The 72,089-nt window shown below is 36.6% G+C and overlaps 4 protein-coding genes across 6 annotated transcripts; 2 read left to right on the top strand and 2 right to left on the bottom strand.

The window, feature by feature from the left end:
• The first annotated feature begins 26,845 nt into the window (after window positions 1-26,845).
• On the top strand, window positions 26,846-30,099 carry LOC115996740. Of its 3 annotated transcripts, none has more exons than XM_031236119.1 (4): window positions 26,846-27,029; window positions 27,508-28,694; window positions 28,807-28,972; window positions 29,745-30,099. In XM_031236119.1, exons 2-3 carry the CDS (start codon window positions 28,000-28,002, stop codon window positions 28,928-28,930), a joined length of 819 nt encoding a protein of 272 aa, XP_031091979.1. In that variant the 5' UTR covers window positions 26,846-27,029; window positions 27,508-27,999; the 3' UTR covers window positions 28,931-28,972; window positions 29,745-30,099. The 3 variants fall into 3 exon arrangements, with proteins under 3 accessions (XP_031091979.1, XP_031091977.1, XP_031091980.1); XM_031236117.1 differs by having other exon boundaries at window positions 26,846-27,049; XM_031236120.1 differs by lacking the exon at window positions 26,846-27,029 and having other exon boundaries at window positions 27,080-28,694.
• A 12,126-nt stretch (window positions 30,100-42,225) lies between these two features.
• On the bottom strand, window positions 42,226-53,149 carry LOC115996739 (uncharacterized ATP-dependent helicase YprA-like). Its single transcript, XM_031236116.1, has 23 exons — window positions 52,758-53,149; window positions 51,242-51,970; window positions 50,938-51,034; window positions 50,736-50,836; window positions 49,976-50,107; window positions 49,048-49,116; window positions 48,716-48,838; window positions 48,462-48,611; window positions 48,250-48,381; window positions 48,025-48,104; window positions 47,725-47,819; window positions 47,560-47,627; window positions 47,135-47,236; window positions 46,974-47,047; window positions 46,114-46,221; window positions 45,952-46,027; window positions 44,892-45,028; window positions 44,648-44,807; window positions 44,359-44,538; window positions 44,130-44,246; window positions 43,585-43,740; window positions 42,356-42,506; window positions 42,226-42,253 (listed from the first exon to the last, which is right to left on the bottom strand). Exons 1-22 carry the CDS (start codon window positions 52,917-52,919, stop codon window positions 42,399-42,401), a joined length of 3,156 nt encoding a protein of 1,051 aa, XP_031091976.1. The 5' UTR covers window positions 52,920-53,149; the 3' UTR covers window positions 42,226-42,253; window positions 42,356-42,398.
• A 3,941-nt stretch (window positions 53,150-57,090) lies between these two features.
• Window positions 57,091-61,945, top strand: LOC115997508 (D-aminoacyl-tRNA deacylase-like). The gene is made up of 9 exons (XM_031237074.1): window positions 57,091-57,360; window positions 57,926-58,106; window positions 58,231-58,373; window positions 58,494-58,557; window positions 58,804-58,856; window positions 59,741-59,796; window positions 60,115-60,189; window positions 61,074-61,262; window positions 61,575-61,945. Exons 1-9 carry the CDS (start codon window positions 57,109-57,111, stop codon window positions 61,660-61,662), a joined length of 1,101 nt encoding a protein of 366 aa, XP_031092934.1. The 5' UTR covers window positions 57,091-57,108; the 3' UTR covers window positions 61,663-61,945.
• A 1,634-nt stretch (window positions 61,946-63,579) lies between these two features.
• Window positions 63,580-66,982, bottom strand: LOC115997567 (peptidyl-prolyl cis-trans isomerase CYP21-1). The gene is made up of 7 exons (XM_031237150.1): window positions 66,683-66,982; window positions 65,567-65,645; window positions 65,241-65,288; window positions 65,069-65,092; window positions 64,776-64,958; window positions 64,610-64,685; window positions 63,580-64,045 (listed from the first exon to the last, which is right to left on the bottom strand). The coding sequence occupies exons 1-7, from the start codon at window positions 66,779-66,781 to the stop codon at window positions 63,868-63,870; spliced, it is 687 nt and encodes a 228-aa protein (XP_031093010.1). The 5' UTR covers window positions 66,782-66,982; the 3' UTR covers window positions 63,580-63,867.
• Between the last annotated feature and the right edge of the window lie 5,107 nt (window positions 66,983-72,089).

Genomic DNA, 72,089 nt, shown 5'->3' with positions numbered 1-72,089 from the left:
AGTTGGGATTTGGTTTTGTGGAATATGTCCGAAAAGTAACTTTTGACTCAAGGAAGATGAGGAAGAAGGAAAAACGTTTTCAAACCCTTAGTTTCTAGTAAAGTTGAGGAGGACCTTAATTAGCCTTCGGGTGGCTTAAAGTGCCCTTGCTCAAGGTTGTTATATATAGTATGATCATTCATACAGGAAGGAGCGAAGTCTATTCGCCGGGTACTATATAACTCGTTTGGATGAGGTATTCCTGCGGGGGTGTGCACACTTAAAGTATAGTTACTCTAGAAAGTCCGGGTAGGTGTCGTTTCTATGGACCTAGTAAGGCCAGCTAGGAATCATTTTAACGAACCTATAAGTCTAGGGGATCAGTGTTAGACCGGGTGATGACCACTGAACCCGAGTTTGATGATCCAAGTGGTCAAAAGAGGGAGTCAAGAGAATACTCCAAAGGCCTCACGCTTTATACAAAGAAACTAAGTGGAAATTTTGTATGAAAATGTAGTTACTCTGTAGCTACGCTAAAGAGGGATGTGATGATTATTTAAGCAAGAAAGGGTGTTGATGAACCCTCTTTGAGAAAAAGTTAGTGGAATTTCCCTATGAGGAAGATTTTCAAGTACAGGGTGGTGATTAAATGCGAAGTCCATAAAACTTTTCCACTACTTGCTTATATGTGTAAATGATTAGTGATGCGTTGAGTAATGCATTTCTTGTTAAGCAATCCCTTATCCAAAGAAATTCTATCGTTGTTCCGTTCTTAATTATTACTTGTGCAAACTATGCTTGATAACTGGTTTGCAGGTGAAAGTATCAATGAGGAGTAAGGGGTAATAAAGGTTTTGTTTAAGTATACTTGCTTGTAAACCTTTATTTGATTTTGGGTGACCCATGGATCCCTTACTTAGCCGTCGCGCTAACTGCACTTCAATGTGTTTCTATTAACAGATGTCATCTAGTGTGGGCTCCTGGAGCCCGATGAGCTCAGGGAGCTCATCTGAGTTTTCATTCCCGATCATGGCCTATGATGACTACATACAGTTCTTGATAGGCGAAGACCCCTACGTTCCTGGCTACGGTCCTGATCCTCCTGCTCCTCCTTCTCCGCAGTATAGCCCTCCCCCAGCTTATCCATCTGCACCCTCTTGCATTCCGGTTCGCAGCTCGCAGCCGACTTTTCTGGATAGAGCCCAGTCTAGGCATGGGTTTTATCCCATAGAGGTGTTAGAGGGGAGTGATCCCCTGGAGTTCGTTGTCTTTTATCCCTATTCGTGGGATCCCAGTCCTTCGAAGCATTGGGATGAGTGGTCTATGGTGAACACTCCTTGCTACTTTTTGGACCATCTCACCTGGTTCGCAGGTGAGTGGCATCTAGTATGGGGAACGTATACCGGACCGGTGTACCGCCTCTTAGAGTAGATGGCTGGTTGGGAAGGTTTTGGAAAGACTTGTTTTGTGTATATATGTTTTTTGTAGCCATAGTAAACTTAGTTGGCTAGTAAGGTTGTAAGCAACATCAACCTTGGTGTTTTTGGGCCCTAGAGGTCAACCCTTGTGTATATATTCGTAGCTAACCTAGCTACTTTTGTTTCTTTCTGCTGCAAGGTATATATATAATTGTCAGGTAGAAAGAGTGTGTGTGAATCAGTTTCTTCTCTAGCCTGTGCATCTAGAGTGGACTCTTTCGAGGTTGGACAGGGTTCAGTCTAGATGTGGCGGTAACTACTCCGGATGTACGGTATAGCCGGGCCGGGGTGTTACAAGTTGGTATCAGAGCGGGTTGGAATCTTTGGAGGTTAGATTGGAGTCTAAGCTGTGAAACCCTTGAACCCTAGTTTTAAGTCAGTCAGTTTCAAGTTAATTAAGTTTCGAGTCAGCTTAGGTTCGTTAAGATCAACCTAAGTCATTATTACAGCCTGATGAGTATAAGTTTCGGAGCAGAGCTGGAACGGAGACCAGGCAACGTAAAAGGGGGTATTTCACTTCTACCTTACAGAATCTCTTGATTCTGGTTGCTAAATACTCTGACTGATACTTGTGCATTCTCATATGTGTTAATCATTTCTTATGATTGCTGTGAGTGAGCTTGAAGAGATGCTATACTAACTGTTTAGTTAGCTAACTTCTTAGTAACTCTTATACTTCGGAAACTAACTCGAAACGATCATTTAGTGAAAATGCCGCCAAGACGAAATGTACCTACGGGACATGACGACACCACTGTTGGTCCCGAGGGGATGGGGTATAAGTCTAGAGGGGGGGGGGTGAATAGACTTATATAAGATTTTGCAAATCTTTTCTTGACCTCTCGTGAGTAATAGACTTAGGGTTTTTAAGTCTAGTTAATCACAAGTTGAAGACAAAGTTTTATGCGCAGCGGAAATGTTATCCCCTTTTTAATTAGCATGAATTTGAGTGAGTTCGAGAGATATGTTTATATGAAGTGCAGTTCGAGAGGTTAGCGAGAGATAAAAGCCAAAAGTAAATGCGAGAGAGATTTTTAAGTGGTTCGGCCAACCCGCCTACGTCCACTCTTCTTCTAGAAACCCTCTAGAAGGATTGCACTAAAAACTTCCCTTTTTAGTACAATACCGAGCACTTGAGCTTTGAACATCAAGCCAGCCTCAAGTCTCGCGAGCGCTTGAGCTTTGATCACCAAGCCCGCCTCAAGCCTCAGATATCCCAGGTTTTTCGCCCCGCTTCTTGTTACTCCACCTATCGAGCACTTGAGCTTTGATCACCAAGCCCGCCTCAAGCCTCAGGATCTTCACAAGACAGCCTCCAGGTTACTTCGCCTCTTCTTGCCTTCTCCAAAGCAAGGTTGTTCCGGTTGTCACAGGTTGCGTAACAATCTCCAATCTGATCAAAAGTTATCGTTGGATAATCTTCGTTGTCGAGCAGCTTTGATCACCTTCTGGATGTGTATGAGTTGTAGTGATGTAACTCTCTCGAAACACTAAGATGTGTTTTCTCGCACTAGTGAATATCAAAGTGATATTCCAGATTAAGCACTTGCACTTTCACGTTTGTTTTCAGACACCTTTTAATTCTTTCTCAGAATTCTCGAACTCTTTTGATATTTTCCAATTTCGAACCCCTCTAGTCTTGTGTCTTCTTGTGCTTATATATGAGAGTTGAAGAATAATTCCGTTGGAGGGAAAATTATTCCGTTTGAAATCTTGCTCCGACGCTAATCATGGGACTTTGCACTTTTCAGCATGTTTCATGGAGTGGTGGCCTGGTTACTTGTGCCTTTTGTCTTGTAGTGAATATCCCATATTCCACTTTCTTGAGTCCATGCTCCACTTTCGTCTTTTGGCAAAATTTACTCTTTTTATATTCCCATCATTCCTTGTTTGTGGGGAATCAGACCACTTCAGAATTGGTGCACCTTTGACCGTTTGTGGTGGAAGTCTGACGTGTCATCCACTTCCGCCCATTTTGAAATCTCACGTTCAGCACCTCTTCATTATTCTATCTCCATGATATTCTTCTTCTCCAAACTTAAATTACTTCTTTCTCTGAGTGTTAGTCGTATTTTGGTTTCTGGAGAAGTTTCAGACCATCGAGACCTAGATTGATGTCTCGACCAGTTGATGTCTCGACCCTATGTCTCGAACTGGATCGATGTCTCGAAACATTGATGTCTCGATCCATGTCTCGAACTTTTCTGATGTCTCGAGACTTAGTTGATGTCTCGCAGACCCTTATTCCTCCAGTGATGTTCCGTGCCTCCTTCTGATCTATCTATGACACAACTTACAACACGAAACTTCTAAAGTGTTCATCCAAGTTTACTTTGAGCTTAAATATTTTCCGAGTTGAGCTCATTTACCCGGTTGTATTTTCGCTCTTGGTTTACTTGTCGAACTTACAACGTTTTGCCTATGTATCGAGACTTGGGGATTTCTACTTAACAGTTGGTATCATCAAAACCTATTACATGATGTTCCTAACAATTTCCCCCTTTTTGATGATGCCAACACTAATACTTACTTTATATGGCTGATTTGATATTAACATTGATTTTATTTTCAGCGCATACGGTAAGTTTGACAAAGCTTCTAATCATGCTAAGACTTTAGCAAAAGAAACTCACGCACAGCACCCCAGTAAGAGATGTATATATTAAACTCAGAAGAGGAGAGTTTTACAAGAGTATCTTAGCAAAGATAAGGAAAAGTAAAGAACAACATTAACAACAATAATCTGGAATAAGATGGAGTTTGGACCACGAGAGCTTACTTCTTGTTGGCTTTCCTCTTCTTGTTAATGGCTTCTCGTGTCTTGATGGGGTCTTTCGAATTTACCAGGCTCATGTATTCGTCTGTAACATCTAGATGCCGGTAGTTTCTGTAAGCTTCACCCACGAACTCACCATCAATCACTCCATCTTTCCACCATGCAATGCATTCTTCTGGAGACATATTGCTGTGAACAGATATTCCAGTGATTTGCAGAAGCTTGAATATCTGAAAGGTCAGACTTTGTTCAGTATCTTCCCTGGTCCCAAACTTAAAATTTGTCATGACCAAGTCGATCTTCCTTTCGTCTTCTGACTGTTGTTCTTGTCTTTTTCTTCTCCTTTCTCTGTCTTCTTCTCTCCTTTTCTCCTTTTCAATTGTTTGCTGAATCCTTAGCTCCTCCAACCTTTTTGCTTCCTCCAATTTCTTGCTGCTTATTCGTGGAACTTTTGGAGGAGGAGGACCGAGAGCTAAGGTTTCGCTTACTGCCCTTTCTTGCTTTGTCCAGATTCCTTTCCACCCTTTGTTGATGTCTTTTCCCCCTTGTTGGCATCATCCTTAGATGAGAGGAGGATAGACATACCTTCAATAACGCTTTGGAGGTGAGCAGGTACTTGGTTCGACAGGTCATTGAGTAAAACTTGCATGGTCTCCTGTCGAAGTTCAGATGTGTGCATAAAGGCTCTGAGCTCCTGCCTCAGTTCAGCAACTTCAGTTCTTGCTCCTCTGGCAGCATCTTCAGCCCAGGCCACTTGCTCGGTTAGCTCCTCATAACTAGGTGGAGCATCCTCTTGAACACCTGATGGCATAGATGAATTCTGGGCAAGTGTGACCTTTCGGTCAATTCTGTCTACTTTGGCAGATAGATCGCCCATGAAGTAGCGCACCTCGCCAACGAATTGATCTCGAATCTGACGATCATCTGCAGAGGAAGGAGATGGAGGTGAAGACATACCTTTCATAAGAGGGGACTTGGGTGCTTCCAGATTTCCACCCTTGGATAGTTGCTCAGAGTCCACCTTTAGAACTTGTTCCTGAGAACCAGCAGGGACACTGGGATCAGAGCTTGAAGGTAGCTCCATATCAAGTGCTTCCCGGTTTCCACCAGAGGGATGGATCACTTCTTGCCCGTCACCTCTCGAACCTGTGGTCTCAGCTTCAGCAACTGGAATTATTGGATTAGCCAAGGAAGGAGCTTCTGTGTTAGATGCTTCCCGGTTTTCATCCAATTGAGGGACCTCCTCAGCACTACCTCTCGAACCAGTGCTGGTAACTTGATCATCTGCTGGAGGAGTTGGTTCATCGATAGGTGCTTCCCGGTTTCCACCTTCTTGAACTCCAACTTTCGAACCAGCAGGGTTCTCATTATTCTGCTCAGTTTGCTCAGTGACATGCTCAGGGGAGTCAGGTACTTCAATGATTTCAGGAGCATACCATGTTTGCCTTTCAAGAAGTCTGTCAGTGAAGGATTGAGCTGTGTCATCTGGCAGTAGGAAAGGAGATGGTAACTGCCATCCTTCACTTGGACGTCCAGGGTATGTGAGCAGTAATACAACACCCTCTGGAACTTGTTGAGCTTCATCAGTGTTAGCTGAGAGTGTGGACTCAGGGGTTGGTAGAAGAAGGATAGTGCCTCCTTGAATATGTTCTGGCTCAGGTTCTTCCAAGGTCTCGAGATGATCTCTCGAAACTGCCACCTGTTCGTCCAGAGCAGATTGACTTATTTGGGACACAGGAGTTGCTGCTGTTGCAATTGGATCTGTCGAATCATCTCTTGCAACTCCAGAGGTTTCTCCTGGACCTCTTGTGTCTGTTACTTGGTGTCCCAGTGATAGAGCAGTAGCAAGCCTGATATCCTCTTGGAATTTTGCTTCGAGCTCAGGATCCATTTCAGGCTCTTGGTCAACTGTTTCAGCAGCTTTACCTTTACCCTTATCAGTTCTTCCACTGTTCAGCTTAGTCACTCGTGTTTCATGGGCAAGGTCTATCAGTTGATGAGCTGGGATCTCGGAGATACCCAACCACTGGAGTGCAAACTGCTTTTCTGCCTCCATTTCAGCTGCTTAAGCCATCAGTTGAGTGAAAGGACTAGTTCTCCAGTTGATCCACCTGATCACCCTGGAGAAGTCATCAAGAGTAGGTGCTTCCACTTCCAACTGAGTAGAAACTTCTTCATATAAATCATTCCGCCCATCAGAGATGATTTCAGTGGCAGAAATGGCTTCTTCTGTCTGTACTGTGATCTCTCGACTATGCTCCAAGAGATCATCTCCCAACTCAACATTTGCAGCAACTCTGGCTAGGGAATCATCAATTTGAGCAGATGCAGTGGGTGTTGGTTCCACATTACAAGTACTTTGCACTGGGTCCCTGACCACAGTGCCCTCAGTAGCATCAGCCTCTGGAATAACGTCTTGAACCACTCTGGCTGTGCAGTCTATCTCTCGAACCATCTTTCGTGGTTCTTCTGCATCCCCCTGTACTGGATCACTGATCCCAGTACCTTCAACCTCTCGAGCCATCTCTCGAGATAAACCAACAGAATCAACAGCTCCAGCAGCAACATCCATCTCTAATTCAACATATATATTACCAGAAATGGACTTGGGAGGGGGTACTCTCTCAACCTCAGTGTTTGAGAGAGTTACAAAGCTTAAACTACTACACATCTAGAAGGTGACCGAAGCTGCTCTACATCGAAGTTGATTCAACGATAGCTTTTGGTCAGATTGGAGCTTGTTACACTCAACTGTGACAACCAAAGGTCCTTGCTTTGGATTAAGCAAGAAGAGGCGGAGTAACCTGGCAGCTGTCTAGTGAAGATCCTGAGGCTTGAGGCGGGCTTGGTGATCAAAGCTCAAGTGCTCGAGAGGTGGAGTAACTGGAAGCGGGGAGAAAAACCTGAGGAGAGGCGGAGTAACCTGGGAGCTGTCTTGTGAAGATCCTGAGGCTTGAGGCGGGCTTGGTGATCAAAGCTCAAGTGCTCGAGAGGTGGAGTAACTGGAAGCGGGGAGAAAAACCTGAGAAGAGGCGGAGTAACCTGGGAGCTGTCTTGTGAAGATCCTGAGGCTTGAGGCGGGCTTGGTGATCAAAGCTCAAGTGCTCGAGAGGTGGAGTAACAAGAAGCGGGGCGAAAAACCTGAGGCTTGAGGCGGGCTTCGTGATCAAAGCTCAAGCGCTCGATATTGTACTAAAAAGGGAAGTTTTAGTGCAATCCTTCTAGGGAGTTTCTAGAAGAAGAGTGGACGTAGGCGGGTTGGCCGAACCACTTAAAAATCTCTCTCGCATTTACTTTCTGCTTTTATCTCTCGCTATCTAACTCTCGAACTGCACTGCATATAACTGCACCTCTCGAATTAACTCAAACTCGTGCTAACTTAAAAGGGGATAACTTTTCCGCTGCGCATAAAACTTTGTCTTCACCTCGTGAGGTATCGGACCTAAACATCCTAAGTTCAATACACACGAGAGGTCGAAAAGATTTGCAAAAATCTTATACAAGTCTATTCACCCCCCCCCTCTAGACTTGTACCCCATCCCCTTGGGACCAACAATTGGTATCAGAGCAAGTTCTTTGATCGATATAAACCTTTGTTTATATTGCCTAGAGATCCTTCTTTGAAAATCCTTTAAAATCTTTTTCAAAGCACGAGATAATTTTTCAATATGGACAGCATGTTGTCGAGACATCTTCTCTTTGATCTTAGCAGATTCGATGACTGGAAAACACGCATGCTTGCGTACTTATCAGCCCTCCATGATGAGATGGCCGAAGTTATATCAACTGGACCGGTTAAAATCATGATGGTCAACACTGCCGCAGAGCAAACCAGAGACACACCAAAGTATGTCCCGAAGCCTAAGGAAGAATGGACGAGTGATGATAGGAAGAGAAACAACCTGGACAACATTGCCAAGGATATTCTCTTCAGAGCTATAGATGAAACCATCTTCCCGAAAGTAAGAAAATGCAAAACGGCAAAACAGGTATGGGATACTTTGATGCTAATTGGTGAAGGTGACGAACAGGAAAAGGAGAACAAGCTCACCGTGGCAATGAAGAAGTTCGAGGACTTCAAGATGAAACCAGGAGAGAGCATCGACAACATGGAATCTCGGTTCATGAAATTATCAATCGAGATCAATGATCTCAAGAAGGAGATTCCACAAAAGGAGCTAAACCTGAAGGTCTTACGAGGCCTTACTAAGGAGTGGGAGATGAAGGTGATCACAATGCGCGATCACAGGGACTTGAAGAACACCACAACCGACCAACTATTCAGAGATCTCAAAGCTTTCGAATTTGAGATGTTTCCGAGAGATGAGGACGTGGTGGACAGACGGAATTTGGCTCTGGTTGCTGATCAACCATCCACTTCCTCAAGGTCAGACCCTAATCCCACAAATCTTTTATCTGATGAACAGTTTGCTCTCTTCATGAGAAAGTTCAGGAAGTACATGAAGAAAACACCGGAGAGCAATACAAGTTCACCCTCCTCCTCAAGAAGGAAAAATGAAAGATTTACATCCAGAAGGACGGAGGAAGAGAATCAAGGTCTTTGCTACAACTGTAGAAGACCTGGACACTTCAAGGCCGAATGTCCTTACCCTACGGTAAGCAAGTATCAAGGTCAAGAAGGCAAGGATTCCAGAAGAAAAGAGGAATCCAGAGAGAAGTCAGTACAAGGTGGCTTCAAGGGAGAAACAAAGACACACCTACGCAGGAAGGCGCTTGTTGCTGAGAAACTCGAGAAGGCAATCGAGAAGTCCGAGACGTCGAGCTCCAGCGATAGCAGTAGCAGCTCAGAGGATGATAGGGGGCTCATCTGCTTATACACTACAGAAGAGGAGGATCAATGCTTGATGGCTATCAATAATGAGGTAACCTCCCCTTCTACATCTCGCTGCTCTATCTCTACTTCTCAATGTTCTTCGTTTAGAAGCGATGAGGATCCCTTCGAGACTATGGAATTGCTCAGAAGGAACCTCAAAATCGCTAACAGCACTCATGCCAAAGTTCTGGAAGAAAATAGCAGGATAATTGCTGAAAGAGAAACACTTAAGAATGTCTCGAAAGAGAATTCAGAGTTAATTCTCAAAATAAGCAACTTAGAAGCTGAAATAATCCAACTTAAAGAAGAGTGCAAAACTCGAGAGATCACAGAAAATGATCTTAGAAAGGTTATAGCATCATACACTAATTCCTCCAAAGTTATGGAGAAAATGGTGAATGATCACAGACCTGCAAATGACAGAACCGGTCTCGGGTTCCGTCAGAACAGTCTCTCTCGAGATAAACAGACCACTGGTTTGGGAACTTCAAATAATGGAGGATCTCAACCCAAACCAAATAAGGGTCATAAAGGACCAACAGAAAAGACCAGAGTAGCTATTCATAAACCATCCCTATACACCAGCAATGGAAAGTATAGGAAAGCTACGAAGAATGGCCGGGTAAACAATATCGAGAGATCACCTAGCTATCTCTCGCAAGGCCATTCCAAGTACAAAAGAAGCTACATTCCATATAATGCGCCTCAAGGCAAATATGGAAGGTCTGAGATCCATAGAGTTAGGAACTCACGGATGGAGGAAGGCAGAAACTACCCATCTGATGAGGATTGGTCAGAAGAATATAAACCGTGGAACAAACCCCAGTTTCAACGGTACCTCATGACCAAAAAGGCTATGAAGGGCATGGCGCGTAAATTAGAGGTCAAGCCTCAACCTAAGTTGATCTATGCACCTAAAAGGCCCAGAGTCTTTGCTAGCATCCCTTATGATTACCAATCGTATAATGGCTACATCGCGCCTAGGCCTGGAGTAATAGGCCCAAGGTATAAATGGATGCCTAAACTTACTAACCTACCAGGACCCAAAATTTGGGTACCTAAATCTGCTTGATTTGCATGCAGGACACCAGGGACGTATGGTTCATTGACAGTGGATGTTCGAGACATATGACGGGAAATCTAACACTGCTAGAGAACATCCATCCTATCGAAGGTCCTTTGGTGACGTTTGGCGACAACGAGAAGAAAGGACGCACGAAGGCTGTTGGTGAGATTCATAAGAATGAATTGGTAATCAAGGAGGTATCCTACGTTGAAGGACTCAAGTTCAACCTCCTAAGCACGAGCCAATTCTGTGATAAGGGCTACCAGGTTATCTTCACCAAAAGCAAGTTGCAGATTATACAAGAGGAATCTCTCGAAGTCGTGCTGGAAGCAGCAAGGAAAGGAAACATGTACACAGTGGATTGGAGATCCGCCAAACCATCTCTATGTATGCTACTTATGCTGGGATTGGCATAGTAAGCTGAGTCACCTGAACTTCAAAACCATCAACAAGCTTACTAAGAGGAACCTTGTGGAAGGACTGCCCAAAGTTACGTTTCGAAAGGACAAAACCTGTGAGGCATGTCAACGTTGCAAACAGATCAAATCCTCTTTCAAAAGCAAAGCCGAGACATCATCCACTAAACCTTTAAGTCTTCTTCATATGGACTTATTTGGCCCGGTGGATCCACCCAGCATGAGAGGAAGGAAGTATACTCTTGTGGTAGTAGATGACTACACAAGATTTACCTGGACCGTGTTTTTAACCAAGAAAAGCGAGACAAAAGTTGCCTTGCCAAATCTCCTAAGGCAAGTTCAAGTTGAAAAGGAAGTCTCGATACTAAAGATTCGGTCAGATCAAGGTGGAGAGTTCGTTAACCAAGTGATCGAGAGCTATTGCAACGAGAACGGGATTCATCATCAGTTGTCAGCTGCTCGAACGCCTCAACAGAATGGGGTTGCTGAAAGGAGGAACAGAACTCTCAAGGAAGCTGCAAGGACCATGCTCTCACAAGCCAACATATCACAAGGATTTTGGGCAGAAGCAATCAACACAGCGTGCTATACCCAAAATCGGTCCTTGATCGTGAAAGGAGTTGGAAAGACTCCATATGAGTTGTGGAATGGAAGGAAACCGAATGTAAGCTACTTCCACACATTCGGATGCAAATGTTATGTCCACAACAATGGGAAGACTCAGCTAAGAACCTTTGATGAAAAGGCAGATGATGGAGTATTTCTGGGATACTCATCGACAAGTAAAGCATTCAGAGTCTTCAATAAGCGAAGATTGGTGGTTGAAGAATCCATACATGTCTCTTTTGATGATAGAGCATCGACAGATCAACCATCAAAGTCAATGGAAGCTGCTGAAAGTTCTGAGGAAATTCAGCCGAAAGCAATCGAGAGATCAGACTTACCTCTCGATGGGAAGCAGTCGATAGTTCGAGACGTAGCAGAACTCCAGTCAGAATCAGATGATGAAGAAATTATCAAGAAGAAAGACTCCAGCTCAGTTGATCTAATTCAGATCTCAGATGATCAACCGACTACTCAATCTACAACGGAGGTACCAACTGAAGAACCTCAACCAGATCTAAGATGGCTGAGGAGTCACCCCGCTGATCAAGTGATTGGGAATGTACGTGATAAAGTTCGAACCAGATCAGCATATCGAGAAAGCATGCTTGCTTGCTTTCTATCTCAAATAGAGCCTAAGGTGATTGATGAGGCTCTAAGCGATCCAGATTGGGTGCAAGCCATGCAAGAGGAGCTTCATCAGTTTGAGAGGAACGACGTTTGGGAACTAGTTCCGAGACCTCATCATCAAAATGTCATTGGCACAAAGTGGGTTTTCAGAAACAAGATGAATGAGGATGGAGTCATTGTTAGGAACAAGGCCAGACTTGTTGCTAAAGGATATTGCCAGGAGGAAGGGATAGATTTTGATGAAACCTTCGCTCCGGTGGCACGTCTCGAAGCCATACGTATCTTTCTCGCATATGCCGCCTTCAAAGATTTCAAAGTATATCAAATGGATGTCAAGAGCGCCTTTCTGAACGGACTTCTTGAAGAAGAGGTGTACGTTGAACAACCTACGGGTTTCTTGAAGGACGTGGGAGCTGACAAAGTATACAAGTTGAAGAAGGCACTTTACGGCTTGAAACAAGCTCCGAGAGCTTGGTATGACACTTTATCCTCTTTTCTACTACAGTGTGGATTCACCAAAGGCCTAGTGGACAAAACATTGTTTAGAATTAAGGATGGGGATCATATCTTATTGGTGCAAATCTATGTGGATGATATCATCTTTGGGAGCACCAATCCAGATTTGTGCGAGAAGTTCTCCAGTTTGATGAAAGGAAAGTTCGAGATGAGCATGATGGGAGAACTCAACTACTTCCTTGGATTACAAGTGAGACAACTCAAGGAAGGCATCTTCATCAACCAGGAGAAATACACCAAGGATCTGCTCAGGAAATACAACATAGAAGGGAAATCCTCAGTCAAAGTACCCATGGGAACCTCTCTACGTATCGACGTTGACAGTGAAGGTCGAGAGGTCGATCAAACCACATATCGAGGTATCATCGGATCTCTTCTTTATTTAACTGCAAGTAGACCAGATATATCCTTTGCAGTAGGTGTATGTGCTAGATTTCAGGCAAGTCCTAAGGAAAGTCACTTAAATGCATCTAAGAAGATTCTTAGATATCTCAAGGGTACGCAGAGTGTTGGACTTTGGTATTCGAGAGGTGGATCTTTCGAACTTAGTGTTGGACTTTGGTATTCGAGAGGTGGATCTTTCGAACTTATGGGTTGACTTTGGTATTCGAGAGGTGGATCTTTCGAACTTATGGGTTATTCAGATGCATCGAGAGGTGGATCTTTCGAACTTATGGGTTATTCAGATGCAGAGAGAGGTGGATCTTTCGAACTTATGGGTTATTCAGATGCAGACTTAGGTGGATCTTTCGAACTTATGGGTTATTCAGATGCAGACTTTGCCGGTTGTAAAATAGATCGAAAGAGCACATCAGGGACATGTCAGTTTCTAGGTAGAAGACTTGTCTCATGGTTTAGCAAGAAATAGCATTCGATAGCTACAAGCACCGCTGAGGCAGAATATGTAGCAGCTGGAAGTTGTTGTGCTTAGATTTTATGGATGAAGCAACAGTTACTGGATTACGGTGTTGAATGTAAAGAGGTTAAGATTATGTGTGACAACACTAGTGCTATAGCTATTACTCAGAATCCAGTGTTACACTCAAGGACAAAGCATATTGATATAAAGTATCATTTCATCCGTGATCATGTTGAGAAAAAGGATATAACCTTGGAATATGTTGCAACGGAGGAGCAACTAGCAGATATTTTCACAAAAGCGTTATGTGAAAATAGATTCTCTCAACTAAGGTTAGAATTGGGAATGATAGAATTGGGTTGAATGGTCAAATCTTATCTTCTTGTATTTAGTGCCATGAACTGTTTCGCATGTGAGGAGTAGTTTCATCAACTTTATGGCAGCCTTGGAGTTACACAAGCATTGAATGGTCATTCATATAGCATCCCGTGACTCTACAGTGCTGAGTTTTTGGACTATAAATAGAGGGGTTTTCTCAGCAGTTCATGTCATCAACTTCTTCATGGAGAAGAAGAAAGGAAAAGATGATGTACCATTCTGGTATAGAGGAAAGAAATCAGCAGCCAAGTCTAAAGATTTTCAAGGAGAAAACTATCCAGAATTAACGAAGGGTAAACAGATTGCGGAGTTTCTTGATAATCCAAGCAAGTATCCTATTCCCATCCAAGGTGAATGGATCCCCAAATACGAGGAGATCTACAATGATGGGATACTGGAATCAGGAGAAGAGTCCCGTATAAGTGGGACTCCTACAGCTGCACATTCCGGAAAAGGATCTCCCTCAACCAAATGGAGAACCAAGGGAAAGGGAGATGGAGCCTGTGAGGAAGGCAGCAGCAGAGAGAAGAACATACTTAGGATTTTAGATGGCTAATTCCTGTTCTAATAGTTGAAACCTAGAGGGATCTCTGTTGCCTAAAAGGCACCTCTAGGAATCAAACTGTATTTTGATTCATATGTAATGTATCTGGAAATCACTAAATGAACTTAAGGATATGTTCCAAGTGATATCTTTTAGATGAATCAAACTTGTTCTTCTTGCAATCTGTGTTCGAAAGGTAGTTCGAGAGATACACACTCAGTTTGCCTAAATACGTTATGTCTCGAAGAAGGGTAGTTCGAGAGATCACTTCGAAAGATAACAAACTGATTCTTCATGTATCTCCAAACGGAGGGATAAGGAGGGTTAGGGATCAATCACTCAGGGGGAAGATCCTTAACCACTAAACACGTTGATATTTCAGATCAAGACGGAGGAATAAGGAGGTTTAAGGATCAATCACTCAGGGGGAAGATCCTTAAACTAGCATCGACGAAGTGTTCACCTTCGAGAGGTGAAACTGAAGAGCTCAACGGATATTAGTGGAACGGCTAATTTGGAATTTAATATTAGCCACGTGGTCTACGGTTACTGACGGTTTTCCATGTTTAAGGGCACTATCTTGATTAGTGGAAGCATGCTCATAAAGATATCTTATCTTATAAAACCCACATTTAAACCATCCCATACTCTTTCCCAAAATACCCTTACCTTATGTTAAACGCTGACCGTTGTAAAGGGTGTTTATGACCTTTCAATTTTTTCAAAATAGCCGAGATCTCGAATCGGGTCAAACTCTCAACCCTACCCATATAACCGACCCAAATCCACAAAATATAAAAGTCGAATCCATCATCCTTACCCGGATTCAAGCTCAAACCGAATACCCAAAAATTCCCGAAATCCACATACTGTACACATTCCCTCCAAAACATCAAAGCTTTCAACAATGGCGTCCGAATCCTCCACATCAACCTCATCTTCCGACGCATACCAGAGGGAGCTGCGACACATTCGCACTCAGATCAAACAAGTCAAGGCGGGGAGTATCCTTGACAGAAATGGCTTCATCACCCACTCGTCGAATCCAAACATGGCGGAGAAAGTCCTGAAGAAGTTCGAGAAGGCAGGACTGCTGAAGTACATGACACATGACTACCGAACCATCCACGACCTCGACTTCACAGAATGGTTCGCGAATGCTAAGGTCACGAAGGGCAAGATTGAAAGCCGCTTCAATGAAATCCATATCACGACCTCCGTAGGTGACCTCAGAGCGGCATTCGACTTCGCGGCGTCGGAGGAAGCAGTCCAGCACCTCTCGGATTACGACTTGGACAAGCAAACTTTTTGGGATAAAATCCGACTGGAGACTGCACCGCCCAGAGCATCCTCTGCCCTCCGCAAGTTCCACCTAAAGGAGAGGTTTGCTCTTGCTGCCGACCTTATCATGAAATTCGTGCTCGGCAAGGTGTCTGGAACTGACGAGATTAATCTGGACATCCTCAAAATCCTCCACGCCATCTGGAACAACAACAAAATGGACTGGGCACATATCATCTTCAATTTCCTTCAACAGCAAGTGCAGAGCTCAGTCTCCAACACCAACCTGACGATCAGTAAAAAGGTTGGTTTCGATTTTGTTGTTCAATATCTTTTAAGTCTGAAGGGCTTAGAACTGAGGGAAGGGCGAGAGGTTCATCGGAATACCTATATGGGTAGGACGAAATCTCAAGCTCTAAAGGCTAAAGGTGTTAAGGTTGCACCTTCTCCCTCAAAACCTAAGGGAAGGGGCAAAAGGAAAGCCCCAGCCAAGGAGAAGGGCTCTGATGATGAGCCTTTGGAAACTCTGGTCAAGAGAGTTGAACTGCCAAAGAGGGCCAAGAGGGCCAAAATTGTTGCTGTCACCCAGATTCGAGAGGTGACACCCTCTGTAATTCAAGTACCATTCGAGGACAGGGCACAAGCCCAGGGGGAACCTCAGGCTACACTGGCCACTGAGGTTGAGAGAGTGCCCCCTACCAAGTCTCTGTCAGGAGCGTTATGTATTGATCTGCATGTTGATGATGGTGCTGAGGGTGCTGAATCTGTAGTTGAACCTCGAGAGGAGGCTCGAGAAGTTGAAGGCACAAGGATCAGTGATCTAGTGCAGGCAAATGCTGAGGAACCACGAGTGGTGGTTCGAGAGTTATCAGTCCCAGCAGCAGAAGATCAAGTCTCAGTTGAAGCCGCTGCTGATAATCAGGGCACTGTGGTCAGGGACCCAGTGCAAAATGCTGAAAATGTTGTAATGACACCCATGGAATCTGCACAAGTCGAAAGATCTATTGCAAGAACAATAGCAGATGTTAGGTTGACTTGTGATCTCTCGGATGATCATCGAGAGATAAATGAACACGCAGTGGATTGTGCATCGCCAACAGAACTTCTGTCTGCTGACTCTGATGAGCTGAATGCTGAAGTCACTTCTCAGTTGAATCAACCTGTTGAAGATGTGTCTAGCTTGGATGACTTCTCCAGAGTACTTCGATGGATCAACTGGAGAACCGGTCCAATTGATCAACTGATCTCAAGAGCAGCAGATATGGTGGCTGAGGAGGACTTTGCTTTAAACTGGTTGAACCTCACCGAAATTCCAGCCAATGAACTGCTAGATCTTGCCCATGAAATGCATGTAACCAGGAGGAATCTTGGTCGATCAGATAAAGGAAAGGGCATAGCGGTTGATGCACTAGATGTTGAAGCCGAGCCTGAAGTGGATCCTGAAGTAGAAGCTCAATTTCAAGAAGATATCAGGCTCGCCACTGCTCTATCCTTGGGACATCAGGTAGAGGATACGAGAGGTCCAGGAGAAACCTCAGGTGTTGCGAGAGATGATCCTGCAAATCCTATAGCAACAGCCGCAATCCCTCTGTCCCAAGTTAGTGACTCTGCTCTGGATGAACAGGTAGCAGCTTCGAGAGGTGAGTCCGAGACCTCTGAAGCACTTGAGGTAGAACCCAACTCCGTTCTACTTCTGCCAGCTCCTGAGTCCACACCCTCGGTTGACAACGATGAAGCTCAGACAGTTCGAGAGGGTGAAATTCCATTGCTCACACTACCGGGCCTTCCTACTACTCCTGAACTAATAATCATTCTAGACTCACCGGAGCAGACTGAAGTGCAGTCCAATGAGCAACAAGAGCAGATTGTCCCAAGTCCTGCTGGTTCGAGAGATACCGAGGAAGCAGTTGTGCCCATCAATGGTGGAAACCGGGAAGCACCTGTCGATGCACAAACTCTCTCCTCACCTTCAATCCCACCAGCAGATGATCAAGTTCCCAGCACTGGTTCGAGAGGTGATACTGAGGGGGAACTTCCATTGGATGGAAACTGGGAAGCGTCCAATACAGAAGATCCTTCCCTGGCTGATCCAATCCCAACGGTTGCTGAAGCTGAGGCTCCAGGTTCGAGAGGTGAAGAGCAAGAAGTGATCCATCCCTCAGGTGGAAACCGGGAAGCACCTGACATGGAGCTACCTTCGCGCTCTGAACCCAGTGTCCCTGCTGATCCTCAGACACAAACTCGAGAGGTGGACTCGCAAATGCAAGTCATGGGTGGAAATCTGGATGCACCCAAGTCCCCTCCGATACAAGGTACTTCTACTTCTCCTTCTACTTCTGACTATGATCAACAGGCCGAGCAAGCTTTCATTGGCGAGGTGCGTCAATTCATGGCTGATCAATCTCAGAAGATGGCTCAACTTGAGCACGTACTGACCATTGTTCGAAACGTTGCAATACCTGCGGCTGGCACAAGTGAATCTCAAGCCAGTCATGAAGAACTTCTCGAACAGGCAGTATGGGCTAAGGATGCAGCACGGAGAGCTGCAAATGAGGCTACTGTAGCTCGAGCAGAGGCTGAAGGTGTGAGAGCTGAATTAGCTGAGTTACGAGCAGAGCTTAGAGCCTACCAAAATTCCAGTGAACTTCGACAGGACGAACTCAAAGCCCTACTTGATGATCTGTCGAACCAAGTACCTGCCCAGCTTCACGCACTCTTCGAAGGTCTGTCCACCCTCCTTTCCCGCGCAGATGATGCCACCAAGGGGGAAAATACTCAGGGAAGGACATCAACTAGCAAGAAAAGGGCAGCAAGTGAACCAGCTGGACCTCCTCCGAAAGTTCCAAGAACAATGAGCAAGGCAATGGAGGAAGCTAAACGAGCAGAAAACTTAAGGGTCCAGCGTACACTGGAAATGGAAAGAAGGAGACAAGAAGATCAAGAGAGAAAGAAAAAGAGACAAGAACAACAAACGGCCAAGGAGAAGAAAGATGAGCAGTTCATAAGAAGTTATAGAATGGGAATCAAAGAAGACAGCACAGAATTTCTAAACGGAATCATAGTAAGTCTTCTTGCCAAAACTGACTTATCCTTTCACAGTGGCCTTACTCCCTTGGAATGCATCGAATGGTGGAGAGATGGGGTGATTGAAGGAAACTTCATAGGTGAAGCCTTCATCAATTACATTCACCTTGACGTATCAGAAGGATATCTCGAGCAGGTGAACTCCAAAGACTCCATCAAGACACGAGCAGCCATAAACAAGAAAAGGAAAGCAGACAAGTAGTAAGCTCTCGATGTCTACATGCATTCAGTTTTTATGTTGTTCGTTACTCTTGTCTTTCTTTTCTGCTATTGTATGTAAAACATTCCCTTTATATTAATATATATATCTTTTGTTGGGGGTGTTGCGTGAGTTCTTACTTCATGCTTTAGCAGATTAGCTCGCTTGTCAAACTTACCGTATGCGCTGAAAATAAAATCAAAGTCATTTTTTTTCTTACAAATCAGCCATATAAGTAAGTATAGTGTTGGCATCATCAAAAAGGGGGAAATTGTTAGGAACATACTGTAATAGGTTTTGATGATACCAAATGTAATTCATAATCCCCTAAGTCTCGAAAGATAGGAATTTCTTGTAAGTTCGACAAGTAAACTAAAAGCGAAAATACAACCGGGTAACTTGAGCTCAACTCGGAAAATATTTCAGCTTAAGGTAAACTTGTATGAACATCTTAAAAAGTTTCGTGTTGTAAGCTTATAGATAGATCAGAAGAAGGCACGAGACATCACTGGAGGAATAAGGGTCTGCGAGACATCAACTAAGTCTCGAGACATAAGCAGAGTTCGAGAGATAGAATCTCTTGAGACATCAATCCAGTTCGAGACTTGGAATCGAGACATCAAGTGGTCGAGACATCAACTTTGGTCTCGATCAACCGGTACTTCTCCAAAGGGCTGAATAGCAGTCAATATGCATGGTCAAAGTAATCTAAGTTTGGAGAAAAAGAATATCATGGAGATAAAACACTAAGGAGGTGCTAAAATAATATTATGGAACTTAAAGCAACCGGAAGTGGATGCCACGTCAGAATTCCACAACAAACGGATAGAAGATGCACCAACCCAAGGTCGGTCTTATTCCCTGAAACGAGGATCAATGGGAATATAAAAAGAGTAACTTTTGCCAAAGGAAGTAAGTGGAGCATGGACTCAAGATAGTGGAATATGGGATATTCACTACAAGACAAAATGTTCAAGTTACAAGACCACCACTCCATGAAACATGCTAAAAATATGCAAGACCCATGATCAGCATGTGAGACAGATTTCAAACGGAATAATTTTCCCTCCAATGGAATTATTCCTCAACTCTCATATATAAGGACGTGAAGACACAGTGAAGAAAAAGAGTTTTTTGAGAGTTCAAGAATCTTAAGTGAACTGATTTAAAAGAGGTGTCTGATTCAAACGTTCAAGTGCAAGTGCTCAATCCGGAATATCATCCTTGATATTCAAAACAGCGAGAAAAACACATCTTAGTGTTTGAGAGAGTTACAAAGCTTAAACTACTACACATCTAGAAGGTGACCGAAGCTGCTCTACATCGAAGTTGATTCAACGATAGCTTTTGGTCAGATTGGAGCTTGTTACACTCAACTATGACAACCAAAGGTCCTTGCTTTGGATTAAGCAAGAAGAGGCGGAGTAACCTGGCAGCTGTCTAGTGAAGATCCTGAGGCTTGAGGCGGGCTTGGGGATCAAAGCTCAAGTGCTCGAGAGGGGGAGTAACAAGAAGCGGGGCGTAAAACCTGAGGCTTGAGGCGGGCTTGGGGATCAAAGCTCAAGTGCTCGAGAGGTGGAGTAACAAGAAGCGGGGCGAAAAACCTGAGGCTTGAGGCGGGCTTCGTGATCAAAGCTCAAGCGCTCGATATTATACTAAAAAGGGAAGTTTTAGTGCAATCCTTCTAGGGAGTTTCTAGAAGAAGAGTGGACGTAGGCGGGTTGGCCGAACCACTTAAAAATCTCTCTCGCATTTACTTTCTGCTTTATCTCTCGCTATCTAACTCTCGAACTGCACTGCATATAACCGCACCTCTCGAATTAACTCAAACTCGTGCTAACTTAAAAGGGGATAACTTTTCCGCTGCGCATAAAACTTTGTCTTCACCTCGTGAGGTATCGGACCTAAACATCCTAAGTTCAATACACACGAGAGGTCGAAAAGATTTGCAAAATCTTATACAAGTCTATTCACCCCCCCTCTAGACTTGTACCACATCCCCTTGGGACCAACATTGTTTACAACAATGCTTCATTTTTATTAATACTAATATTAGTCCGTGTTGGTCCCGAATGGGTGGTGAAAAGTCTAGAGGGGGGGTGAATAGACTTTTCAAGCAAATTAAAAATTAATAACACTTTAACTGAAGATAATTCCAAGTGAATAAATTCAACTTGAAATTCACAGCGGAATAATGTACGTAAAGTGCTATAATAAAAACTCAGTGATGGAGAAGAGATATATCACATGCAATACGATAGAAATACTTGGAATAGTTCAAATATGATATACAATAAATTTGGCTTGCATGCGGACGTGAGAGATAACAAATAATAGCAAACCCAGATACAAGTGAATAGTGATGAATGGTGACGAAATAGTAACCGGGTTTAGTGAAAAAATTATCCTGCAAATTAGAGTGTGTGCGTCAGCAAGAATATTATGTGTGCAGAGAAAAATATATAAGTAAATGAGAGAGAGATTTTTAAGTGGTTCGGCCAAACCCAGCCTACGTCCACTCTACTCCTTTCACTCCAAGGAGGAATCCACTATCTTCAATCACCCAGATACAATAGTGAACACCAAGTGCCAACCCAGCACCTCTATCTACACCTAGTAGATATTGAGTGTCTTGCACAAAGCAACACTCCACCAACAAGTATCTCGCACAAAGCTATACTCTTACACCAACGAGTGTTTCGCACAAAGCTACACTCCCCAGGATTTTCACAAGCACCTCTTGTTACTCAGCCCTCAACCTACACTTAGTAGAAATTCGTCTACAAGAAAATATAATTTTCTTTTCTCTCCAACTCTTTGAGACTTTTCATACTTAGTCTCTTTTCGAGATATGTCTATGAAGAATTATGGACTTGAAGGTTTTCTTTCTTTGTTGCTCTCAGATATTTTTGTAGGTTTCTTACTCTGTATTTTCCTTCTACTATTTTCGTATCTCAGCTCTCTTCACACCCTTTTTTTTCGTTTCTCCACACTTGTTCTTCAAGTCTTCATACCTTTTATAGAAAATCAAATATGTCCGTTGGAGTGTGATAATTTGATTTTTATTCTCAGCAATATTGAAAAAGACGCTAGGTGCCCAGGGGGCGCCTAGCGCCTAGGCGCCGGTTTAATTTTTTTTTTATAATTAAATTATGGAAAGCAAAGGCAAAAAGTCAATGTTCTCAAAAAGTAAAAAGCAAAAGTTGGCCTTCCCACGTGAATGTGATACCATTTCCAACCTTTCTCAATTTTCTAGACCATTTTGTCTCTGTCTCTCACATCTCTCTCAATCAGGATTCATATAATATATTATACCAAAGTCTCATCTCTCAACATTTCTCAACTCTGCCAGACTACCATATTGATGGTACACAACCTCTTGAAGAGTGAAGATAGAACTAATGCGTCAACAGAGCGCTGCAACTGCCGGCGGGGGAGGAAGTCTTGTGCGCCAACAGAGCACTACAACCGCTGACGGTGTAGTAGATGAGGACGATAACGGCTTTGTAGAAGGACCATTTATTCAGCTCATCCTTATCAAACAACGCAGCAGGCGGCGATTCAACATAGTCCTTCACTATTACTGTCCATCTACTCTGATCCCTGAGTTCTTCTTCATTCGAAAAAAAAAAAGGGAGGGGGAGGTTGACCGGCTGAGGCAGGGTGGCCGGCTAGGCGGACTAGGCACCGCCTAGGGCGCCCGGTCGCGGAGGAGGCCAATTCTGGCCTTCCTCGATGCGGTCGGGCACTGCCTAGCGCCTAGGCGCCGATTAATGAGTAGTATATTTTATTTTTGTTTCATAACTTGTTTGCTTCATAGTAACAACAATAATTTTGCAGATAGTTTGAATACTGGTGCTGCAATATGTTCAATTTCATCAACAATTTCTACATTCATTTTGCACATGTTTATTTTGAAGTTCGTATTTTTGGAATTAGTATAAATGAGTGTAGTACTTGATTTGTGTGTGTGTGTGTGTGTGTGTGTGTGTGAATGTTTTTTTTTTTTGTAATTTTTTGTTGTTTTGATACTAATCTTAGAGTACCCATTGGTGCCTTTTCATCACAATGCATGCAGTTAAATAGTTTGCCACTTTGTGCATAAACAATTTTAAACAGTGGCTACATCATATATACCAATTATTTTTGCTGTCAAGATTGATGTTGATTTTGTCTTTAATCCAAGCATGTTCATTGTATAAAATATATGAATTGTTTAATAATGATTTTTAAATCAATCTATTAGGTTATTTGAATGTTTTCTTTGTCAACAAATCCTTTCTAAGTAGTTAGTATGATTGTCTTCAAACTTCTTTTTTAATTTTTTTTCATGTTATTAGCATAATACTTGGTAAATAAATATTTTTAACATTATTTTGTAGCATAACTTTGATATTTAATTACAATATAATGTAAAAAGAAAACAATGAACAATGTAGTGAATATAATTAATTAATAAATTTGAAGGTAAGAAATCTTTGCATTGTAGAAAATATAGACAATATAACTAATGAAATTATATTTCTTTTTAAATTTTTTGATAATGAATTTTTTTTTTGAATAAAGACATTGTAGACATCGAATTATAAATTAAAGAAATGCATATGTATTATTCTTTTTGTTGTAATTGTTAATTTATTTAATTTAATAAGAATAATAGATTGTGGTACTTACTTTTAAATAATATACTCTAACATATTCGTAGTATATGTTAAACAATAATTATGTGAACTTTGATTGGGATGAGCTGAGGTTCGAACCTAAGACATTTATGGTGAATGCATGTGCATAGTAACAATAGTAGAAAAGATAGCGGAAGTTATAACGGTACGGGTATATTTGTCCAAAATATTATATAGTACAACTTTTATAGCATAATTTTTTTGAAAACATTAACGTGTATATATATATTATTATAGGGTCACACTTGTGTTAGACCGTCTCACGGATCCTTATTCGTGAGACGGGTCGGGTCGGGTCAAAGCACTATGCAAATGTCATACTTATATGTGCAAATATCATACTTATATGCTCAAATGTAACACTAATCAACATACAATTTTTGTTACTTATAAGAGAAAAAGTAATACATTTTTCATAATAAGTAATGTTGACAAATGTCCCTTACTTATAAGGGCAAATATAATACTTTTGAGGAAAAAAGTAATAATTTTAAATTAAAATGTAAAAGTATTGTATTTTCACTTAAAAGTATTATATTTACTCTTATAAGTAACAAAAATTTTATTCCTAATTAGTATTACATTTGAGCATATAAGTATGACATTTGTGCATTTAAGTGTTACAATTGCATATTGACCCGACCCGTCTCATGGTGAGACGATCTCACACAAGTTTTTGCCATTATTATATTATTATTATTGAAGAAGATAAGAAAATATATGATGAATGCATGTGCATAGTAACAATAGTGGAAAAGATAACGGAAGTTATAACGATAGGGTATGTTTGTCCAAAATATTATATAGTACAACTTTTATAGCATAATGTATAAAAAATCTTAACGGAAAAAAACGGACATATATGAAGGGTATAACATTCATTCACACTTATTATGTTTTTATATATGTTCAACAAACCCATTTATATTTTAAAAAGTTGACTAAAATTTCTATAATGTGTAAAATTTGAAGTTTTGAAAGGGGAAATAACTTTTTTAGTCATTGCATTATAACACAATAGTTGGTCCAATCTTGGAATTATTCTCAAAATCACTCTTCGTCCTTCAATTATTACTAAGGTGGTTCTTTCCACCAAGGTTGAATGAAATTATTAAGAAATTTTATTTTATAAAGTTTAAATAAGAAGAATAGATTTGTAATTTTGCAATCTTCACTTCTTAATTCCGTATTCTATCGAACAAAAAGAAAATCATCATTCCAAATTTAAGAGACAAAATTAAAGCCATTAGTTAGGTTTGATTTGTAATTAGTTATCATAGGTGGTGCATTTTATTTTGGTGTTACTATTTACGAAATTAAAATTGGTATTTTGTATAAGTTTGAAATTTTGTTTTGTTTTTGTTTTTTGTTTTTTTCTTTTTCTTTTAGGGTGATCTATAAACACAATTCCAACTATGTTAAGCATGCTCATGTTGTATTTTAGAAATACATTTGACTAAAATCTAGGCAATGGTCAAGCACTACATATCTACCTCATCATCATTTTATCATCTTAATAAGAGCCAATAATGTTAGGGTTCTAACGGGAAGAAAAAAAATGTTGGTGTAATTATTTACTTAAACGAATGGTTCATATTTTTTTTTATTTTAGTAATCTTTTATGATTTTCCTTCTGTACCATCTATTATATTATTTTCTTCCCTTAAATAACCCCACATTCCGTTAACTTTTAACTTTAGTAACGGAATATTCCGTTAACTTTTCACTTACCCATTAATTTCTATAAGAAATGTCTTAGGTTCGAATCTCATCCTAATCAGAGTTGGTATAATTGTTAAACATATAATAAGAATATGTTAGAGTATATTATTGAAAATTAAGTACTCATTCTATTACTCTTATAGTCTTATTAAATTAAATAAATTATTCATTTCTTTAATTTAGATGTTTACAATGAAATAATGTTATATATTTATTTACCAAGTATTCTATTAATAACATAGAAAAAAAAATTTTAAAAATAATTTGAAACCAATTATATTAAACTACTTATGGAGGATTTGTTGACAAAGAAGACATTCAAATAACCCAATAAATTGAAGGTAGAAACTACCTGGTAATATTTTTTAGACTACATCACAGTTATTCACTTTAAAGATAAATCGTATTTCTTTATTAATATGATTTAACATGTATAAAGTTTTATTACCAAAAGTAGTATTTATTTACTATCGTTTTTAGACTAAAGTATTTTGACTATCGTTTTTACAAAATTATAAACATTTATTTTAGTGACAATTATAATTAACCTCTCATATATTATCTTGCATTCATATACTTTGAATTATCGATTTAATCATTTAAATAAACAAATTCAACATTCAATTATATATGCATGAACATCTCCTATATAATCTGTATTGATATACTTTGAAGTACTTATTTAAAAATAAATATTGGACATTATCCTATTTGCGCAACGTTCGTGAAAAAAACTAGTAATTAATTAAAAGTTAGATTTTGCTTTTGTTTTGGTTTTTCTTTTCTTTCCATGGTGTGACATATTTTAGTTTATAGATTACACAACATTTTCTTAATATGCTATAAGGAGAATGCATGATGAAACATTTATATTGTTACTAGCTATAACTCTCAAAATATAATTAACCCCCAAGTTAAGTCGTCCTGTCTTGTTAAAAAGAATAGGACGGAATCTAATTTGTCAAGCCCATATTAATGACAGACTTTTTAACACATCTCGCTTAACTCGCGGGCTTGGCGAGGCAGGCTAACACATTAGCCAACCTAATTAAAATTTTAAAATATAGTAAATTATTTCCACTGCTCCAGACGCCAATAATTATTTCATGGGCCACGTGGTTCACATAGCCAAATAAAAACTATATATTTTTAATATATTATTAAAGGTTTCAACGCAACCGAAAAAGGATCCCCCGTACCAAAAGGATCATGAGAAATAGAAGCTAGCTTTCTTTCAGTTTTGGGTTCACCCCTCCTTTCTATATATATAAAAAATATTATTAAAGGTATGTCTACGCAATAATTTGTGACAAAATATGCTATGGACCCCGGTCCACATTCACAATTTTAGAACTCTATGTTCACAATTTCATAATTCCATGTTCATAATTTCATAACTCCATATTCATAATTTCATAACACTATGCTCACAGTTTCATAATTTCGTATTCACAATTTCATAGCTCTACGTTCACAATTTCATAACTATATGTTTAATAGTATCAAAACTCTATGTTTAACCGTATAACAAATTTTTTGAATATATATAACAAAATTATGACTATAGAGTTCAAAAAATATGAATATTGAGTAATGTAATTTTGTATATTAAAAACTAAAATCGTGAATATAGAGTTCTAAATTTATAACATAATTTGTGGTCTATAGCATAATTTGCCTTCCGGACCATTCTCCAAATCCCAATCCCCATTTCGGCCCATTAACCCAAAAAACCTAATACCCTTTACGACTTTACCCATTTCCCCTGAAATGCCTAAATCTTAAACTCTAATTTCCCCTTCCCAAATAACAATTGCAATTTGCAAACGAAGAGTACCGAGAGACGAGAGAGTCGGTCGTCTCCTTCGCAACTCCTCGACGACGGCGTTCCAGTTCCAGTATCCGAACGACGGCACTGTACTCTGTACTCCAGTAGTCCAGTCGGCAGTCTCCAGACTCCAGTACAGAGCTCCAAGTCGTCGGTCAGCATAGCCATTAGCCAGTCAGGCCTTTTAATTTAATTTATTTTGTTTAATAATTGATGATATATGTTAAATACTTGGATTGTTCTAGTGTTAAAACTTTATTATGCATATATCGTATATACTGCCCGTGTATGTGTATCCCATATATATTAAATTATTTGGGGATGCGGCGGGGAGGGGTTTCCCGTCCACGAAAATTTTCCCGGGTATCGGGGATCCATGGCCCAATATTAAGCTACGGTATTAGAATTGAATTGAGGAATATGGTATAATGCACTGGCAGTCAGTGATGAAGACATCAAATTTTTTTGGTTACTGTGTCTTTACTGTGTTTAGAGTTGCCAATTTGGAGGTGTGGGTGCGGCTGATCTGGTTCTTTTACAAATTCTACTGTGTTTATGTGTTATTAGTTTTGATCTAATTATTTTTGTATAATTATGCATCTATGTGTTTTGTTTTTAATTTTTTTTTTCAGGATGGCTGAAATCTCAGAATTTCAATATGCTTATTTCAATTCCAGATCAGCCGTGATTCGGATTAAAATCCCTATGACACTTAATAGTTTCAAACCCGAAGTCAAGCTTGTGTTCTCTAATCCATCTCAATTTCTTCCAACAGCTATGGGACTCTTTAGCCACAATCACATTGTATATATGGTTGGGGGCTATAAGGATGATAAGGCTGATGAGGCTGATGAGGCTGATGAGGCTTATGAGGCTGATGAGGCTGATGAGGATGGAATTGACGATGACGATGGAGTTGAGTATGTAGTTGAGTATGGATATCAATATGGCTATGTTGTTCATAAGTTTGATCCAACCGAGTTCCACGAAATTCCGTTGGAAAATATTGAACCACTTCAGAACATAAATTGTGAACCCACGGTGTTTCCTGACGTCATTCGAGTTGAGGATCGGATTTACCTGTTGTCAAAGCGTGATTTTTTTTTAATCATTATCGTTTTGACATGAATGGAGAGCGTCTTGACGTCTTTCGTTTTCAATACTTTGATCCAAACAAGAATTTGTTTGAAACCCTGCCACCCCCACCCCTTCCAACTCATCGTGTGGACATTGGTCTTCTCAGTGTACGGTGTCATTTTTTCTTTAGAGGTTATATATATTTGTTTATTACAGACACTTATACTTGCTTTCAAACATCTAAGTTCAACACCAGAGAATCAAAATGGGAGGATTGCAAGTCCATGGTGGACAGATTTGAAAAGAAAAATATTCCTTTTCCCTTCTTTGATGTTGGCAATATCGGGATTTCAGATGAATTTGTTGATAACGCTTGGATTCTAGTCGGCCTTAATGGTGCTCTGCCCACTGCATATCATGTTTGCCTTACTGACGAGGGTGATATTGATCCTATATCTCATAGGGTTCTAGCTGAACTTTATACTTCGGGTGTTGATATGCATTGCTCAGCAACTGATTGGAAACAATTAGCTGATATGGGAGGTGGAAGGTTTTGTGTGATGTGCTGTAATTTAGATGAAGAAGAGTTTTTGTTATACGGCTTCAAAATTGATTTTAAAGTTGAACACACCATTCAAAGCAATAATACTGAAGGTTGTTCGTCACATGTTATTTTCAAAATGAAATTCAATCGTAATGACCCCATCCCTTTGAAGCATTTACTTACCGGTTTCTGTATAGCGTAAGTACACCCCACACCCCACATTCATTCTTCTCATTCATGCTTCAACTTGTGTGAAAAAGCTTATAATTCATTCTTTTAATGTCCTAATTGTTTGTATATTTGTTTCCAGTTCTGCTCCTCCTCTTGCATCTCCCAGCTCTGCTCCTCCTCTTCTTGCATATCCTGACAATGAAGACCAAGACAAGAATGATAGGAAGAGTAAGAGAAAAAGGGAGAGTAGATTGTTTGTATAGTTATTTCCAGCTCTGCTCTTCCTCCTCCTCCTGCGCCGCTGAGTAAGTTTTCTTCTTCTTCTTCTTCTTGCGCTTGTCAACTTTGCCAATTCTCTTTAATGCAACTTGGAAAAACTTTGAAATTTTCATTTGTATGTTGTATTTGCTTAATATAGTTATCAGCAGTGTTAATTTATTGGGAACAAAGGGTATGCTTCTTATTTCTTACTGAATGTGAAGTGTTCAAACATTGATAAATGTGTTTCATTATTTCTTATCTGGCTTTAAGTTGTTCTTGATGGCTTATGCATTATATATATACATATGTACAGGTAAATTATAAAGGAAAACTAGCTTTAGCTACACAAAGTTTGCAATATATATCTAGTGCACATCAAGTAGTGTGTTTATACAAAATGTTTGAATGGAAAGAAGAGGATTACCTTGAAAACTGCTTTCATGTTTGCTGGAATTCTTTTTGCTGTCTTCTTTGTACTGAATGCTCTGATCTTGGGGGAGCAATCTTCTGGAGCTATTCCATTCGGAACTATGTTTTCTTACGGTTTGGTATCTCAGTTCCTTTAGTGTTTGTAGGCAGTTATTTAGGTTATAAAAATCCAGCTATGAAAGACCACGAATAAGATCACATGAAACCTGCCTTTTCGATCTATTCTTCCTTTTTGGGGTGTTTTCATTGAGCTGTTTCTCATCTTGAAATCCATATGGCTGAACCAGTTAGTTGTACTACGTCTTTGGTTTCGTTTTCATAGTTTTCTTGATCTTGTTGATCACACTTACATGTGCAGAGATAACTGTTGTGCTCTGCTACTTGCAGGCTTGCTCGCAGTGAAGACTACTATTATCTGTATTTTCTTTTCTTCTACTCTATTTTCCACCTCTTCACCAAGTTGGAAATTACAAAGCTGGTCTCAGGCATGTTATATTTCGGCTACATGTTGATTGAGTCATATGCCTTGTTCGTTTTAGCCGGACAATTGCCTTTTATGCATGCATGCTTGCTTCTGGTTTGTTTGTAAGATATACTTGTCTGTGAAGATTGACTGATGGCAACAAAGTACGTACTCAATTACTAGTGATGAAGTTGATTGATAAGCATTTTCTTGTCTTAGGATTTGTGAACTTGTGGATTAATATATTGAATGTGCATGCTCTGATCTTGGTTATGAATATTTTAAATTCCATTTCTTTAACTACTACCTTTAAACTTAAAAAGGATACTTTGCAACATTTTGATAAATGTCCAGTTTAAGATTCAGACTAGATGGCCTAAAAAATAAAGAAATAATTAAAATTAATGATAAAATGGTGGGTCCACACAAAACTTAGAAAAAATATAAAACTAATGGGGAGATGAGTTTTTGAGATTGGGTGAGATAGTGGATGATGATGTAGATGTTTGGGCTCACAAAAAATTTGGGATAAAAAGCTCAACTAATGAGGAAGGCTTTAAGGCATCTGTAATCAAGGGACCATAATTATGGTGCTGGGTCAATTACAATTTAAGAGTGAATAATTAAATACATTAATATTTATTTAACATATTTCAATATACATTATTACATAATACAAATCTACTAAAATTGAATAGCAAACTAATATTTTCTTCTTAATATTGTGCTTACTCGTGATAAATAAATAAATAATATATATATATATATATATATATATATATATATATATAGGATTTGGATCCAGTGAGACCACCTAAATTAGACGAGATTGTGAGATTAGATCATGGTCATCAATTGTTTTATTTTAATGGTTCAGATTTGTTGTGGGGTTTTAGTTTATTTTTCGGTAATTATGGTATAGAGAGGGTTGTTCAGTCTTTTGGCATTTTGATTAATTTATTACCATGTTTGTTTTATGTGTTATTTAATGTTGTTTCCTTATGCATTTGGTCTCTGAGCCGGTGAACCCCAATCTCTCTGTCTGCCGTATATCTCCTCTCCGCGAAACCTTCTCTCTGCGGAACCAGACGCCATAGGTGTGTGCTTACCTAGAATCTCCTTGGCTTGTTCTTCTTTCAGATGGTTCAAGCAGCTTAGGATGAGTTCGTCCAGTGGTGTCATAGGATCCAGCCCCTATATATATATAATCACCCTATGCTTTAGCTAATCTTAATTAATTATATATCTAATTCTTTGTTTAAGTATTCACCCTATTCTTTGATTTGGAAGGTCGAAGCCGCCATTAATGTAGTTATTCAAAGAATGCTGTTTGAGTGCTTGAAGAGAAATAAAAATATAGAGTTAATTCCACATTTAATTTCTGTTGATACTCAATCGTGGTTGAAGCAACATTTTGATGTCTTGTAAGAAGAGCCGCTCCTTTTGGGGGCCGGAAGTCACGGGAGCTGGCCCATGGGAAATCATCACTTCTGGGGGGCGGAAGCAATATTTTGATGTGTTGTAATGAATTCCCTGGAGTCTTTCGCGTCCACGTCCACTAACATCGAAACGACGTCGTTTTGGACCATGGTGCACGATATAACGACTGCAAATAACTTACCCAAAAAAATTATATCAAATTGGGGCCCACTCTTTTTAAAAATGAAATAAAAGAAAAAAAATTAAATAGAGTTAGTTGAATTCAAAAAAAAAAAAAAAAGAATTAACAATTTTCGTCAAATAAAATTAAAAATGACAGTTCTCATTTATTTAATATTACCATTAATATACATCATTCTTTTTGTCAATTTAACATTTAAAAAGGAACCTTTAATTACTAAAATAAAATAAGAAATAAAGAGTTTTTTTTTTTTAAAAAAAAAAAAAACTACAATCTAACATATATGTTTAACATAATTATACCAATATCTTTAATGGGGATGTGACTCGAAGAGGTGCCATTTCGTTTGAAACAATAACAATAATGTTATCAGATCACGAGATATTTAGGCCATGTTTGGTAAAATAATTAGCCTATCAACCAATTTTGATTTATTTGATAACTATTAGTTATTTGACTTGGTTAAAAAATCAATATAAGTGTTTGGTTAATCAACTTTTTGTAACTCCAAAATGCTAAAATTAAAAAAAAAAACTACTTAAAACAACTTTTTAATTAGCTTTTGAGAAGAAAAAAAAAAAGAAATTATACCAAACAGCTATTAGCTAACAACTAATTACCAAATATTTTTCTACAATCCGCTAATGTTATCAACTAGTAATATTCTATAGCTCAATTAGCTAACAACTATTAACTAACAATTATTTACCAAACATAGTCGTAGCATAAAGAGTTGGATGTTAGAGTGTATCCAAAGAAACGAATTGTTTTGGTTGTTGGGCTTAGAATAATTGATAGACTTAGATAATAGTTGCAAATTATGCCGTGGACCTAGGTCCAAAACGATGCATTTTTACCATTTTTTTTACATTAGTAAACATATTGCCCTGAAATGTGTGAATGTGGAGTTGCCCAGAAATGTGTGAATGTAGAGGTTTCAAATTGTGAATATGGAGTATAGAAATCGTGAATGTAGACTTATGAATGTGTGAATGTGGAGGTTTCAAATTGTGAATATGGAGTATAGAAATCGTGAATGTAGAGTTATGAATGTGTGAATCGATCTGTAGTAGAGTTAACAAGTTCTAGCAACTTGTAGCCCTGTAATGTGTGAATGTGGAGTTTTCAAATTGTGAATATAGAGTATAGTCTCTGTGAATGTAGAGTTTGTGTTCCACATTTCAGGACAATATGTTTAGTAATTTAAAAAAAAAATACCTATAAAATGACGTCGTATTGGACCCAGATCCACCTTGCAAGGTGGACCTGGGTCCACGACATAACTACTGGATAATAGTCATTTGGGCTCAGTGGTGGTCATTGGGTATAAAATCTACATATATATATATTGGGCTTAGGATATTTTGGGTGGTGAAATAATAATAATAATAATAAGTTATAGAAATAGCCAAGCACCTTGTACTCAGATGACATGTAGTGACTTTTCCATATGGGAGGCCATGAGATCAAGCCTCAGTGGAGGCATTGTCGCTTCAATAGGTTGAAAAAGTATAGATGAACAGATACTACAATGTAATAGAGTCAGTAGCATTCAATTTTTTTTTTATTATAGAAATGCATTAATCCAAGCCCGTTATAAAATATTTAGGTTTAAAGGCATTTTACTAAAATAATTAATAATAAGAAAATAATTCCTTTTGAATATATATATATATATATATATAATAACACAATTGTCTGAAAGAGTTTTTAGTAATAATACAATTAATAAAAATTAAGTCAATTAAATCAGCAATTAATTAAAAAATTAAGTCATTTAAATCAGCAATAGATAGAGTAAATTAATTCTTATTTTGCTATCTACGGCTAAAATCAATCCAATCCGTAATTATTTAAGAAATTAAGGAATATATTAAGAAATATTTATTTTTCGTATTTAATTAATTGAATAGATTAAGGAATTTTTTATTTTAATATGTTATTTAGGTATGTGATTATGTTCATTTTTCTTTTTTTTTTTATTAGCTTATTTAGCTTCTCTTTTTCTCTCTTTGTTATTATTACTAAATAAAGTTACAAATATATATTATCTATAAATGTTGAAACCCTCTCAATGTTTTCTCTGCCCAGCTCCTCACTATGTATCTTCCTGCACTCTATCTTTTGAATTTGTATGCACGTAAAGTATGTATGCGTTTATTTACGAATTTGACTTTGGTTTTGGTTATGTGATGCAAAGAAAAAATGGATGATATAAGGCAACAAAAATTCGTATTGTGCAAATTCAATGATGATGCCTGTTGGTTTGGGTCACGATGAGGTAGCCTCGATCTCCTTTGCTCAATCTGTATCGAGTCCATTGAGTTTTGAAGCCAGCAATTTTTGGTATATGATATTCTAAGATTTTAATATGATTTGTTTTTATGAGTTTCCAATTTGAAAGAGGGTGATGCTCGGCCGCAAGGAAGGAGACCAAGATGGGAGGCGCCACCAAATCCTAGGATAGGTCCTTGGCTGATTCTCTTGAAGAAGATTGCTCAGTCTCATAATCTTCTTTCTGAGTTTGAGGTATGTAGAAGAAGTGTGTTGAGAAAGTTTTTGGGGTGTTTTCTAAATAGTTGTTAGAGTTGATTGGATTAGTGTGGTTTTTTATTCATATTTCTGTTTTTTATTTATTAAAATACATCTTATTATTTATATACACAGAAACTGTTGTCCATTGTCACATTCTTGGTGGCATTTTTTTAATCAATTCCTGTTAACTTTTTTAATCTTGTAGGTGTAGACGCTTATTTTTAATATGATGTTAGTTATTGTTATCTTATACTATCTTTTATTATTATCAATTGCAGATGTAGAAAACTGTAGCTTTACTATTTCTTATGAAGAGATAGTTAAACTGGCAGATTATGAAGATATAGTTCTATATTAAATCTGTATTTTTTAGTGTGTAGTTGATATTTTTTTTAAAGAGAAATATTGTGTACTGCTTTACTTTATAAGTAAAACTAAATTTAATAATTTTCTCTACTTTTTAATAACTGTCTCCCTCACAACCTATTAGTCATCAACAACAACAACAACAACAACAACAATAATAATAATAATAATAAAATTTTAGCATGTTTTGATTCCGACTATAATTCTAATGCTATGATTAAACCAATTAAGTATCCAAAATATTTTGGTTGCCGTAAATCATTGATTATTGGTTCCAATTATTACTAATATTCATTATTAATTGCCCAATACTATAGGTTTAGTTGGAGTCTTCCAATGTACAATTATCAGTTAAAAATGGTGATTACTATACTTGAATAAATGAAATAATAGTATGAAATTTTGTAACCTCAATTTAAAATATATTTTGTTAAGGCTATACTAATAATAATAATATAATAATACTCCAATAATAATAATCCAAAACTCTTAATATAATTTCCCTAATATATTTATATAATAATAATAATAATAATAATAATAATAATAATAATAATAATAATAATAATAATAATAATAATAATCCAAAACTCTTAATATGAGCTCCTAATTAATTTTTTCTATTAAATTCGTTTATAACGGTAATTATAAATATAGAATTATAAAAAATTAGGAGGATTGATATCACCTCATCAATTTCCTATCATATTTAAATTAATTGATACTTTTCGTAATATATCGTACCTTAAAGGCTTTCAACCTTTGTTATAATCCTGATCAATATATTAATATGTTATTTTATGGTAATTTCCTATCATATTTAAATTAATTGATACTTTTCCTAATCTATAGCGTACCTTGAAGGCTTACAACCTTTGTTATAATACTAATCAATATATTAATATGTTATTTTATGGTAATTTATATAGGTAATTATCATATACTATTTACCATCTAAATGACCCATGGTAATTGTTAATCGTATTTAACATCTTAATTTATTATGGTAATTGAATATAGAGATTCTCTCCTTAGGAAAATTTTATATTTTTTTTTAATTCAAATAATATCAATTGTCATTCACTTCCTTTGATCACTTTTGAATAAAATCTTAAAAATTATGGCAATTAGGGAATTAATACTTTTTGTGATGTACATTTTATCTAATCAGATAAGGAAATTGATAATACATATGTTAAGTCCATAATTAAAGGAGATTACAAAAAATTATGATAATTATTCGAATTCACATATTATTATGCTAATTCACTGATTATTATGCAAATTATTCCCAAATTGATTATTACACATATAAAATTATCCTAACTGTTACTTTTGAACAAAATCTTAACAATTATGTTAATTAATAAATTAATTCACACATTATATTTTTATTAAATTATTTTTTTATACTTGCTGTAATATAGATTTATCCAATTAATCAAGGAAATAAAACATGCACATACTATGAACATAATTTTAAAAAAAAAATTAAACATACACGTATAACATCTATAATTAAACAAAATTAAACATACACATGTTATTTTATTAATAATAATATATACTCCTTAATTAGTATAATTATTCATATTACATGGATGTCATAATTAGTATAATAATTAAGAATAATATATACTCTTTAATTACCATTAGTAATCATAATAAAATGTCCTCATTCTTATTAGAATTAATGATAAATTTTTCTGCCCATATAGGAAATTAAACATACGCATATTACAATGAGTAATTAAAAGAAATTAAGCATAGTATACACATATTACGTCTGTAGTTAAACGATATTAAATATAAACATATTACGCCCATATTACCAACCTACGGAGGATCCCCGCTAATGGGACAGACAGAGATCTCTAAGCTTTAGATTTTCTTCTCTCGGGTTTACCCCTCTTCTTTTTTTAAAAAAAAAAAAAAAAAAAAAAAAAAAAAAAAAAAGAAAAGAAAGGAGTTAAATCATTTGTTGGTATTAGATTTATAGGTGGTAATTTATTTTTAGTCTTTTTTTTTTATCAGAAGAGTTAATTCCAGCAATGGTCCTTCGACTATGTTGATTTTTCAAAATTCGTTCATGAGTTTTAATTTGGACAATTTAGGTCCCTTGACTTTCAAATTCTTTCCAATGTTGGTCCTTTCGTCAAATTTTGGTTAAGTTGAGGTCAAATGAAGGGGTAAAATTGTTCGCTCACATGTTTAGGGTATTATTACTTGTATTTCTCCTGTCCTATACATTGTATATATGAATATAATCTCATCGGAGTCTCAATCGAAGCCATATAATCTCTACCGAAGTCTATTTGACTAAGATTATATTCATATATATAGCATATATAATAGGAGAAATACGAGTAATAATACACTATACTGGTGAACGGATAATTTTTACCCATTCATTTGACCTCAACTTAATCAAAATTTGACGAAAGGACCAACATTGGAAAGAATTTGAAAATCAAGATACTTAAATTGTCCAAATTAAAAGTCGGTGACTAATTTTGGAAAATCAACATAGTCGGAGGACCATTGCTGGAATTAACTCTTATCAGAACATCTACATTTGATCCTAGTATTATTTTGGTATGATCATTTTTGGTCCTCTATCAACAAAATAGTTTTAATATCGTTAAATACAAAGTTATTTCAATCTTTAATTACGAATTTTTTTCAAAAAATAAACATAAAAATATAGTAAGGTCAACTTAGTATAAAAATGATAGCAATGCATTTGTATTTAAAGAAATTTCAACGATTTTGTTGACAGGTGACAAAAATGGTCATGTCACAATAATAATATGACCAAATGTAGATGCTCTGATAAAAATGATTAAAAGTGAACTGTCAAACAACAAAAACACTAAGTGGTAGGGGACTGGCTGATACATATGATTTTATTCTATTATTTGCCCCATAATTTAGTTGGTTTTGTTGCTTATTTTCTTACCTTGGTGAATTTGAGACTCGTTTGTGTATTACATTTGCTTAATCTTAGTGTATTCACGAACGAGGAGCAAAGGAAGGATTTTTTATCATCTTGAACAAGTTTTGAAGCATAGGAATCTACCCAAGGTCGAAAAGGAGCAACAAAGCACGTAAGGAGTCAGAAGCCAAACAGAGAGGGCACCTCACGGCCGTGAGGCTGCCCGTGAGGCACCACACGGGCGAGGTTAAGTCACGGCACTTCACGACCACGATCCTGGCTGTGAGGGTGCCCGTGACCCTGCTACTGTCCGATATTAAAAGACGCGTTCTGTTGTCTTTTTGGGTATTCCGAGCCATAGTTTAGTTCAATACAATTTTCCTTTTTCTTTAGAGTTTTCCATAGCATAGATTAGCACCATTTTTACATACTTGAATACATTTGCAAGCTTGGAATCGTGATTTGGATTGGATTTACTCTTCAAGATTGTTAGTAAAGTTCTTCCTTTCAATTCTTTATTTTCTTAGATTTGTTGCTATGATTTCAATAATTATTTCTTGCTTTGTTTTGTTTACCTTAACCATGAGTGAGTAGTTCGGTAGTTCGGTTAATGGGTCTGGTTTATGTTGAACTGTAATTATTACATAAAGGGATTGAATTATTTACCTAGGGTTTATGTTGACCTCATGCTTAAAGAACGATGTGCTGAACCACCACACCAACCATGTTGGTTTAAAGTCATTTTTCTTAAACATTTTAAAACTTTAAAATTTTAGATAGTTTTGTTTTCCTCCCCCACTTTTTTGCTTTATGTTAACTAGTATAGTACCCGTGCGATGCACGGGATAAAAATTTATAAACTTGTTGTCTAGCTTTATGTGAAACTAAAAAGTCAATTAAAAAAAAGTTTGAAATTGTGTATTAAACAAATGAAAAAGAAATAGTTAAATGTTTAAGAAAAACCAAGTTTGACGAAAATTATTGAACACTTCATGATATACAACGTTTGTGGTTGATGTAGAATTTGGACTTGAGTCGTTTGCAATCAAAATTTTAAGACCATTTGGATTGTTGATCCGAGATGCAGCGACATACAATTGTCCATGTACAAAAATAATTTTTTTTAAGTAACAATCCAACTTGGGACAAAGTTTGTCCTTGACTTTTGTTAATGGTCATTACATATGATAGCATCAAAGGAAATTGTCTTCTTTGGAACTTGAATGGCAACCTTGGATCAGACGGTGACATGGACATTCTCGGAATCAACACATTTGTACCTTGGTTAGCCCCAGTAATTATTTGTGCTTCAATAACACGGTCTGCTAACTTGAAGATTATCAATCTTGTACCATTGCACAAACCAAGAGAATGGTCAACATTTCTCATTAAATAACTGGTGAATCGATTTTCAATGTCAATAAATGGTTTGGTACACCTGAAACTTTGATGCTATTTAAAAATTCGAGGGTGTGTACATAAGCTAGAATACCATTATCAAAATCAGCTTGACAAACTTTGTCGGAGCTGAAATATGTTCTACTCTCCGAAGTATGCAAGGCACTCATATATTCATTTACTGAATTAACCACATCCAATGTTGGCGCTAGTATAACATGTCCTGTTAAAAACTCTGGATTTGAATTCTCATTCACAAACATCGGAAATGTACTGTTCACAATTGTTGATATATGGTCACGGCTAGACTATAGTAGCATATGTTGTGGCATTTGAACTTCTGCATAATCGTTATTTGGTCTACCAATCTTACTATCGCCGATATCATCAATCTAATAAGCAAATGTTATCACCGAATCTAGATCCGCAGAACCCACGGTACTCAATCTAAGATTTTTGGTAAGTTTTAAGACTTTGTAGTTATTCCACAAATACAAAGAATTTGTGGTTGAAGATACGATATCTTGTCTTATACCATTGGAGACTACCCGTAGTATATGACGAAAGTCCCCACCTAAAACAACTGTTTTCCCACCAAATGTTTTTGTTGAGCTGTTAGGGTCTACAAATCGCAACAAATCTCTCATAGTTCGATCTAAAGCTTCAAAGCAATGTTTGTGCATCATTGGAGCTTCATCACAAATTATTAAACTCACCTTTATCAACAATTCAGCTAAATGACTACCTTGTTTTATATTACACATTGAGTCTTCATTTTTTGCAATTGGTATTACAAATCTTGAGTGTGCAGTTTGTCCACCCGGTAACAATAAAGAAGTTATGCCACTTGATGCAATATTTAAAACAATTTTACTTTTAGATCGCAATGTGTATGATAATGTTCTCCATAAAATTGTCTTTCCAGTCCCACCATATCCGTACACAAAAGACAAACCACCTAAACTACTTGAAATGTGTTGCATAACAGTATCAAAAATAACCATTTTCTCTTCTGTTAATTTTGAACACAACTCTTTTTATTCTTGTTTTAAAGACTCACAATCATAGGATAATTCTTCAAAAATCAATCTATTATAACCTAATCTAGAATTATCCATGTTTGGTAAAGGCATCGCATGGAAGTCTTGTAATGATTTATTTTGAAGTTTCAACAGCTTTTCCAACTCAATTTAACCAAAATTCTTTATATCTTCTTCTGTTAATACCAAATATGTTACCATGAAAACAAAATGTTTAACGAATTAAATAGGAAAAAAGTTATTTGTAGTATTAAAATAAAAAGTTGTTTATAGTATTACCATGTTGTTATAAAATTATTCTTTGTTTGTGTTGAGCATCATCACACAAATGTTCCCAAACCTCATTCCAAACATATTCAGGCCCAGTTATACAACTTGATGTTATTAGTATCACAAACAACTTCCTCATTGTAAGTGTGATTAGAAAAGAGAAAGTAGGAAGAAGAAAAAAAGAAAAAAGGAAAAACAAATAAATCTGACAAAAGAACAAAAAAAAAATTTAAAAATAAATAAATAAAAAGTGTATTTGAAGTCAGAGTGGCCGCCAGCTGGCGGCCACTCTGACGCGCCCCAGCGGGCGCGTGGACAACACGCGCCCGCTGGGGCGCAATGTTGCACCCAACGCGCGTGTTGGGCGTTTCTTTTTTTTCTTTCTTTTTTTTTTTCTTGGTTCTGACATGAACTCAATGTTTGCAGGAGAATTATCTTCTCTTGTTTTTGCCTCTACATCAACTCATTGAAGCAAGGTAAAGTTATTACACTGACATGAACTCTCCAATCTCCGCAGATGGAGATGCTCTTAGTAGCAATTTCGACAAACGACGAGATTGAGTTTGTTGGCAATGGATTCCACCCTGACTCACAAATGACTTCACGTTAGGATAGCCCCACCACTCTTTATATGTTATTCTCTTTTCCCCTTTTTTTTTATTTTATTTTTGGGAGGGGGAATTATAGAACACATCCCATCACTTTATATCAATTATAAAAATAAAACGAGTTAATTTTAATTATTATTTTTTCATTATCGCATTTTTTTTTCACTTTTTGTCATTGAGTTTAACATTAACCAGATTTGATCTAATTTTATGTCTAATCTTCATGATTTCATTATGAATGCTATGATAGGCCAACATCTTTAATTAGAATAGAATTCGAACTTGTGACCTTTCATTTAGAATGATAACAATGATGTCATCAAACCACAAAATATTTGGTAATGTTTTCTCATTAATCACTGAAATATGTATGAGAAACACTGTAACCTGGTATTCATTGTATCTAGAAAAGATGGGAGATACTACTTTTTTAAAAATAAAAATAAAAAATAAAAAATTAGAGTTAATTCTATTTTTTGTCCTAAATATGTATGAGAAACGTACATATGGTTTTTTTTGTCCTGTATAAGACGAAATGTTTTTGCACAACATGTCAACAATTTACTATAAGATCATTGTACTTTTTGCAATTTGATAGCACTAGTACTTCTTGCATCGCACAAAATAATTTAAAACGGATGCAGGAACAGCAATGTATTTAAAACATGTGGTTTTCCAACTTAACAAGGTCGGAAGAATATGAGATGATTTGGATGTAAACTAGGTCGGGTGTAAACTCTCAAGATATCATATTAAAATTCAACAGATACTTAAAGATAATTTCAGACATGGTGAGCCCAACGCACAATTCCAGTATAAATTTTGTGCCTCAGTATTTATGCCGCCATAAAGAAACCATGCATCATAAGAACAAGTACCATAGTCATATTCATCAGTGAACCCCCATGATATGAGGAATCACTAAATTTTATATTTTATTTTATTTTATTTTTCTTGTTTCTAAACTTCCAAATTCCTTTTAACAAAGTGTTGAGTTGAAAAAGGAACAAATATGAGTGAATAGAAATATAGAATATTGATAATCTAAATCGCTTTAACTCAATCATTATTGCATGGACCATAAATAAAAAGTACATTTTTAATATACTAAAAATACATTATTTTAGAGTACATTATTTAAGTACTGAAAGTACATTATTTTATATATACTATCAAATAATGTACCTTCAGTACAAAAATAATGTACTTTTAACATAATAAAAATGTACCTTATATTCATGGTCCACTTAGCTACGTGGACCACGGTCCACATAATAATTTGCCGCTTTAACTCACCTGGGCCGCAATGCCAGTTCCACCAGGACGTGGATCATAAAGTAAAATCCTTTCTGGAACATAACGTGCATCATAAGGGTTTACACACTCTGAAGCTATGTCAGATGTATTGCAAATTATATACCTACACGAGAAAAGGTCAGGAAGTAATGAGAGAAATGAACCAGTTGTTATATTTGTATTAAACATCTTTAATCTCTTTACTAAACTATAGATTTCATCCTCAGAAATTTCAACTGTCAGAAACTCACAAAGGAACTACATTAAGAATGGCATGACAAGCAGCATGTAAACCTCCTCGAAATGAGTAATTTAAGGCCTCGACTGTTTTCTTTATTGTCTCAGAGACTGGAACCCAGACAGCCTGTTTTGTGCATGAAAATAAGAATATCTATAAAAATTAACCAGAGAGTGATAACAAGGATAACACACAAACTAGAGCAGACGCCTGTCTATTAGCATTCACCTGGGATTCATAAGAGTAGTTTGGAAGTGACAGTTCAATGGTGTCAAAAACTTGGTTGCTTTTTTTCCATATTCGGCGAAAACCAAACCAAGTAGTGGTTACTCTGCAAAATTGTGCTTGGGCAGTTGTTCTTGCAAACTGGATATTGGACCTAATAGCAGTAAAAGAGCCAATAGGTTAGCTTACTTCACTGACATCAGGTAATATATTGTTTGGTAGTAATCAATGGAAAGAACAATATAAACCCCATAGTGAAGTTCATGTATGACACAAATAGGAATTTAACAGCATAGCTGAAATTCTAAAAATTCCAGTAAATAAAAGCATATTTAGCAGAAAGCAAGCACAATTAATTAGCATTAATAATTCTAAAGAATATTTCAATCAGATCTTGGAATGGGGATATGTACGCATGTATGCACTTTTTCTTTTTTTTAACAAAGAAATGGTTTTAACCAAACATGGAATAGTTTGACGATATAAAACAAGGTAGAAATGGGAAGATGTTTTCTTTGACGCTCTGCATAGTGCTTAAGATAAAAGTCCACCCATTTTTAATTTGATTTTGAGTGATGAATTGACTAGATTTTGTAAGAAGACGTATCTTTTGGACAATTTAAACCTCCAACCTACACCTCAAAATGAAGTTCCTACCACTATCCTGTTCCCGATCTTTTCAAAGCTACAAAGAACCTGCAAGGATCCTTCATCTTGCTAGGTTTAGGGAAGGAAGACAAACACAACCTTAACTCTGTTTCAAAGCGGCTGTCTTTGTAGCTTGAACCCACAGCCTGATTCTTAATGGGTGACATTTGTCCAAGACCAACACCTAACCTCTAAATCTTCCACATAGTAAACTCAAAATAATGGACCAGATCAAGAAATTATGAAATTATGCATTGATGGCAGTGGCTATTGTGATGGCAAGAATGGTGAAAGTAGCTGTCAAGTTTGGTGGATATTTGCAAAGGTAGTATCAATGTGCAATTTTCATTTTCTTTGTACTGTGATTGCAAGCAATTGAGCTGTTCAGTTTGATTTAGGTGCTAAGCATGCATTTATTTTAATGAAAGGTAATTCTCCATCTTAGAGTCTAGCACATGGAAACCAACACCAATATACACCAAATGTAGAATGAGATGAGAATTTAACTTTTCAAAAAAGAAAAAATTTAAGACATATGACTAAAAAAGTAGTGCATATGCAATTATGCCTTGATCTTTGCTTACAATGTTACCCCCAGTGATATGAATGTCAGTGTAGTCACGAGTTTTTGTGTAATATTTCAAGTCTGCTTGCTGGCACCAAGCAATTTTACTTGATAAATCCAAGTCCTTTACAAGATAGGTCTTTCCTTGATTCATATAAACAGCCCCTTCATAAACCTATAAAAACCAAATACAATGGAAATGATAATGTGAAAATAAGGGAAAGGACAGAGACCAATATTTGATAGCATTAGGTTGGGGGAATATTAGCCAACTTCCTCCATATTAGTATATTACAAAAGAAACCATAAAATTATTTCTTTCTTTTATCTTAAAAATATTGTATGAAGTTGTCTTTAATGGGGATATATTACATATTGCATATATTGGAAGTCTTAAATGAGCTTGAACTCTTGAAAGTAGTAAATGGTATATAAATTATCAATGGTCCTGGGCAGTTTATTAAAGCATATTAGCCTGTTCAAGAGGAAAAAATATGTCAAGGAAACAAGGGAAAAATGTCACCACTGAAGTAAGCCCTAACAAAAAGTTTGCAACTCCTTTACCTGGAAGAATGCCCTGCTCTCTTCAATTTCTTCTAGAAGTTCATTCTTTTGCTTGTCAATGACTTTATATCGCTCAGTTTCAATTGCTCGAACACTTACAGCATTTGAAGGCATTTTCTGAAAAGAAAAATGAGAACAATAAAATGAACTAGCTTGAAATTGTGCAATAGTATCAATACTTCAACTGAGTAGCAAAAGGAGATTAAAACTATACCCAAAAATAGTATACCTCATGCCCGATATAGCTCCAAATTCTAGCACTAGAATCACGTGACACATCAGTATTCAGATATCCTTTATTTTTTAGTGTCATTACTGCAGCTTCAAATCCAGGACCAAAATACTTCTTGTCATGTTGCAAGCTCAGTGGGTGTTCAAAAGCAGCACATGTCAGATGCTGTTCAAGCACCTGTAGAGATAAGGCATTCAAGAAATTATGTCATTTCCAAATAAGAGTATTAATCAAGTAAGGCATGAGATAAATAGAAAAGAAAACAGTAAGACCTAAGGAGAAAAACCTGTTGGTTATTAGCATCAACATGACAACACTCAATTGGACTCCTGAACAGTTTGTTTGGGAACTTCATGAAATATTGATCCAAAGGCCCTTCAAAAGCAACATATATAGCAATTGAAGGCTTCCCCCTTCTCCCTGATCTTCCAGCTTGTTGCCATAGACTAAATGCAAAAGGCAGAGAGGTAACAAGTACACTAAGATAATACAGTAATATGGCCCAGAGCAGAAAGAAACTGAGCTTTTACCTAGATATACTACCCGGAAAGCCTAGATGTAGAGTCACATCAATGTGTCCAACATCAATTCCCAATTCAAGAGCATTTGTGGCAGCAATACCACATATATTACCGCTAAAAAAGTCACGCTCAATCCTTCTCCTATCCTGCTCCATCAGGTAACTGTTGTCAAACCATCCATTTTAAATGAAAAACTAATATGGGCATAGTAAATGTAATCAATGTTGACACAGAAGATAACTAGATATAATCAGTACACATATAAGATCTAAAACTTTTTTTTTTTAAATGTATAGGGGTTAAATAAGGAAAGTTTGGATTAAGTAACGTGATTAGAATTTAAACCCTTCTTGTCTATTTTTTTTAATATATGAATACGACAAACAGAAGAATCCAAATAGTTCTTTGAACACAAGCTTGACTTTTAGGAGAAGAAAGGGGAAAAAATTGTGCTCCCTCCATTGCAAAAAGGTTGTCTACATTTCCTTTATGATACCTCCCAAATATTGTCCACTTTCCTAGAATAAACATCACAAATAGTTATACTTTCTAACATTAACCCTTGATATAGAAGAAAAAATTTAAAACTCATCTACTTCTTATGGGCAAAAGGGGAAAAATTTTAAAGTCATCTACTTTTTATGGGCGCAGATTACGAGTGCTACCTCCTAACAGATTCTTGGTCAAACCTTGAGCTCAGATAATGGGGCAGAAATGGACTGGCCCCTTGTGGTGGTGGGTGTGGGACTTGAAAATTGATTCAACACCCTTACATTGAGCTTTGATGATGGGCCAACATTGACTGCAATGTTTTACATTAATGCCCTCTAGGTTTAACATTGTTAGATGCTTCAATCAATGAGGGACTAAAACTGCCACTTCGGTCATAACTGGGGAGTCAAAGATGCACATGGCTATAACTCAAGATTAAGTACTGCTGGTATATCTTAGGGACCAAAAATGCCATTTTCTCATCTATTAATTAAAGACTTATTAAGTAGTTTTGATGCTTATGGTGACAAGTTTACTTTAAAAGAAAGATTAAATCATAGTAGTTAATAGTGCAAACCTCAGCTACATAGCCTGCTCGATAGGCACAGATAGCATCAACTAAGTGAGGTGCTGCTTCCTGAAGTATCTCGCGTCTTATGATAGCCAGGCATCCAACAATATGTTATGTTCCTTATAAAAAACCAAGTGAAGGTAATGAATTTAAGATTATTTCACCTACGTGTAGCTTAAGACAAGCTCACAAAGTTTGCGTGTTTTGCAAAATGCAATACAACGAAGACCGTGCTGCACCATTTCAGCAAAAATGTATGATACCTCCATTATAGGACTGCACAATGGCTATAAATTGTTAGAGATAAAGGATTTCTTTAGAAGAGAAACAATTTAGAAGTATTTATGCATCTACCAAAGGGTTATTCATCGCCAATTGCATGAGTAGATTAATGGCGTGATATCATTCCAGGACTTGAAAAATATACACACAATTCTATATTTCCATGTTCTGGTATTATATTCTAATGTGACTTAAAATCACAATTTTTCCAACTGTAAAGAAATCTACCAACTACAGTGTGAAAGACTTCAAATATTTTTAAAAACAAGGTTTTTGTTAAGAACAAATTTATCTGACTCTAGTTACAAAGAGTAAAGATACTTGGTTCAGTTCTAAAACAAGTTCCCTCAACTATAACATGGTTGGTCATCACTTTACTTTTCACATGTTGAAAACATTCATTCTCATCAGTTACATAACAGCAACATTAATGTTTTCAGTATAGTTCTAAACTTCGACTTATACAAATTTTATATGCCAAACTACCTTATTCAAAATGAAAAACTCCAGTTACTTCATTTCCAAATTCCTTGCTCGTACTCCTACTCTTTTGCTTACGATCATTAAGCACATCATCAATTCTTTTAGAAAGTTCATATTCATATACCATCTTTATTTGCATGTGGATTTTGCCTAAGCTAACATGATTTTCTTGGTCTTTTTTTTTTAAGTAGTATGGAAATTTAAAATGTAAAGCAATTTAATGAAGTGTACAACAAAAGGAATTTAGTCAAGAAAGAAATTACCTTGATCTTCTTGCAACCTCACTTCTATCAGTAGATTTGTTAGCATCTGTGCTCTTCCTACTTCTCTTTGAAATCTATTAATGGGCAAGTGCCAAAAGTGAGACTACTCAATAAAATTACCAATTGAAAGTGGATTAACAGAACATTTGTAAGGGCTGCACCGTTCTCAGACACAAAGGAGGATTCCAAAGCACAAAAAGTTTAGGACCAGAAGGGCTGCCATCGTTCTGAATCAACTCTAGTGCTGGCAGATTTGCAAGTTCCTATACATAAATAACATTTTAAATGTTTACCAATATGAACTGTCATCAGGAGAGTATAAAATTGTTTGCACAAATGCAACTGCCCCTGTTACAAGTTTATTTTATTAAAATACAAAAATATAATCCACCCCTAAACAAGTATTAGATGTATCTTCCTGTAAAATTGATTTTCTTACTTCTGGATGAATCACCCCAAAAAGTTGAAAATTCAAGATTAGAATATGAAACTGAACACTATACCAATGAACTATGAACATCCTAGCAATCAGTGACAATACTGAGACATTAACAAATTTATAATGAACAGTTAAATGAATTACTACCTTAGCATGATCAACAGGGTTTGCAGAAGTGGCAGTAGAAAATACAAAAGAAGGATTGCTACCATACACTGCATGAGAATTCATCAATGGATGGGTTTCAAATTAATTGGAAAAGCATAGAATAAAAGGAACTGAAAAATTATGTAAACTAAAATGGATGATTACCATGAGAGCAGAGTCGCAGAAGCCTTCTCAAAATAAGAGCAGTATGACATCCAAAAGCACCCTTATAAGCATGAGCTTCATCGATAATAATAAACCTAAATTAAAAAAGGAGAAATTAAATATTAATTATTATGATTATAATAACAATAATAAGTAATAAATAATAGAAACAACTATACTTCAAAGTCTTAAACTGACCAAATATTTTATGAAGAGTTAAAGAAGCATTCCAAGAGGAAAGGAGTCAAAACTTCACTTGCATGGAGATGTATTGAGAGATAAATGTGCATAAACTTTCACCTTAGATTAGACAAAATCCGCCTAAATTGTCCATGAAATGGCAAGATAGATACATGTAACATATCTGGATTTGTAATCAACTGCACATTAGGCAACGAAGAGTTTAGTATTCACACACATAAATGGAGGAAAAAATTTGGATGATAAGACCTAGAGACTCAAAAGATCTTGAGAATAAAGAACAAAAATGTTTTGCTACCTAAAAATTAAAACTTACTGAAATACCAGTCTAGCATTTTCGCGTAGCCACATCCTATCTGTCTGAGAAGTGTCTCCATCATATACACCAATGTTTAGGTTATGATCAAACTCATTCGTCATATTTAATAAAGCTCTCAGCTGATCTTGTGCAAGAGCCTGCAATCAAAAAAATCTCAACCTTGTAATAAAGTCATGATCAGTTAACCATTTAAAAAAGACACCGCAAAGGCAATAACCTTAGTTGGAAAGAGGTAAAGTGCACATGCTGACAAGTTCTGGGATAATGCTTCAAGAACAGGAAGGTTGTAGCAAAGAGATTTTCCGCTGGATGTCATGGTCGCCACTACTACATCTTTACCAGCAAGAGATGCCTGAACTGATTCAACCTATATATATATATATATATATATTGCAGCAATTAAAAGATGCCTGGTAAACAAAAACTAGCTCTGCTGTAGGGAAAATTTATACTTTAAGGATAGTGACTTACCTGGTGGCTATATAACCTAGTAACTCCAATATTTTTTAGTGCAGACTTAGTACATTCTGAAAGCCCATTTGGAATCTCAACATACTTAGCATTCCGAGCGTTTATCTCTTCAAAATGAACAACCTGCAATAGGAATGTATAGCGCTCAGGACCATCATCTATATAAAGTAGATACTAGCTACTGATTACAAGGTCCAGAGAGATCTATAAACTATCACCCAAAGAGAAGGAAAAGAAAAATGAGAGAACTACTCTTCTCAAAGTGTCAACAGATAATACAACATAATGCAAATAGGAAAAAGAAACAGGAAAAAGTGGAGAACAAGTTAAACCTGTCCTTTAGATCCAATTCCTCTTCTAAGATGTTCCAACATTTCGATAGGAAGCAAGGGGTTTGTGTCCTTCATGTCAAAGCAGTCATTGGCAAAATTAGTATTCAAGGAATCAGAATTAGATTAGTGACGGATCATAAAAGATCAGAATGATTATGTAACAATAGCACCAGAAATATTTAACACAGTGCAAATAGTCAAAAGATCACTACAACTTTAAACACACAACAATAAAATAATAATAATAATAAACTAATAATAATTGTTGAGAGTCCCACATTGATAAAATAAGAGAGAATATATGGGTTTATAAGGCCATGGGTTAGACTAGCTAATAGGTTGGATTCAATCTTTTAGTGTGGTTTGGCCGATGTGCATTATAGCTCAGTTGAGTGACCCTGGCCCAATCTTAGATTATAACAATAATAATCATTACACTCTTCACACAGATGCACCCCCAAGATCTTGAAAGAAGAAAAAGAATTGCATAAAAGGTGTGGATATGGTGTGCTAGCTTTTACTACCATCACAAGTTCAGAAAAAGGCGGATATGGTGTGCTAGCTTTTACTACCATCACAAGTTCAGAAAAAGGCCCTATCACGAAGGTCAAAATTTTAGAGGGAGAAAAGGTAGGAGCAAGCATAATTGATACTAAGCATTTAAATCCTATTAAATGGTAATTTAATATCCATGTGAATCTCTGAAATGCATAGAAAGTAACAGAAAAGAAAAGCCCAATAGCATTGATATTAAAATAGAACCTTTACCCATCACCAGATGCTAATGAAAAGATGTAGGTAATAGTAATGCAGTAATGTGAATGTCGACAAAGATGACTTCGTTTTCTAATAAAATATGTTTTTTCCTGCAACCACAGCCACAGTCTGACAAAGCAAAGCAAAGAAGAGAGTACAAAATGAGCCCTACATGACAAAGTGCTTCAAAGGAATGAGACCTCTCTGTTTTCACTTTGCTCCCACTTGCAACATCATTGCACTGCTTCACATATTGAAGGAAATCTTCCAAGGATAACTTGGAAAACTTGTTGCCATCTTCAAACTGCATGATAATAGTTTTGTTATTTATGAAGACTGAAATGTTACTAAAACTGTGTATATATATATATATATATATATATATATATATATATATATATATATATAAAGATTTTTCTGCTAAGATCAACAGCAATATCGCATAGGGAAAAGTACATCCAAAACAAACCGGAAATCAGATTTCAGAAGAGTAAAATCAAAATACAGATGCCTCTTAGTAGAGAGGAAATGCTTTTTAGTTTTTGCAGTTTTAACATGCCAAAGATGTTGTTGCACAATAAATTTATTTCACTACCTTTATCTTTCCTTCTAAAGCATTGGCAACAATATGATGATAGAGAATTGAAAGACAATACTTATACATGAGGGGTCTCAGAAGCCAAATAAGGAAGAAACCAGAATAAAGGAGGCAAATAAACACAAGGAAAAAGAATCCCAAAATCAACAACTAGAGACAGTGATAGAAAAGCCAAGAACATTACTTTCTAAGTGTTCTACAAAGAAATGCATACAAGAAACCACAACAGATTTTAGCACATTATTGAGATTCAAGTTAACTGTAAATGAATAAGTAAAATCCAAGGACACCAATGGTTACTTCAAATAAAAGGTTCCAGAATAAACAGGCATACCATTAATGATCTTATGACCTTCGAAAGACTTGTTTTGAAGCACTCTTGCCTTTTCTTCATTGAATTGACAATCTTTGATGGCAGGATGCATTTTATAGCAACTGAGAAAACCAATTGGGGTTCAATGCCAAAGGAATCACTCATCAATATTGAAGCAATTTATATGGAAGTAAGATCTACATGAGGGGAGCAATAAGCTTACTCTCATGATGATCTATCTGTTCAGTTGAAGTTTTGACAATCATAATAGCATTGGTAGAAGTTATTGCCCCTTTAGAATTATCTACAATACTTAAAACCTGTAACACAAATAAGAAAGTATGTTCTGGAGCAATGTGAAGTTATTTTAATGACCTACATTGTATCTCATAGAATAACAGAAGATTAACCTAATGCTTTAAAATAACTTTCGAAATAAATAGTGAACTTAGATATATATCCACTTAAAGTAGTATAGCAGCAACCAAATTGTCAAAATAGCCACCATAACCCAACAAAACAAGTACCTGAGGACAGAGGTCAGAGAGATGCTCAACATCTGTTATACTGGCTTGAAATCCAAATTTACCAAGTTGATCAAGTGCTTGCTTCAGAGAACACAAGGTAACTTTTCCATGCTGAAGTTGAAGAACAGCAGAATATATATTTATGAAAGAAAATAATTTCATTTTACTTTTCAACCATGATGGGCACAAGCACAAATTGCTTTTTGTTAACCGCAGATTCATCTCAGTGTTCTGTCTGTGAACTTCATTACATATGCAGTTCCCTGAACTTGGATCAGTTAAACAATTAACTGAGTCTAAAACCATAACAAATTTAGATGCCTGTTCATCTATACTACTGCTAGGTGACTGCAGTATGTCAAATATGAGCTCATCTGTAGGTTGTTCTGTCTTATTAGATACGGATTTTAACTTGCGTTTTCTCTGTGAAGTACCACTGGAAGAAACATTGGCATTTTGTGCTTGTCTATTTTCAGAATTAACTGACTCTAACTCAATATCATTTTGAGTTTTATTGCTAATTGTGCTGCGCAAAACTGATAGGTCTTCCACCACATCACGCCACGTTGACTCAGATTGTTTTGAAGTTGCAAATCTTGTCATAGCTGGGGATGTAGCAGATTGCTCAGTCTGCTGTCTATCCTTCTTTGCAAAAGGAACAAGAACCAAAAAATCCCCATCACCAATTGAATAGCTGCCTAGCTTATTCTCTACTGCCAATTTCATCCCCTAATCCAAACAATACAAGGGAGAAGAAAGTAAAATTCATAAGAATATGACTCCACAATGAGAAAGATAATTTCCAAACAGTACCAAGACTCTCTCTCTCTCCATCCCACACAAAGCATTAAATAAAACGAAGTAAAATAAATTAAATAATGAAGTAATCTAATTATAAATAACCATAAAACTTGCACTATACCAAATACATGAATTTGTGTGTGTGTAGGTTGATATGTAAAGATTCAAACTTCTTAATGTAGAGTGGTAAAAAAAATATGCTTTCACCTAACAAATTATAGTGAATTTTACTTTTCATCCTCATTGTTTTGGCCGGCGGTGATTCAGTCCATAATATTTGTTTTTTCAGTGTCAATTTAATTGTCATTATTTCAAATAAGGTTTTCAGTGGTCTTTCCTTTGCAATCACGGAAAAATTTCCATGAAGATAGTTGGCCATCTCACATGAAAGGAACAAAAAAAAAAACTTACATCTTCAAAGTGGCAGAAAAGTAAGTAGATTTGAAAGGCTAATGATTGAATTTATATTGAAAAAAAAAATTAGGATGGAATCACAACCATTGAGGATTTAAACTAAAGTTTACTCTAACAAAATATATGCATTTTGTACGGAGGCTGCAAAAAATATGCTTTTCTTTTGGGTTAACTACACCATCGCACCAATCTAAACACAAGTATCCTATACACCAACAAGCATACGGGGAAAATATTAACATATGAATGCAGAAATGAGAATGGAAGATGCGCAATAGGGCTACAGGAATGATGAAATTGCCTTGAAAAAGAGATGGAAATTGGGGGAAGAAGCCGCGGGTGTAAAGTTCTGCTTGAGAATGAGCTTGAGTTGTTGAACAGTCAGGTCCGGCGTAACGGAAGCGGCGGTTGTCTCACCGGAAAGACTCCGCACTTCGATTCTTCGATTGCAGCCATCCGCCATTTCCCCACAAGGGCACTCCAATCCCTTACTGTGCAAAAATACACCGTTTGTATAGAAAACCTAGGATTTGGCGCGGGATTGGGCAGTTGGTAGGCTCCGCGGGCCGGTCTGAAGTCTCAACGATTCGCGGGTTTTTAAACAAGTGACCAGAACCGTTCCAATTATGAAATCTACAATTCCGAGCCGATTCAATGGTTCCATTGGTCTGCAAGTATTCATATCTCCTGAGTACACACTACATACTCTCAGATAATAATTGCATATTTTTTTCATCATTTAATGAAAAAAATATATGGCTATTTGATCGAATAAGGATAATGATGTTTTTTTTTTTACATTTCTTAATATAATGGTGTTTTTTTTAAATATCATAACTTTTATATCTATTACTCAATTATACAAAGTTTAATGCAATTTATTCAAATCTATTCATGCAAATAAATATTTGCTTGTTTGTGTATGTTATTCTTGATTTTTGTTTTTAAAATTTTAATTTGCATAATTTATTTTGAATAACTGATTTTTAGGAAGTATGAACCTTTTAATTTATTGCGGCATCCTTAATTGCTCACGAGTTCAATTTTGTCAATATTATCTTGACGAAATCTATTGCACATGATTTTACTATTGTAATTTAACTTTCTTGTGTAATTTACTTATTTACATAGTGCATACCATTTAAGTAGTGGCTACGGGTATCCTCCTCACCCATAAAAAATATGAGCGGAGAATGTATGATTCTCGTACCTAAAAGTCACGAGTTTGATTCTTATTTATTGCACAATGTCTTTCTACTGCAATTTGTCTCTGAAGTGTGATTTGTGATTTGCAAGTTATTACACATAAGTAAAGTTTGATCACATTTAAATAATATAAATGATACAAGATGTTACGTGAAAATCAATGGTTTAGTCAAGTCCAAGGAGATTCCACTATATTATTGTAATATTACATTTACATTATTGACACTCTTAGAAGCCATTAATGGTGGCTTGAATTCATGAAAAAAGATTAGGAGACAAGGAAGGAGAAAAGGAGCCTAGTGCATGTACAATTTTTGTAATTAGTTATATACATATGTTCAATTTAATGGCATAAATTAATTTTGAATACAAACCACCATTAATTTTGCATGTATTTCTATAATTGTTGTAATTAGTTATATACTTATGTTCAATTTAATGGCATAAATTAATTTTGAATACAAACCACCATTAATTTTGCATATGCTTCTATAATTTGAACATAGTTTATAACTAATTAGGCACTAAATATAAGTACAAAATAATAAAAACAAAAAGTTTGGACAAAAAAAAAGTAAATTAAATTTTATTTACATATTGCATAAGTATATTGATAGGATAATTATACAAGGTACTAGACTTGACCCGAAACGCTCTTAATTCGAAAGAGTCAAAGCAATTAACGCAATCAAATCGTCTAAACCCAAAGGTAAAGATGGCCACACCATTTACCCCCGAGGATAACGGATGTGCCCCTTCCCAAGGATTTCAGGCTCCCAATTATCAAAGCCTACATCAGGACCTCTAACCCGCGCACACTCATGACACGATACAAGGTGGCTATGGTGATGATTGTGGCAGATGACCCAGTCACGTGCAGGGCATTCCTGTCCACTTTGGATGGGATGACCCATGATTGGTTCTACACAATTCTAGATGAGTCAATCCAACAAAATTTCAAGTTATCCAGGAGCTTCCTAACATACTTCTCCAACAATATTCAACAGCAGGGAAACACTTTCTCACTTGTGCACCATAAGGTAGAGCAAAGGGGGAAGTTTAAAGGGTTTAATGGGCATGTTGAAGAAATAGGTCAACAACGTATATGACTTCGACGAGAATGCAACAGTCCCAGTGTTCATCTAGTTACTTAGGTCTGGGGACTTTCACAAGCACTTGAACACCCACCCTCTTCGATCTTAAGACGAGTTGATGATGATGGCTAACCGTTTTGCAAAAGCAAATGAGGGAGATAGGAAGAAGAGAGAAGAGGAGGAATGCAGGGCAGGATGAAAGCCAGAGAAAATAGGTTTAAGCAACCAGGGCCCAGGGGTCTGGCTGGATTCCATCAAAGGAGAGAGGTAGAGATCAGTTCTCGGGGAAACCCTGTTTGGTCCCTTTACGCCATTTAAACCCGCTTACCCACTCGGGTAGCGTGATCTTAAACCAAGCCGAAGAGTTAAAGATAGAGCAATTTCCAGAGGAATGCATAAAAGTCTCCTCGAATGTAGATCACACCAAATACTGTTGGTTCCATCAACTGGTTGCCCATGACACTGGCGAGTGTCACGTTTTGAAGAGACAGATAGAGGAATTCATTTAGAGGAGATATATTTAGTCAATTTTTGAAGCGCCCAAGGCAATAACAACAGAATCAGCAGCAGGCCCAACCCAAAAATGTGTGACGAAAGGGCGAGGGTCTCGAGTTATTTACTTATGACACGAAAAATATAGGGAGTACGACCAGATTGCAGAGCAAGCTGACAAGGAGCAATAGAAGGAGCCTGTGCAACGTAAAAAAAAAAAACACGTCATTTGCTAAGATGTAGAAGATCATAGTAGGATTTGTGTACCGATTAATCATGGTCCGGCTAGATTAATCTTGATGTCTATAAATAAAATACGCCATTATTTTATTTTATTTCATGGTTGGGGGTCTGGACTCAGCTAAGTCTCAAGTATTAACAAATTACAATGGTTGAAGCCCTGCCTCGACCATTCTAAAAAAAATCATCATGCCCTAAAGGTGTGGGAGGTCAGACCTCGCCAATCCGACGAATGTAGCGGTCTCTTATAGCTACAAGAACACTGAAAGTGTTGGTTAGTGGTTCACTATTGCCTACAACTTTAACGGGACTATCGGGTTCAACCCATACAACACCCAACAAGTAATGCATACTATTGATAAATATGTGGCAATTTGTTAGATGACATACTTGACACACCTATACTCGAGTTCAAACTGTGACAATTCAAATTAGAAATTTTTTGATTTACCTCCGTTACTAAGTAAAAGAAAAGATTAGAAAAACACAAACAAACAAACAAGCAAACAAAAAAATAAATTAAAATTAAAAAAAAAGGTTGAGGACCTTTCGAGGCCATAACCGAGGCTAGGCCCTCGGTTACTGGTTGATACCAGTCCTCGGCCTTTCACTGCGCCACCTTGGCCATCAGTTCGAGCCTACCTCGGCAAAAAAAATAAAATAAAATAAAAATTAAAAATTAAAAATTAAAAATTATTTTGTTAGAAGAGAAAATCACTCCCTAGCCCCTCCTCTACGCTCGTAGCGTGGGAGTAGGGGGGGTGATGATGATGAGATATTCGAGGAGTTACACTTTTATTACTCCCTACTTCCCTAGTTGACTTCGTTGTGTTCATAGCTCGGGAGTAGGTGGTTAGTAACAAGATAATTAGGCAGGGTATTGGACTTGACCCGGAACGCTCTTGGTTTGAAAGAGTCAAAGTAATTAACACTGTCAAATAGTAACGGTCAGAGTTAAGCAGAGAGCTAGTTGAACGATGCACTAATGTAGAGCACATGCACTTATTAAGAGCACAACCTCATAAAAACAGGAATTATGGAGGGCCAACAAACTTACGGAGGAGGGGGCCTCAATTACTAAGGAGTCAGGACACTTATTGAGATAAAGTATTGTAGTTATTAGGAGGCCGTTGTGCCTTGTAACCGTTAGCCATTGTCTATTATAAAACTTGAGCCCACGTGACAATTAGGGGGGGGGGGGATTGGTTGTCAAACTCTGAAGCAATACAATTCCATTTACTTACAAACATACCCGATAACATTATTACTGTCATATATGTATCTATCAAATACTGCTAATTAACTAGATTGGTTGGCATGAGTTACCGTGTATTATTATCAATTATAAAGAGGACAAGAGTTTATAAATTTAAATGCGTCTTCTTAATTATAATTACGGTCTACTTATGATACCTCGTGGTATAAAAAAAAAAATGAAGTACTACTAATTAGGTGAGTTTTAATCAAACTTCAGTTGAGATAAATATTTTAGTGCATGTTAAGAAATAAACAAAATAAATTTTAATTTGCTATATGACTTATGAGCAATAACAATTTATACTTTCCCTATAGGCAATAGACTAGTAGTCAGCAATTACCAAACCCAATCCTAGAGTTAAAATGAAAATGAGTGTCGGGGCGCTTTTGCAACTGGGAAGCCTCTTAATCCGTATCCTTAGTCCGCGCGCAGGCGCAGTAGCACTCTCAAGAAGACGGCCGACTAGCTGTAAAGCCAGCAGAAGCATTCCCATTTCTCCGGCTAGTAGAGGAATGGTGACTTTGGTGGTTGCCACCACCATCGACCCGGCATCCATTGGCCCTGCCTCCGCCCTCTTGGCCATGCCCGGTTGGCACCCAGGACCGTCTATCCAGGTTTCTTTTTTTTTTTCTTAACCACGTTTATTATTATTTTTTTTTCTGTATATTCACTTTTCTATTTCAAAGCGTTTCATTAGAGAAGGTGAAAATAGGGAAAGGATGAAATTTTGTTAACTGGGTTGTCTCAGTAATGACTATCTGTAAGATGGAATTTTATTAATGTGGAAGTGTAATTTAATTATGGGAAAATTACACTTTTCATCCTATAGGGTAAATTGTAGAATTCGTAGCTATATGTTGGTCGTGATCACTTTTCGTCCCTAAGCTATAATTGACGTGTTCACTTTTAGTTTCAAATTTCGTCTCTAATGTTTCGTCAGTAAATGGATAAAATTTGTATCCTCAATTATAGCTTAGGGATGGAAATTTGGCACGATCAACAATTAGGGAACGAATTCTGCAATTACCTTTAACTTAGAGCCAAAAAGTGCTTCTTTGTTAAGTTAGATTCATGTGGAGGTAAAGGAAGAATTTTTTTATTCGGGCTGACTGAGACTCTGGGAGGGTGGGTGTTTTCAATGTTTGTTAATGATGCTTATAGATTTATGTATTTCTTTAGGATATGTCAAGTTTTGTGAATAAAGAAGTGAGGCTGTTGAAACATGATAAAAGCCTTGTGAGGGAGGATGACTTAGATAAGCGTTGGGAGGAGGCAACAGGGGAGGAAGTTGATGAGGTTATATTTCTTAGCAAGCATACTGCAGCCTCAAACCGCCCTGCACTCACGGTTCATCCCATTGGTAGAAACATCTTTCTTACTTTTGGTCTGTTTCACTGTTTGCCAATCTTGTGGAAATGAAAGAACTGGATTAGCTCATTGTTGATTTCAGAGAATTGGTGGGTTTTGTTTTCACTGAAATTTAGGTGTGCCTCACTTGAGGGAAGGGGAGAAACCACTGGCAGGTGGGAAGCCTGGATGGGCTGCACCACCTAATCCACGACTAGGGCCATGGTTGAGGCTGTTAAAGACTATTGCTGATTCACATAATCTTACACCTGAATTTGAGGTAATAACTAAGTTTCCTTTTTGTACTGCATTATGGCATATGCCATTTTGATTTCACTCAGCAGTTGTACTAATGGATATATGTAATGGAACCCTTCTGTGTTGCAATTTCTTGGAATAGGTCACATTGGAAGTTACGCATCATGGTCCTCTAACCAGTTCCCCGACTATGTTTGTAGAGATAGGTAATAGTTATTTTGTCAAATGCTATCATGCGGCATTAAATCTTGGGTTTTAATACAGCATTTTAAAATCTTTTCTTCTTTCTGTCTTAATTAATATTCTTAAGGCTGAGAGGAATGGTATTCTAAACTATTTTCTTCTTGTTTTCGTTTGATTTATAGTAATGTGTTGTTGAGAGAGCAAGAGAGAGAGACACAGAGAGAGAACCTTAAATCCGTTCGATCTGAATCTGTCTTCTATTTCTGCAGGCAGTACAGAAGAATATTGGAAGAGGCAGGATGCTGCACAAGCCATTGCTTTAGTTCGGTATCTTTTATAAGAGAATAGATGTCTAAGACTTGCACTTATTTTTCCATCTGTGTTTAAAATGAATCAAGTCTTCGTTACTACATTCATCGGGTTGGGTAGAATCAACAGGACAGAGGGACTAAGCAATTCATCGTTGATTTGAATCTAAGTTATTTGAATCAAATTGCTGTTTTATTTGCTGCTTTTTTTTGGGTTGTATATATACCCTTCTTTTAGTTTTAATTTCACATTGTCTTTCTTTTGGGTGGAGTATGAAGTGCACAATGACCATGCGTTATCTTTTTCTTTTCTTATAAGCAAAATTTACATATACCTTTAACTTATAGTTTTTTTCTATTTGTGGTCCCACAACTATTTGACAATTTCCACATTTGGTCTCCGACTATTAATTTTTTCACATTTGGTCTCACGACTTTTAAAATTTGGCCACATTTGGTCTTTTGGCCTAATTTTCGGTCACCAATGACCAAATTTTAATTGAAAAATGTCATAAAATTGACAACTTTGTCCTTCAAGATAAGTCACGTGATTATTATGCACTTATGCTCAATTAAATAGAGATACAAATTTGGTCACAGGTGACCGGAAATTAGGCCGAAGGACCAGATGTGGCAAGGTTATAAAAATTGTGGGACCAAATGTGAAAATGGTCCAATAGTCGTGGGACCAAAAGTGAAAAAAAAAAACTCCTTCTAACTTAGGCCATCAACTAACTTCTCAGGCTTATTGGGTCAAGCAGCGTCCCTTTTTTTAACTGGTTATTTTCATAGACCATCAAGTTGGAAACAATTTCTTCCAAATGTCGAATATCAGCTGGTAGAGTTATTTATCTCTTCTTCTTTTTACTACCCTTTTTTGTTAATTCAATTTTAACAGCTAGTTTGGCAAGGGCTGGGCCTCGGAGGTGGAGCTGCAGTGGGCAATTGGAGCAGGTCAAACTTCCTTCTAAGATTTAAATTCTTAATCCGAAATCTAGATTGAAAAGTTGCTTAAGGTGATGGACTCACTCTTTCTGTTTGGATGTGTTTATACATGTCCATGAAGGGATAATTTGTCAAGGTTTAGTGTCGAGGATGAAGTTACTTCCTGATGTATTCATGTTTGGGAGTGTTAAGAGTCCCACATTGAAAATATAAGAGAGAATATATGGGTTTATAAGGTTATGGGTTAGACTAGCTAATTGATTGGATTCAGTCTTTTAGTGATTTCTTTTCCTTTTCTCATTTACTGTTTTTAATCACATGATGCAGGAACAATAGTCAAAATAAAGTCCTTCTAGGAATTGGTGGTGGACATTATGCACCTCGGCATATGGATATAATTCTGTAAGTCTACAGATTCATGCTATTCTTGTACCGAAAAAGACAAACACTTTTACATTTTAGTACGAGGTATTGTTTGAAGGTCATTGAGGACAAAACTTGCTCATATATTGGGTGTTGCTTGCCCCAAAAGAAAACTTTTATAAAGGAAAGTATTTTTTTTTTTATTGAATGTATAAAACATGTGTATAATGCCCTATTTATATGTAGCCCATCACTAAAACCCTATTAGAGTTGGGGTTACATTCAAAACTCTAGTTGATAGATACAAATATACAGTATAATAATTAATCCCAACTGAATCTTTTCAGCTTATTAGCTATCTGAATTACAACTACCGAGAAACCATAATGCTAAAAATTCCAAATGCTGGGGGCAACCCCAGCCAAGTTGGTCAGGTTGTTGACTTGGTAACCACAAGGTTACAAATTCGACTCCTAGCGGGAGTAGCCTATTGGCCTTCTTGGTTTGAGCTGGTCAGCTATGGGCAACCTAGGCTAGTTTTTCTCCTTGTTGTCTTTTGTCGGCTAGGGTCACAATGTGAGATTTACCCAATCCGCACCCTCGGGTACTGGTTATGGGTTTCCCTCGTCACCCAAAAAATTCCAAATGCTAGAGAAACTTATAGAGATTGTATATATGTTTTATATAAAATTATAGTACTCTCATGCTAACCAACAGTCCAACATATATTACCCGTTTGCGGCTGATCTCTTTGATAGAAAGCAAGGCATTTTACCATGAATTCTTTCTATCATTTTCAATGTCAAGTATGAGGTGAGAATATGTTGCTGGTGTTGCTGTAATAGATTGGATTTTGAATGCACTTCTATTTGTATGTGTCGATTTTAAACATAAACGCCATAAACAAGACATGAAAATTTCAGGAAACGTGATGTTTGGGTAGGGCATCTGCTCTCAGGATATTCATTGCCAATGGATGATCCAGGTCAATCTAAGGCCCAGAACTCCCCGGAGAGCGTGGGCGGGACCTGGAGACAAGCAATTCGAGTTGCATTTGACGCTACAAAAGCGGCCTTTCCATGTGGAGAAGTGTTGGCACACCTTGACCACAAGTATGTTATTTTTCGCAAAGTCTTTGCAAGTAATTTTAACACCGAACCATGCCCAAACTTTCATTAGCCAGCAAAGTGTATCGTGTGTGAAAAGATAAGAGAGCACGGTTTTAATGCTTATTAGCCTAAACTCTTCCACTAAGCATCGTATAACAACTAACATTCTTATTGCATATGGTTCTCGTGCTTGTGTGATTGTTTGTAATTATTCTTAGTATTACGGTATAGTCGTGCTTACCAAACATCGGGCACAAAGCTTTTTTGCATTACGGTTCATGAAATAATTTGCTTGGCTCTCTATGATTGATGCAGGAGTTTCAAAAGTTGGCAGAGAAATGCCATTTTGGGGTTTTTAACAGAGCAAAACATACAGGTTGGAAAGCCAGGAGACTTCTGCTGATCAAAATTCCTGCTGTGGAGTAGAGTTTATACTTAGTCTGCTTAGTTGTTTCATGTAGCTGGGGAATCTAAATCAAAGAGCCTCTCTAAAAATCGTATTTCAATATAGATTATACAGATGGAGAACATGTTTGAAATATAGATACCAAACTTGGGTATAGATTATACAGTCTCAACTTTGATGTGATTATTCTGTTCACATTGTATTTCACTATAGATTATACAGTCACATTTAATGGAGAACATGTTTGAAATATAGATACCAAACTTGAGTATAGATTATACCGTCTCAACTTTGATGTGATTATTCTGTTCAATTGGTCTAATGCAAGAATTGTCTTTTATTTTATCCTTATACTTATCTTTTATCCACCTTTGACTCACTATTCTCAAATTGTATTTTGAATTGCCTGTGTTTTGCAGTTAGTGCTTTCAACTAAAAACACTTGAAACTTTCATCCCAATATCTAGTACATTGAAATGGACAGGGGTTTACACATTCAAATGACACCCACTTAGGCTCATTCTTTAGAAAGTGAGTATTCCTCTTTGAGTACATTGCATAATTAATCATCCTTCTTGAATTGGTTTCCATCATCATATAGTGTACCCACTTCAAGCTCAGTTGACTCAACATTGAGATTTTAAGAAGGGTTGTTGAATCTGCTTGTGATTGCCTTGCTGAACTACTCAAATGATACTTTTAAATCCTCAATTTTTTTTAGATTGATAACTCAGGGAGTCTTCAGAGTCGTAATACTCACTCTACACTTTTTCATGCTCACCCCTATCTACATCTTCATATTCAACCTCTACCCTCATCTTCACCCCCTTTTAAATCATCCTCAACCACAAGTTCATCATCTTCACCATCACTATAATGGCCTTCACCCCCTTAAAATCATCACCACTTAACTAATCTAACATCACTTCTTTTTCTATCTTCATCACCCTCTATTTTAAATTGAACTTGTTCATTATCTAAATTGAATCATGTGCTCCATCCAACTAAAAGCCTAAGCTGATAGTTGGACTGCACATTTATGTTTATATTATATTTATGCTCACAATCTAGTTGTGTAACTACAATGACATCATCTTCATATTTTGATCTTCCTTAGAATCCATAGTGTGTTGAACACTTGAACCAATTCCATCTTAGATCCATGAATGCAAGGCTTAGGAAGACCTATCCTATTTCATTTCATTGTTAATCTTTAATCACTTTGCTTCCTTTGATTGAACTTTTGCAAACTACAATGATCTTTATCACTTTTAGTGGCCTCTTGCCCTTGTATTCATAGTAAAGACATTCAAAACTCTTCAATTTGCCATCCACGTGAGACGATACAAACCCGATGATCACATCCTAGATTTCATCTTTGACAATCGCAATTTGTCAGTCATCCTCAACTCATACTCAACTTGGGAATTTAGGGTTTGCAATTGTAGAAGTCCATGGAAATTAGAGATAGAGAGGAGAGAAGAGACAAGTGATTCATGATTTGGGAATTTATGTTAGGGTTAAAAATTTTGAATTTTTTAATGTTTTTTCATAGGTGGATCATTATTTTATTCAGATCAAAGATATGCCATAAGAGTTTACTGAGAGCTAACTAGTTAGCAAGTTCACTTGTTTAATGGCAATATTTTAAAATTCAAGAGACTAATTATTATTTTTTGTTTTTTGATTTTTGTCCCTTTTTTGTTTTTTGTTTTTTTTGTTTTTTTGTTTTTGTTTTTTTTTGTTTGTTTTTTGTTTTTGTTTTTGTTTTTGTTTTTTTTTGTTTTTTGTTTTGTTTACCTAATTTTTAGGTCTATTTGACTCTATTCCCTTTTTGATATTATATCTAAAAAATGTCAGTGGAAATTTTAATTAGCCAAAATATAACACATCAAGTGCACACAAATCAGTAACTTGAAAATAAAACTAGTGATTTATCATATTCTGCTGTTAATATCAAACTGTTCTCTGCTCTCAAATGAAAACATCAGTCATTCAAGTGGAATTTGAACATTTCAATCCATGTACTGTCCAAGTAAACAGAAATATACACACAATTAGTGAATAGAATTAAAAAACAATAATGGCTTCCCAAATTGATGGTTAAAGAGTCCAATACTAGGCTTCATAATTAGCTTACTACTAAAGAGATGGTATCACATTCCCAAAGTGATCTGAAGCCAATCTCTGCTTGTGTAACACTTACGACGTTGAACTCCGATTATCCTCATCCCATTCGCTCTTAGGTATCTCTCCAGAATCACCGATGATTACCTTCTTCCTAGGTTTTCCGCTGTAGGTTCCTGCCCCGCCCTCAACCGCATATACAGTGTCCATGCCTTCGATAACTTTCCCAAAGACAACATGCTCCCCATCCAACCTGGACATATTATTATAAATATTTTCATAATTTAAATAAAATAATTAAAATATTTAATTATACAATTCTACACATTTCCAGAAAATAAACCAAACACATCAAGACTGTTTTCCAGAATACAACCAAACACTGAAAAGGAAAATATTTTCTGGAAAATAATTCATTTTCCAGAAGTCATTTTCCTAGTTTCCAAACACTGAAAAGCAAGAATGAAAGTTATCACTTTGCGGTAGTAAATATCAGCCTTAGTTGCACAATCATAATCTAAATTCAAGAATTCAGGGAAGTTTTAGGGGAAACCCAAATAAGATTAGTAAAGGCAAATGTGGCTAAATCGGATCACTAGTAAAGCACTAAATAACAGTCTAGCTAAATTAGAAAATGCTAAGTGTTATCTCAGCAGAGGAAAATGGGGCTATGCAGTTACCTTGTTTGTATCTAAATATCCTAAAATCTTTTAAGGTTCCAGAGACTAATACTTTTTAGCCAAATGGTTATTTTCCCATGTTACATTCCAATACCAATGTTAGCTTGCAATACTGCAATCACATCCCAAAACCTTACCAGCTTGCCTTGACAGTTGTTATGAAAAACTGGCAGCCATTGGAATGAGGTCCAAAGTTCACCATGGAAACAACACCTGTTAAGAATAAATTTCAAGAATTTAGTGTTTTTTTTTTGTCTTATAGACATAAAGAGAGGAGATTAGCAAATAGTGGTGGATAATGACCTGGGTGGGAATGCCTAATCTTGAAATTTTCATCAGGAAAGCTACCACCATATATGGAATCATTTCCCCTTCCATCACCATATGCAATATCTCCACCTTGAATCATGAACCCAGGTATTATGCGATGAAATGGTGTTCCTTTGTAATGAAGTGTAATACCGTTAGCAGTCTTCCCCATCTCTCCTGATTGAAGACAGACAAATAGAAAGACAAGGATCAGATTGATATTAGTCTTAACAACTGAAAAGTTCAAAACATTGTAAGATTTGAATTCATGGCAATCGAAGAAATACCTGTGCACAAAGCCCTGAAATTCTCTGCATAAAAGAAAGCGGAAGGTGTTATGCAAGAAACATATAACTAGAAATAAGAAGGATATTTCTAGAATTGCATTAGCATGATAATAAAAAAGAAAACCAAGAAAATAACTAATCTGAACAAAAAGGGTACTGCCTGAAGACATACCTGTTGTTTTTGGTACAACTTTGCCATATAATCCAATAACAATTCTTCCTGCAAGACATGAAAAAGTTCAAGGGCATAAATGCATAATTCGATAATCCACTAGCACTTACTTTTGTATAGAGAATGATTAGCCATTATTAGCAATGACTAATGATCCTTGGCATCTTTCATAACAGTTAGAACTAAAACACAGCTTATGAGCAACCAAAATATTTAAAAGGGATAGACTTGAAGAGCTTGAATCGAAACAAGAACAATTAAGCACATCCTCCACCTTTACAAGGTAACTACAAGAAGAAACAAAAATCCAACACAGAAGTCCATACCTACACGCTGCTTATCTATATCAACATCCAAAAATACTCTATGGGTGACTTCAAACACCTCCTCCACCTTTTCTTCCTCCTAGACAAATAAGAAATTTGAAATATTGTGAAACACTTGGTTGAGGGAAAAGATCACCAGTTGAAGAAATATTAATTTCTGAATAGAATCAAAATACATCAAAGACTTATTATTCCTTAATGTAAAAATATTTGTCAATAAATGAACATTGAACTTTACATATGTTTCAGATCACGAAAAAGAGTGACACAATTAATCATCAATTCATCATTTCTTTATAGAGAGATAGATGGTCTATTGGCCTTTAGACATGATCAACTTAAAAATACAAAACATTGGTAAAATAAGACCATACAAGAACTTTTAGCATTGTTTCTGCACTAAGAAACTATCTACTTAAGACTCCTCCCAATCTATTTTCAAAACGATTATCCTGCATTATATACAAAACTGAATGTCCTCAATAGCTAAATTATGTAGTATATAACTTGAAATGTTCAAAGAGATAACTACCAAAAACCTACTAGGAGAATCCTTTTGTCTACTAAATGATTATTAGCATGCTTAATTGCTCCTTAAGTTTCTCCATACACTAGTTCATAGCTATTATCATAAGCTTCTAACCAAACAAGTGTACAAGTGACTGCCTACATTTAAGTACTGCAGATTGTGGAGGAAAAAACTAAGCAATAAGCTCCTAGGAAGGTGGAAAGAGCTAAACTGCTCCATAGGCTCAAACCCAACTGTCAGCGGACACTGAACATTCTAAATTTACAGTTCTGTGCAACTAATAATTGAATAAAACTTCAAATTTTTAATCAGAAACAACTTAAAGATTTCAACTTTTTTTCCCCAGGCATCAATTATTCAATTAACGGTTGTGGTCACGAGCACAGTGCAGGTGATAGACGACCCAATGTCTTTGTGTATAAATTGATTCGCAAATGTACTCAGAAAATTGGGCTGAAAGTTGCAAAATTTAACAAGTTGGAAAAAACCCCTTCAAATATAATTCAATCAAGCATAGCCCAGTGACAAAAAAAAAAAACAATCAGATCCCAGGAAACAAAACAATCGAAGAGAGGAAAGAGGAGAACCTGGCGAAATGAGGAGGAAGCGAAATATATGAGAACCAAAGCGAGGAGGAAGATGAGAAGGTAGCGTGGGCGCAGTAGAGCTGAGATCCCTCGACCCATCTCTTCGTTTCTTCTCTCAACCAGCAAACATCCAATTTCTCCCAGTCAGTTGGGTCATCAATTAGCTCAAAGAATAAAATGACAATGAAATTGAAAACACATAATATAATGAGAACAGCGGAGAAGTGTCAGAGCAGTATCAGAGCATGAACTTTTTCTTCTCCCCATCCATGGAATACTGTTCCAATCCGTCGCTTCGATTGGGTTGCTACCTTGTCCATACGATTTCGCGCTGGCGATGAATGCGGTGGATCAGTTGTGGGCCATTAGATTTTTTTTTTGAAGGAATTAAAAAGATCTGTTCTTGTTCGAAAGGCCCAAGAACAAAGTTTGTGGATTTAGCCCATCATGCAGGCAAAAAAGGAAATGACAACTTATATCAATACTTATACCATGAATCTGGGTCCACCTTGCACAATTTATATACTGAATGTTCATAATTTAAATTGTGAACATTTAATAGGTGAATTGTGAACCCAATGGAGTAGCTCAAGTGACAAGTGAGCTCTCTTTGTGGGGGAAAATTTCGGGAGAACCTGGGTTCAATTCCCACAAGTGACCTGGGCCCTCTGGTAGACCCGTATCGTTAAACGGACGGAGCAAGGTCAGGTCTGGTGCATGAGCAAAGAGAGGCAGACTAGGACTTTTTTCTCTTTGCGCTAGGGTTTTGACCGAGGCGCGACCTTAGGTTGGAGCTGAAGCGGCAGCCTCGACAATTTTTTGGGGTCTTTGTTATTGTTGTTTTTTGTTTGATAGCTTACTTCGACCGACCGTGTGCTCGGTCAAAGGTCAGATCTTTCATAGGTAGTCGGAAAGGTCAGACCCCGTACTAACCCTTAGAGATTAGCGTTCTAGTAACCAAGCAGTAGGCTTGACTAAGAAAAAGGCATTCTGTCGGATAACTAGCGGGATCGGATCCCGTGCCGGTCCTTAGGGAATAGAGTGTGTGAGCTTGGACGAAGACAAGGCTCGGGTTGGTGAGGACACGACATCGGTCTCCCGCTCTGTTAACACAAAGGACTCCGTGATTTAAAATAAAACAAGTTTTTTTCAATTTTATTTTTATTCAACATTATTTAATGGGATGCTCTAGGTACCCAACTTCATGTTGTTAACCTTCATTTGAAGTGAATGGGGGAAGTGTTCATACTCTACATAATACGTTGCCACAGTAGGAACTTGATGCAACTTAGAAAATCCATTTGTGAAGTCCTTAAAATAAATCGAATCAAAACGAAACTTGACTTGCTCAAGAAAATCATTCCATTAATGCAACAACCCTTACTTTTCATCCAATATGATATTCAAAAAATTCTTGTGACTGGAAAATTCAAACATGATGGTCCTTGCCATAATATTTTGGAAGATCAAACTTTTTTAAAAAATTGATGGCTAGAAACAAGGGGATTAGACTGCTCAATTCCCATTGATAGTGAAACACTAATTGAAATCGAAAAATGGATTTGGCTAGGGTGATTTGTGTGGTATGTTTGAAGGAAATCAACGATTTGATTTAAAGTATGTATTAATGTTGAAGAGCTTTTCAAGAATTGAAGGTGATGATGGTTTTGGTCATGAAGTTGTTGGCGGATTTCGGACAAGGATTCTATCCACGGTTGAGAAGTCAAAAGAACTTGTGGGGTGTTATAGTTGGCCATTAGAGCTTTTTCCCTTTTGTTTTCAGTTTTTTTTTCTCTCATTTTTTTTTGGATATGCCAAGAAAAACAAAGGGAGTAAACAATGGAAGAAATTTAAATGTTTTTGGTTTTTTTTGTTGGGATTTTCTAAGGGATGCGACAAAAATATAATAAAGAGAAAATGGTAATTTATGCCCTTCAAAAATATGTCAATTATCAATGTTAGCCCTGAATTATTAGCAGTGTAAATGTTGTTCATCAATTTTCAAAACATGACATATATTGCCATCTCCTGAATTATTAGTGGTGTAAATGTGGTTACACGACGTTTTCCCTATTCAAAGACCACGTTTTTTTTAATTGAGGGGCAACATTTACACCATTAATAATTCAGGGTGATATTGATAATTGACATATTTGTTAGTGACATGAATTACAATTTTCCCTATAAAAATATAAAGATATGGGATACTACTATCACCAATGAAATCAATGAAAGCACCAGTTGTTACGGGATACCTTCACAAATTCTCTCAATGAAAACAATAGTTGTTACTATTGAGCGTTAGTCGGGTAGGTCGAGTTCAATCCCTACTCGATTCGAGACGTGACGTTGTTGCTTACCATGGAAAGATGTAGGGCTGTGCAATAACCGAATTACCTGAAAAACCCGACCGAATCGCGGTCCAAATAAGCCCATTTGAACCGAGCCGAACCCGAAACATGCTAACCGAACTGAGCCCTTAAACAACGTTGGTTTAACAGATTCGGGTAGGGTGGGCCAAATTCGCATCCGACCTGCACGAATATCCGATTAAATATAGGGTTAGGTTTCCTTAATGCTATACAACGTCGTTTCGATCGAGTTATAGTGTGTGTGTGTATATATATATATATATAGAGAGAGAGAGAGAGAAAGAGGGGGTAGGGTTCCAATGAGATAACTTGTTTGGGAAAGATCGTGATATCAGATCTTGTGCATCCATGCAATATTTTTTAATGGTCTAGATTGATTGACACACACACACACTTCGTTCGCACACATTTAATCAGCGTTCGCACACACTTCAACTTGGAATTTTAATCAATCTAGACCATTAAAAATTTTGAGATCAAATCTTGTACATCGATCACCATTCGCACACATTTAATCACCGTTTACACACATTTAATCACCGCCAGCACACACTTAATCACCATTCGCACACATTTTATTATCGTTCGCACACACTTCAACTTAGCATCTTAAATCAATCTAGACCAATAAATTATTAAATGGATGCACAAGATTTGATCTCACAATCATACGATTGAGACTCTAGCCTCTCCTCATTTACGCAGTCGCGACCTCTTGCTAGGGTTTTCTTTGATTTTCGTTCTCTGATTGAGATTTGAGACTCCAGTCTCTCTAGTCTGTACTATGTATTCTCTTCTCGTTCTCGACTTCTCTCCATCTTTAACTCTTTGATTTGAGGAGTTTGAGCTCTAAGACATCTCTCTAGTCTTTAGTCGCTAGTCTATTCTCTTCTCCAATTCTGATTTCTGAGAGTGTGATTGTGTCACTGTGTGAGACTCTAAGACTCTGAGTCTATGTAGCCGTTGGTTCTGTTCGACTGGTGGAAGCACGAAGTAAGCATAGTACAACGCTGAGATCCATCAGTTACGATAAACTCCAAATTCACACTTCGCACTTCGAGCGCTTAAGAGTTTCAAGAAATAATTAAGAAGACTACAATATTAATATATTTCCCTATATGTTCTCATAATTCAAATACAATTGATCTATTTATACTATATTACTAGCCCCTATAATAATTAAGCTACTAAAAGTATTCTATACTATAAAAGGAGATGATTTATTGTAATATACATAGTTTCCTACTACTAATATGTAACCAGTTCTCCTCTAATTACACATCTTAATTGATTATTTTCTTTTTGACGGTTCCTAAATCCTAATTAAGCTACCAATTATTTCTTTCATTTTATGCATATCATAGTGATTCAAGAGACTACAAGTAATAAATAAAAATCTAAAAAATAAAAGGAAAACTATGTACTATGAATAGGGTTGTTAACGAAACGAACATGAATGAACGGAGGTTGTTCGTGTTCGTTTATTAATTTTTTTGGAGTGTTCGTATTCATGTTCGTTTGTTAAGATTTTTGATGTTCCTATTTGTGTTCGTTAACGTTAATGAACATGTTCGCTAATAAGCGCATTCGTGAACATGTTCATGAACCCTTAATAACCAATCACATATACATGTAAGGTTGAAAAAATTGCTAGGCGCCCCCCAAGCAACGAGTAATCGGCGCCCAATTTTTTTAATTTTTTTTATATTATAATCAATGGTGGGGGGTGGGTGGGGGTGGGGGTGGGGAGATTTGTAACATTGTGCACATGTTCATGATCAAAATTTGTTCGTGAACTGAATAAAAAATAATTTATATTCACAAACAATAACCAAACAAACAACACAACAACTATATATATAGGCTTAATTGCTTATTCATGAATTTGTTCATAAACATTATTAAACGAACACTAAACGAGCTTGTTCATGAAAATTATTAAACGAACATAAAGAAGTTTGTTCACAAGCTCTTAGCAAATGAATCTGTAGCAAAACTGTTCAGCCTTTATTTGTTTATGAACCGAGCTCTAAAATTTTTCATTTATGTTCGTTTACCTTAATAAACGAAAATAAACAAACGTTTACCAAATACAAACACGAATAGTTTATCAAAAGTTATGTTCGCTAACTCATAACTATGAAACTTAAGAATTAAAAGTGTCATCAATAAAAATTGTGAAAATAAAATGTAAAAAATTCAATGTTCTACATGACAATAATATAGGTAATCCTTCGTAGCCCTCCTAGAAGCTTCACGAATTGAAGTTGAAAGAAACCTACGAAAGTCGGTTATAATAATTGACATTGACCACCACAGAAATTCAAGTGAATGAAAATTAAGAGGGCAGGTGTCACGTAGATATGTTAAATATCTTTTATTCTTATACTCAGCTCGTAGTTCGAAACTATACTACTTTTGTTCTAGAATGCTTTACAATTTTAACCATGCGAAAATGACATTTTTTTTTCTCTTGAATTATAAATTTATAATATTTTTTCTTCGAATTATTCATGTATTTATATTTGTTCCTTTAATTATTTAGAAGCGACAATTTTTCTCTTTTCATGTAAAATATATATTTTTACCTTTAAAATAATTAATATTTCATTTATTTTTCTTCGTTCTCTAACAAATTATTACTTATATGTAGAAATGATCATGGTTCAATTTGAATCGAACCAAACTGTATAGCAACCGAACTGAAACAGTAGAGACAATTCTTGTTACAATTCAGAGTTGGACAAAAATAAAATAATTGTTGAATTTAAATTATTTTGAAATAGAAAATAGAATTTACAAAAATTACACTCAAGAAAAAAAGTGCAATTTTCCCTTTTCACAATCGTTTAGATAGATATTTGTTGGCACCCTATACTAAGTTGTCGTAGTAAACAAAATACCTTGTACTCAGATGACACCTATATGTGTTTTTCTTGAGGAAAAGTCACAACATTGAACCTCAATGATGAGGTATTGATTCTTTAAACTATAACAAATAGAAAAAGTATAAAACATATATTACTTTATAATGA

This window comes from Ipomoea triloba, chromosome 11 (assembly GCF_003576645.1).
Source record: "Ipomoea triloba cultivar NCNSP0323 chromosome 11, ASM357664v1".
Lineage (NCBI taxonomy): Eukaryota > Viridiplantae > Streptophyta > Magnoliopsida > Solanales > Convolvulaceae > Ipomoea > Ipomoea triloba.
Note: the sequence above shows the minus strand (reverse complement) of the source record. Positions and strands in the feature narration are given on the sequence as shown.

What these genes read in the sequence shown, in the direction of transcription:
- LOC115997508 (XM_031237074.1), top strand. Translation starts at nt 57,109, where the DNA reads ATGAAAATGAGTGTCGGGGCGCTTTTGCAACTGGGAAGCCTCTTAATC. An exon ending in GACTATGTTTGTAGAGATAG is followed by an intron (nt 58,558 to 58,803) that starts GTAATAGTTATT and finishes CTATTTCTGCAG; the next exon opens with GCAGTACAGAAGAATATTGG. An exon ending in TTGGCACACCTTGACCACAA is followed by an intron (nt 61,263 to 61,574) that starts GTATGTTATTTT and finishes TGATTGATGCAG; the next exon opens with GAGTTTCAAAAGTTGGCAGA.
- LOC115996740 (XM_031236119.1), top strand. Translation starts at nt 28,000, where the DNA reads ATGAATGGAGAGCGTCTTGACGTCTTTCGTTTTCAATACTTTGATCCA. An exon ending in CTTACCGGTTTCTGTATAGC is followed by an intron (nt 28,695 to 28,806) that starts GTAAGTACACCC and finishes ATTTGTTTCCAG; the next exon opens with TTCTGCTCCTCCTCTTGCAT.
- LOC115997567 (XM_031237150.1), bottom strand. Translation starts at nt 66,781, where the DNA reads ATGGGTCGAGGGATCTCAGCTCTACTGCGCCCACGCTACCTTCTCATC. An exon ending in TATAGATAAGCAGCGTGTAG is followed by an intron (nt 65,289 to 65,566) that starts GTATGGACTTCT and finishes CATGTCTTGCAG; the next exon opens with GAAGAATTGTTATTGGATTA. An exon ending in TTTCAGGGCTTTGTGCACAG is followed by an intron (nt 64,959 to 65,068) that starts GTATTTCTTCGA and finishes GTCTTCAATCAG; the next exon opens with GAGAGATGGGGAAGACTGCT.
- LOC115996739 (XM_031236116.1), bottom strand. Translation starts at nt 52,919, where the DNA reads ATGGCGGATGGCTGCAATCGAAGAATCGAAGTGCGGAGTCTTTCCGGT. An exon ending in CCTTTGAAGCACTTTGTCAT is followed by an intron (nt 49,117 to 49,975) that starts GTAGGGCTCATT and finishes TTTGACATGAAG; the next exon opens with GACACAAACCCCTTGCTTCC. An exon ending in GAATTGGATCTAAAGGACAG is followed by an intron (nt 48,839 to 49,047) that starts GTTTAACTTGTT and finishes TTCCTATTGCAG; the next exon opens with GTTGTTCATTTTGAAGAGAT.